The 72,089-nt window shown below is 44.9% G+C and overlaps 1 protein-coding gene across 1 annotated transcript; it reads left to right on the top strand.

Annotated features, from left to right (window-relative positions):
- The first annotated feature begins 7,217 nt into the window (after positions 1–7,217).
- RCL1 (RNA terminal phosphate cyclase like 1) lies at positions 7,218–34,778 on the top strand. Its single transcript, XM_066604241.1, has 9 exons — positions 7,218–7,425; positions 8,907–8,978; positions 17,012–17,187; positions 19,130–19,204; positions 20,555–20,679; positions 21,766–21,891; positions 22,711–22,867; positions 33,044–33,147; positions 33,636–34,778. Exons 1-9 carry the CDS (start codon positions 7,290–7,292, stop codon positions 33,781–33,783), a joined length of 1,119 nt encoding a protein of 372 aa, XP_066460338.1. The 5' UTR covers positions 7,218–7,289; the 3' UTR covers positions 33,784–34,778.
- The last annotated feature ends 37,311 nt before the right edge of the window (positions 34,779–72,089 follow it).

Below are 72,089 nucleotides of genomic sequence, written 5' to 3' on the forward strand. Positions count from 1 at the left end.
TCTCCCAAATGCATGTTAATTGAAATGTAAGGGGAGAGAGAGGAAAAGGAACATGCCTGTAGGATCAGACTACGCAGGAAAAGGTTTGTAGTCTGCCGCCACGGAAACACAGTCTGGATAGGTACTTCAGTTTTGCACTGGAGAAAAAAAAAAAGAAGGAAGAATTGCTTCTGGAGGTGGACATTAGCTTTAAATATCAATCATGTGACATGAATGGGTGTGGCCAGCTTACATTTAAAGGTCATGCTCACATGAAGCCTGCAAGTTCTGAAATTTACTGCAGGTTCATTGCAGATTTTGCCTCGCAGCAGCAAACTGGCCATACCCTAACAGTAGGAAGATTGCGAATGGAGATTGAGGTAAAACACACAAGACAGGGGAAGATAAAATACTATATGGCTAAGTGTAAACTAGAGTAAGGACTCGCCCATACCGGGGTATGTGTTAAACCTCCATAGCCTATATCGGCGCGTAGCATGCGCCAAAACAGGACAGGCTGCCTTCTTCACTCACGTACTACGAGAATGAATAAAACCGCTGGAGTGGCCCAATGCAAATAAATGGGCTTTTAGAACCGCGTAATACGCGGGTGACATACGTCTGTGTGAATGAGTCCTAAGTGACATGGGGCAACTTGAGAGTAAAGCGGTAACAACATGGAAGGGGTACAGCAGAAAAGCAAGCTGGCAAACGTTACGATAGAAAAGTAAACCCCCCAAAAAGTCAACTTTGGGAAAGACAAAACCGGAAAGCGCTGCGGTCCCTCCCAGGTCAAAAAACATGGGTGTAAAAGGTTTACGGTGCCAACACCGACTGTACAGCGAAACCTATATAAAGGGTGACAAGTCACTTGCTAACAAGTTGCCCTATGAGACCATTAGAGCCCCGAAAAAGTTATTACCCCATGCACAGAGAAGGCAGCCATTTATAAACCTAACCAAATAGAATGCAGCCCCATCAATGTGACGCAGAAGAGCTTCACCAATAGCGCTTTTTTTCTGGCTTCAAATGGCTACCGAATTTGTATTTTTCAATGGTACAATTTAAGGTACTATAAAATGTGTTGTATTTGGCTCACATAGAAAAAAATTGGATCATTTATGGGGATTTCTAACATAAAGCTCCCTCAAAGCCACTTCAGACGTGAACTAGTCCCTTAGAAATAGCTTTTCAAAACTGTCTTCAAAAAGGACATTTACAAAATGATACAACATAAGGGCTTATTCAGATGTGTGTATATCGACTGCGTTTTCACGCCCGGCCGATATACGCTGTCCTTTTTTGCAGGGGGAGAGGCCAGGAGCAGTGCACTGAGTTCCCTCCCCTCGCCACTGTTTGCATTGGGAGGGGCGGAATGAGGGCAAAGCTCCGTTCTGCCCCTCCCCCTCCCATTGCAAATAGTGTCGAGGGGCAAAGAGGGAGTGGGAGCTCAGAGCACTGCTCCCAGCTCGTCCCCCTGCAGAGAGGGACAGGGTATATCGGCCAGGCATGAAAACGTGGCCGATATGCGCACATCTGAATAAGCCCTAAAGTAGATATAGTAAATGCTATTTGTTAACTATTTTTGTGATCTGACTACAAGCAGAAAGATTAAAATGTTGAAATATGCTAATTTTTCCAAATTTTCAGTAAAATTTAAATTTTTGAAAATAAATTAGCCCAAAACATAGAAACCAAAGATTACCTCTAACATAAAATACAAATGTCACAAACTCTCAGTTATCACTTGGATAAGTAAAAAGCTTTCCAAAGTTATTACTACATAATTGATGCATGCTAGGGTTGAAAAAAAAACAGGACGTTGTCAGAATAGGTAAAATGGTTTATACATTCTATTTCTGGAAAAATATTATGCATGCTTTTTTTTTTACTTTTGAGTGTAATATTATAACATTTTTATTTCTATTGCTGATCTTTATACTCACGTATTGGAATATATCGATCTAAAACAGATATATGCTGTAAATGTTATTAAGGATTCCAGTTGTGAATGTGCATTCAGTAGGAGTTTACACTATGTAGTGGAAAGAATTTCTTGGCACCAGACATGTTATGTTATCATGAGCCCATGCATATACCATTTGAACTTTTATTTTTAGATACGATTGACACATTGGGATTAGCTGGTATGTTAACTGGCTTCTTAGCAAATAATATGTTTAACCTTATTTAAAACTATGAATTCTTTAAGAATATTTTAGTATTCAGTTAACCCTTTCCAATCCAATTTGTATCCTGGTTTTCCCAGGGGGCTTACTCTTTTTCTGCTATCATACAATAGCGCTATATGCTGGCTAAAGCCAGTACTGCATGAGGTGACACATTGGATAGGCTCCGACAGCAGAGAGTCTGGCAATATACAGTAAGAGAACCCCAACGGACGTCTTCCAACATCGGAGCTGTACAGCCTTAAATCATAATGTCTTTAGACGTCAGACAGTGGATTGGAAAGGGTTAATATGCATTATTTGCTAAAGCCTATATTCACTCCTTTTACACCATTTTAGGGCTCGTTCACACAAGCGCTTTTTGCGTCAATTAGAAGCGCACAGAAAGCTCTTCTATAGGAACCAATGTTTTCCTATAGAAGTGTTCACATGAAAGAATTTTAAAAGCGCAGAACACTCGCACCTTCAAAAGATAGGACATGCGTGGCTACAATGCCCGCATCTACGGTCTGTGCTGTGAGTAAAGATAGGACCTGACCTATGTTTGGTGCGGGCTGCGCAGGAGTTTCCATAGACTCCTATGGGAGCTGGAGTCTATGAAAACTCCTGTGCAGGAAAAGAAGATTTCTGCTGATCGAGGGAATACCCCACTGCTTACAGCAGGACATTTAAAACCTGCTGTCCAGAAGCATATTTTAAATGTACTACTGTAAACTCCTGTTAGTCCCCGCAGGGATGAGGGGACTCCCCGAGGGTTCTGCTAGTCCCCGCCGGGACTAACAGGCATTTACAATGGGACATTTAAAATTTGCTTCTAGGCAGCATGTAGTGGGGTAGTCCTCTAGCCTTACTGCTGGGCAATTTCTCAGCAGCGGAGGGTAGTAGAGGACTTCCTCCACTTCTCTCCTCAAGGGATTTCCCAATAGCGAGGTGAGAGAGGGGCAGGGTTATAGGGCTCCCCCGAGAGCATGGGAGGAGGGGTTGGGGCTTGAGGCATCCACCCTCTAGCCCCACCCCTCTATTGGTGCTATGTGGAAAACCTGTGAGAAACCCTATAGCCCCGCCCCATCTCTAGCCTCATCCACTCTCTCTGTGCTATGGGGATATCTCTCTGGGATCCCCAGAGCAGGGAGAGAGTACAGGGCTATAAGAGATTAACCCATAGCAGGGAGAGAGAGAGCAGGGCTATGGGGGATTAACGCATAGCAGGGAGAGACAAAGCGTGGGCTATGGGTCAATCTCCTGTAGCCCTGCTCCCTCTTTCTCTCTGCTATGGGGAAAACCTGAAGCCCTGCGGGCTTCTTCTCTGTCTCCTCCTAGAGCAGCTGCTCCAGTGAATGGGTGATTTTCATGCACATGAAGCTCGGGTCTTCTGTGCATGAAACATTGCCTATTCAAGTGATTTTTAGTCCAGTGTACGCGCGCTTTCTTTGTGCACCTACACTGAGCTAAAAGAGTGCTGGTGTGAATTAGCCCCGATATACAGATACAACTAGAGTGAGAAGTTGAGTAAACACACAGCATTCTTGGGTTTTTTAACTATCTTGAGCTACATCACACTTTACAGCCCAGACTGGCATTCACAAGTCTGTTGACTGCAGCTGGAACAGGGAGAAGCTTATAGGCATTTTCCAAGTTAAAATATTACTTTTTCTTACCCTGCCTGTTTTAAAAAAAATAAAAATATTATACTCACCTGTTCTGGACCCTTGGAACTCCAGCACCGCACCTCTGATCTCTTATGGATCTCTGTTTACAGCCTGCTGATGGGATGTCACAGGCTGCTACAGCCAATTGCAAGCCAATCAGAGGTTGACTGCTGGAGTCTGTGATTGGCTGCAGCAGCCTGTGACGTTCCATTCACAGACTATCTCTGCAGCTCATAAACAGACCACGCGGGATAAACGGAGGTGCAGCGCTGGAAGGAGCCAGAATGAGTGAGTATAAGCACATGTGTTGCTTTTTTATATGACTAGCATAAGAAAAAAGTAATATCTCAACTCAGAAAATCTCTTTAACAGGAAGACCCTGACAGCTTAGCTAAGCTTCTAGAATGGGATTCGTTTCTTCTGTGATTCTGGGTGCGTCGGTTCGATCATCATAATGTGCCAATAGGCAACCTTAGGGGAATTTCTGGGTACTAAGAAATCCTCTATGTGCAGTTCAGAAGAAAACAATGTAGTTAAATGAGAAAATTCTGTTTAAATGGGAACTGTATGCACTGTGCGGCAAAAAGTATGGGCGCATCGAACCATCACGTCTTCATGAGGCTGTTGGGCATTCCTCTCCAAAACCTTGGGCGCTATTAGAGCCACATTCATTCTTCTGGCAATTCTGGGAATTTATGCCTATTCAGCTAAAAGAGCAAAGATGGAGGTGGACAACGTCTGGCTGGCAGTCAGGGTTTCAAATCATCCCGAAAGTGTTTCAATGGGTTTGAGGTGAGGGATCTGTGCAGGACAGATGAGAACCTCCACTCCACAGTTATGCTGGAACAGGAAAGGGCTTTCCACAAACTGTTGCTACAACAACAGGAAAGCATCCAATGCAAAACCAACCTCAGTATACAGCGACATGCCAAAGTGTCTTTAGTACTCAGTAGAGCCCACATTTGCTATTATGACCTTCTGCAAACAGGATTCCTTAGGAGAATTGGCTTCTAGTTGACTAATATCTTTGGGTTGGTGTGCTGCAACAGCCTTCAACTCCTTCTAAAGATTTTATATGGGATTCACAGCAAGTAACTACGATGGCCACTCCAGAATCTGACTGGAATAATTCTGGAACCAAGTCTTGGTGGGCTTTGAGGTATGCTTGGGATCATTTTCTTGTTGGAAGTCCAATGATGGTTAATAGAGATGAGCGAGCACGCTCGGATAAGTCACTCGAGCGAGTCTCACTCTTCTCGAGTAACTGCATTCTTCTCCAAGCGTGCTCGGGGGGGGGGGGGGGGGCGGCGGGGGGAAGAGAGATCTCTCTCACTCTCTCCCCCGCCGCGCCCCTGAGCACGCAAAATCTGTGTTTTCAAGCGCTGGCCTGCCCCTCCTATTGATGGCTATGGACAAGGGGCGGGACGTGTACGGAGCTAAGCACCCACCATCTCCCCGCCCCTTGTCCATAGCCATCAATGGGAGGAGGCAGCGCGGACCGACACCTAGCTCCGACACATCTCCTCCCATTGCACAGAAGGAGCGGAGACAAACGAGAGGTGAGCCTGCGATGGGGAGAGAGGGGAAATGGGCGACGGCATGGGTGCATTTGTGCTGGGCTCACCAGGCCATCTGAACGGGCGCACAAACCTTTGATTTGTGCACCCGTTCACCCGATTTTCCTCCCACCAACGTAGAGTATATCGGCCGGCCGTGAAAACGGCAGCCGATATGCGCTCGAGGAGAAAAAAACTTAGAAAGGGAAAAATGTGGTGTTTAACCCTTTGCAATCGAATTTTGGATTCAGGGTTTCCTAGGGGGCTTTCTCTTTCTGCCATTATACAATGGCGCCATCTGCTGGCTAGAGCCAGCATTGCAGTATGGGACATGCTGGAGAGGCCCCCGATAACAGAGAGGCCGGTAATCTACAGTAAAATTACCCTGCCAGACGTCTTCCAATATTGGAGCTGTACAGTTTCAATCAGAATGTCTTCAGAGGTCAGACAGTGGATTGGAAAGGGTTAAGTCTACAACATAAATTAAGATTATATGGATTTAGGATTTGACCAGTAGGTCAATTTCTGCTGGGGATTTTTTTTTCTAGCGTGTTATCAAGTTACATTAATTGCAAGTAAATGAGTTCAATATGCGCTATTTTCATGTGCAAATACGCAGGGAAATAGAGAATGGGGCATATTTTTTGCACTAATGAAATCTGCACCCAAAATATGATAATGAATTAACCCATTGAAAACAGTGGGTTTTATTCACTGTGTATTGCTTGCGCAAAACGCTACGCAAATACGCCGTGAGACAGGCCTCATTCCGCAAAAACTGAGCCCTCACACCGCCTAATCGGCGAATCAATAAAAAAGTTACGAGTCTCAAAGTGCGATGGAAAGTAGTTTAAGTAAAGTAGAAAAACCTGAAACTATATAAATTTGGTATTGTGGTAATCATACTGACCCACAGAACAACGTTCATGCCCGTTTTAGTGTACCGTACTGGTCCTGAAGGAGTTAAACACAAGTTTAGGGCTCTTTCACATGGCCGTATGTGTTTTTCAGTTTTTTCGCCAGAGCGGTAAAATTGTGCGAAAGGACTTTTTTTCCACCAGGTTTATTAGCGTTTTCTCATCCATTCACACGACCGCAGTTTTTAGGGAAAAAATACGCCGCACCCCGGAAAGTTCTCGCTCTTCTAAAATCCTTCCAAAGCCTATATAGAGGCACCTTAAGCTTTTCGCGGCGTTGGACCCTGCTAGACTGCCCCCCCTCAATTTTGTTTCCCTGCTCCCACAGGAGTCTATGGGAGCTGCCACCGTATATCGAACAAAAGATAGTTTCAGAACTATCTTTTTGGCCACCATATACACGCCGGCCCGTATTTACGACATGTTCCACTTTTCACGGTGCTGCGTTTTTACGCATCGTATATACGGATGCATTGGAAACCAATGCCTCAGATAGTCATGTATATACGGTCGGGCGTAAAAACGCTTGTGTGAATGAAGCCCTCCGACTCTATAACGTGATGCCTGCAGATCAAGCTGTCAAGACTCCCTTTAATCAGCCATTCTCACGGCATCCACTAGGTGGCAGCCCAACACTGCCACTGGCCTCCTGCAATACTTGGCAGGTGCTTTAGGAAAGGAAGCCTACGGAGACGTAGTACTAGCAAACTGAACGCGTAATAAGACCGGGTCTCCAGCCTCGTCGTGCGGCGCAGCTTGCACTGAAGCCGCGTATGCTGCGGTGGGCACGTGTATTCTACTGCCAGGCACATAACAGGCAGCCTGGCCGCTTGACAACGGACTAATGTTTTCAAGCAATTGTTAATAAAGTTTATTGAGAGCAATAAAAAAAATCTGTTTTTGTAGTGTTTTCTCTCCACCCTCCCACGTGACCTCTCCGCGTTCCATCCGACTTCCCGTTCCAAACCACGTGTGCGCCTCGCAGGTTCGGGCGACAGCATGGCGAGCCCTGGCCACTGCCTCCGCTTCGAGGGCTGCAACTTCTTTCGGCAGCGGCTCGTTCTGTCCACCCTAAGCGGGAGGCCGGTGAAGATCCAGAGGATCCGGGTGAAGGACGAGAGCCCCGGGATGAGGGGTAAGGTCAGCCGCTGGGAGGGGGGCTGCCTGGCGTCCCCTGCTTAAGGGGGAGCTGCCTGGCCGTCGGCGGCTGGAGGGGGGCTGCATGGCCGTCACCTGCTGGAGGGGGGCTGCATGGCCGTCCCTATCTGCTCAGAGGCCATCTAATGTTCTCTGTTATCAGCCACTTCAGGCCGGGAGGGGATGACTGCTCAGTGGGGTTAGTAGTAGGCTGCTGCGTTCATGTCACGGTGGCCCCAGCGCTGCGTCCGTCCGTCTGGCGCTGTATCATATTATTGTACGTAAGCGCCATTGTGTGTGCCTTAGTGCAATGTTTTTTGCGCAATGAACAAGTTTTTATTTGGCGTACGTATTATGGGCGTATTTTACGAAACATTTTCTGCACGCAGGGCGTGTATTTGTGCGCACATTGAAATGACTAGTTGCGGATGTGTTCTTCCAGCGGCATTACGCAGCGTTTCCGTGCGTGGTGTCAGCATTAGCTCCTCCCCCATCTCCATTGACTTCTACAGGGATCTTTGGCGCGCACATATGTAGGAGCGCGGTCTATTTATTTCTTTCCCTTGAGAGGTAGAAATGCGCCTGCCAAACCCGCGTATGTGAACAAGCACAGTAACATCAAAGGGTTCTATTCACTGCGCAGGCAGATCTGTGCGCCAATCCCTCCACGTGAAGCCGGCCTTGGGGATCATTCATTGCGTATTTCATATTCTCAGGCCAAAATACGCTGTGTCCCCCTAACGCCAGTGTTGAGTGCAGCATCTAAGGGGTTAAACCAGTGCAGTTGGTAGGGCTGTCACTCATTAGGTGTGGAGCAGACGGCTTCAAGGCCCATGCCGTACACGGTGGCGCCAGCAGGCGTACCTGTACAGAGCCCGCAGCAGGATCCAACCCCGTGCCCGGCTGGCGCCTGCGCTTACATGGATTTTTCACATTTTTTTATTTTTATTTTTTTTGCCAGTACAAATTTTTTAATGTATTTTCTTTAACCTCCTGCCGAATCCGCGCCCGTCTGCAATGTCAGGTGGGCTGCGGGTCGGATGGCTGCTATTGACTTCCGTTGGACCTGTCCATGCAGGAACAGCAGTGAAATGGAGCATGCTGTGATTTTCTCCCGCCCCCCCCCGCCATTGGTTTCCGCTCGTGTGCCTGAAGAATCGTTTTTCCAAAGCATGCCATGGAGGGTTATTGCAGCGGAATCCAGATTCTGCAGCAAACATCCGCCCGTGGACATGAGGCCTTACCGTGTCATTGTAATTCACGTACTAGTAGAACCGTGAGCAGCGGTAATAGTGCGGCCTGTCATCAGCGCTGGCTATATGTGTAGAGTTGCTGCAGCACTGCTTGGGTTAAACAGCCTTGATGATGATTTGCGCGTCAGTTTTGTGATGACCCCCTGCGCAGTAGATATGCGCACCGCTGCCCTCTACTGGAGATTGCACTGGGAAGTGTAGATTTAATGCGTTTTTTCTGTTACAGAGTTTGAGGCGAGCTTCATCCGACTGATGGATAAAATAACCAACGGCTCCAGGATCGAGATCAACGAGACCGGTGAGTGTCCGCAGCCGATACACCCGCAACGATCTACCTGGCTGGGGTAGAACACGGAAAAATCACGTTTAGTCAGTTCCTATTATACTGCTGCTTAGTTCTCCCTTACGTTTCTGCGCTTTGCCCTCACAAGCGTGATTTCACTGCGTATTAGGCACGTGATTAACGCCCGGGTAATACGTGGTTAATGGAGTTAGTGGGAATGAACCCTAAGGGCTCCTGCACAGTGGTGAGGGCGGTATTGGGCCATGATTTACGGCCCGGCATTCCTTGCAGGGGATGGCGATGTTCTCCCGTTGTTTTCAATGGGGCTGGCACTGCTGCTGTTGAAAACAATGGGCGATAATGCAAAAAGAAAGGAAACGCTGATCTTGTGATCCTGCTGTGCATTTGCTTGATGTACGTCTTTTGTGCTATGTGTGATTATGATTGATGGAACCTGAAAACAGGCCTAAGCTGTATGATGATTGCACAAAGTACAGTAACGAGTAGGCTTGTACCACTGGTGGTAGGTACTTGTGTGGACAACCAGCTTAAAGGGACTCGATCACCAGATGGACACTTCTATTTCTCTAGTCTGTTCTTATTTTCTTCTCCTCTGCTGTCTGTACGTGCCTATGGAGGCGGCCATCCTACCTGAGCCGCATGTGGAGTGATGCTAGTCGGCTGCATACACACCGGACGACCATCGCCTGAATTTGTGTTTCCAGCAAGCATTTGGGTGATAAATGCCCCGTGTGGAAGTACCTTATAGTGAGATGACGGCCGCAAAGATTTCTCTACAGATCGGGAAGTTTCAGACTATTATCAGGTTCTGTGGTTCATGTGAGAAATGCTGAATTTTAGGACCATTTTAAAATATAGATTGTGATTAAAAAAAAACACCAAAAATTGTAACATTTTTATCTGATTTATATATTCTGCTGCCCAAACCACTGGTAACATGAATTTGGGACAAGTATGGATATGTAAGTGGTGGTCTGAAAAGTCACAACAAACACACCTTTAAAGGGGTTTTCCAGTAAACTTATATTGATGACTTATCAGGATAGATCACCAATAGTTGATCGGCCGGGATCCGCCGCTCGGGACCCTGACTGAGCAGCTGAGCGGGCGCATGTTGTCAGCGCCTCAAATACACAAATGTTGGAATGGAAGCCTCCACTCTGATCTCTGTGTAATTATGGCACGGACAGCAGGCGCCCGCTCAGCTGATCAGCCGGGGTCCCGAGCGGCGGACCCCAACTGATCAACTATTGGTGATCTATCCTGATGATAGTATTTCACTGGAAAACCGCTTTAAGTTCTGAGACAGAGGTGGGCTGTGGCAGCTTCTCCCCGCTCACAGCTTATTGACTCTTGTACACAGGCATTGAGAGGCGCTGTCAGCCAACATGCTGAGGGCGTCGTGAAGCCATCAGGGTCCGCCCCCTGGACTTGAAAGTTTGACTCGAAACAAAGTCCAAGTGTGTTTATTCTGAACCACCGCAGCATTTCAGGATAAGGCTACATTCACAGGGGCGAGCGCCATGTCTGATGTCGCACTTGTCATTGTGCGTTTTACGTGCGGATGCAATGCGGTTTTCATTCAGAGATGCTTACATCACTTCTGTGAAATTGCGATTGCGTTGAAAACAATGGGCGAGGCTTTCCAAGGGAACGCCTCAAAACGGGTCATGCAGCGATTTTCCTTAAACCACGTAGCGCAGCGAAGAAAAAAAATCGCTCATGTGAATAACTCCGTTCAAAAGTATGAAGTCCATCTTCATGCATCTCGCAGCGCGCAGAACTGGAGCGAGGTTCTTGTAACCTGCATAGGGGCGCTGTGTATACCTGTCCCATGCCTGCGCAGCATGACCCCGGTGATGGCGGATCCCGGTCATGCGGAGGGAACTGTTGCAGTGATGGGAAGCTGCGGAGCTGTAATCCATTATTGACACTGCGAATCAAGTGACTTTGGGTGAAGCTGCCAGCAGCATGAGATGACGGGGCTGGTTAATAACCTCCAGAGATTCTCCCAGAAAGTCAATATTGGGTAATGTTACCTAGTAATGCGGGAGAACAGAAGAAGCCGTTCCATAACCCAGCGGTTTGTAAAGCATTTCTCCAGAGGGCGCTCTACTCTGGCAGCAACTACCGAACAAGTACGAGCCGAGAGCCAGCGTGGAGGGGTTTTGTTTCTGTGTATCTACTCGATGGTAACACGGTGACTCTTGTCTGCAACTTTGTAGCAGTTTGTCAGTAGTTTTTGTTTTGCTGTTTTATCCAATGAAAACAAACCCGGAAAGTCAGCAAAAAAAGTGAAAGCGCCGCTATGGGTTCTGCTTTCTATTTCAATGTGTTGAAATATGAAGTCACGTTTGTGGGAAGTGAGAGCGGTGCGGAGTACTGCCGCTGTGCGGATGCGTGCAAAACGGGAAATATGTTAGGCGGAGAATATAGATTCAGGCCCGTGTCCCATGAGCGTATTTACGCAGCGGTTTGAGCACGCGAGACCAACGTGTGCGATATGCAGTGATTAAAAAAACACACTGGGTTCATTCACATAGTTGTATTTTGCGCATTTTTTTTTCTTGTGTGCATAAAAAGTATAACAAATATGCCCTGTGGGAAAAAAATCACAGCATGTCCAATGGGACCGGCAAAAATATTCCATTATGTGCACGTTCCATGCGGTGCGATGCGAAGTTTCCCATTGAAAATGATGGGGAACACTTGCCGGTCCTCTTTCGGCCACGCCGGAGGATCGCTACTTCCCTAAAGGGATGTCCCAAAAACACCTCGCATCCACGGGGACATCATACATTCCTGAGCATATCATCGGGCCAAGTTTCACGGACCGATGTCGCGCTCGGCAGTGTGAAATAGGCGTAAGCGTGGTTTTTGCTCCGCGTACCGGTGGAGTTTTCTCCTGCTTCCGTTTTTTACTGCACAGGTTGTAGTGTGACATTCTCCCACGCTGTTGTTGGGGTGGTCTCACTGTACACAACTGTGTATCCTGCGTGGGCCTGTTTGTCCAATGCAACACTAAGGCCTCTTACACAAGGGGGACAGCGATAGCGCCGCGAGAAAATCCCAGCTTTGTTCTGCGCAATATCGCTGCGTTGTTGCGAATGGGTTTTTTTGTTTTTTTTCCCCTAGTGCTCTTTTGCTGGGATTTCCAGGGGAGCTTGGAAAATAAGCCTTCTCCTAAAAATAAGCCCTGGCTGCATAAAAAAACAAACAAACAAAAAAAGCCCAATGCATTACCTAATAGGCGCTGTCTGTTACGCCACACTTGATTGTAGTCTTCAGCCAGCGCTTCCTGGTCAGCTGGTTCAAAAATCCCGCCTCCAAAAAGTGTTGGCTCTGATTGGCTGAGCCACTGGCACTCGATGAACCAATCACTGCAGCGCTCGATGAACCAATCACAGCCATTTAATGCGATGGCTGTGATTGGTTCTCGAGGGTTGCAGTTCAGCCAATCACTGCAGCATTCGATGAACCAATCAGAGCCAGCGCTTCCTGGATGTAGGATTTTTGAACCCCCTGACCAGGAAGCACTGGTGGAAGACTGCATATGAGTGAGCTGGAGCTTTGGGAGGAGACTTGCGGCGGAGTGGACAGTGCCTGTTAGGTAATGTAGCATTTCATGTGGGTTTTTTTTTTTTTTTTTTTTTTTTTTTTTTTTTTTTTTTTAAGTAGCTAGGTGTTGTTTTAGGGACAAACAATAGGACTTTCTACTATAAGGCCTCATGTCCACGGGGAAAATCAGGCCCGCTCCGGATTCTCCATGGAGAATCTGCAGCGGGTCCCTCCTGCCCCGCGGACATGAGCCCTGAAAATAGGAATAAATAAGAATAAACTCACCTCCCATCCGCTCCGGATACTTCCTTCGCTGCGGCGCCATCTTCTCTGCGTCGCAGCCGGATCTTCTTTCTTCGGCTCGGCGGATGTGCAGGATGACGTCGGTGACGTGCCCCGCGCATGCGCCGGTCCGAAGCAAAATGATCCGGCCGCGACTGAGAGAAGATGGCGCCGCGGAGAAGAGAAGAACCAGAGCGTGTGAGTAAAATCCGATTTTTGTGTCCCGCGGATCCGGACGGCTTCCATAGGCTCCAATAGAAGCCCGCGGGAGCCGTCCCCGCGGGAGACCCGCACGAAAATGGAGCATGGTCCAGATTTTTTCATGCTCCATTTTTTTTAAAAATCCCTTTTATTGACCATCCGCGGGTATTTATCTACCCCGCGGGTGGTCAATGCATCCCTATGGGGTGCGGATCCGCCGGCAGGAGAAGAGTTAAAATCCGCTGCGGATTTTAATTCTTATTTTGCCCGTGGACATGAGCCCTAAAAGTTGCATTGCACCACACAAAAAACATGATTTTGTGCGATGCAACACAAAGGAACTCTCCATTGGAAAAACATGGGCTACAAAACAGATTGCGCCAATATTTAGCATGCCACCATTTTTTTTCTCTCACAACGTAGCAGCCTACAAAACATCGCTAATGTGAAGGAACCCATGGGCTTCACATACATGCGATTTGTAGCGCTGGCTCATCATGTGAGAATCGCGTGATTTTGTCGTCCGTGTGAAAGCGGCCTAATTCCTATAAATTCATATCTTCCTCTCCAGAGCAGTTCCTACAAGTCAAGGAGACCGAAAACTCCGTATAGAACATTGCTGCTTCATATGGTACATTCAACCCTACAACTATGGCTGGATTCACACCTTACCCAGAACCTCAAATCCCATCCGGTTTTACTGTGTGACTATAATAAACCATGCGGTCATTGTAAACTGAAATCTGATCGCCGTCATTGATCGGCTCATCTGTTCATGGCGTGTAGCAAGGCTTTATTTTGCAAATTTTTTTTTTCTCCAAGAAAATATTTTTACTTAAAGGGGTTGTCTCGCGAAAGCAAATGGGGTTAAGCACTTCTGTATGGCCATATTAATGCACTTTGTAATATACATTGTACATTAAATATGAGCCATACAGAAGTTATTCACTTACCTGCTCCATTGCTGGCGCCCCCGTTGCCATGGCTCCGTCTAACTTCGGTGTCTTCTTGCTTTTTTAGACGCGCTTGCGCAGATCTATCTTCTCCATTCGTCTCGGCATCACCGGCATTTTGGCTCCGCCCCCTTGTACGCGTCATCGCGAAGCTCCGCCCCCGTCACATGTGCCGATTCCAGCCTCTGATTGGCTGGAATCGGCACATGTGACGGGGGTGGAGCTTCGCGATGACGCGTACAAGGGGGCGGAGCCAAAATGCCGGTGATGCCGAGACGAGCCGAATGGAGAAGATAGATCTGCGCAAGCGCGTCTAAAAAAGCAAGAAGACACCGAAGTTAGACGGAGCCATGGCAACGGGGGCGCCAGCAACGGAGCAGGTAAACCGCTTGCTACTCACCGATGTGATGAAGTATGAAGTTATAAAAATCTTCTCCCTAAGATGGCCGTCGGTCCTTTCCCAGGGATGCACCGCGGGTCTTCTCCCATGGTGCACCATGGGCTCTGTGCGGTCCATTGCCGATTACTGCCTCCTGATTGGCTGGAATCGGCACACGTGACGGGGCGGAGCTACGATGACGACGCGGTGACCAGCTCTCCGGTACGAGCGGCCCCATTCACCAGGCAGAAGCACGGACTGCGCAAGCGCGTCTAAAAACGCCAGAAGACATCAGAATTAGACAGAGCCATGGAGACGGGGACGCCAGCAACGGAGCAGGTAAGTGTATAACTTCTGTATGGCTCATATTTAATGCACGATGTATATTACAAAGTGCATTAATATGGCCATACAGAAGTGTATAACCCCACTTGCTGCCGCGAGACAACCCCTTTAATGACCAGGCCAAATTTTGGAAATGTGACATGTCACTTTAACATAGAATAACTCAGTTAAGGTTTTGCATATGCAAGTGATTCTGACATTGTTTTTTCACCACATATTGTACTTCATTTAGGTGGAAAAAATAGACGGATATAATTTGTGTATATTAAAAGCACCAAAATTGGGAAAAATTTTGAAAAAATGTGTCTTTTTTCACAATTTTAATTGCAATTTCTCAAATATGTGCAAACATGCTGTACAAATTTTTGATAACATATTTTATCAATCTGTTTACTTTATTCTGGAAGAACATTTTAAAAAAAACCCAAAACATTTAGAGGATGTACAAATTTAACATTATTAACATTTTGAGGAACATTTTGTTTTCCTACACCAAGCCAAGATTGCAAAGGCTCATAGGTGTCAGAATGATAGATACCCCCACAAATAACCCCATTTAAAAACTACACCCCTTTAATGTATTCCCTGAGGGGTGTCAGGAGTATTTTGACCCCACCGTTTTTTTTCAGGAGTTAATGCAATTTAGAGGAGAAAAAATAAAATTTCATATTATATTTCCATTTTAGAGTGCACATGAAAATGAGGATTTGCAGCCCCAAAATGGATACCCCCGTTTGCCCTGTGTTCATAAACATACCCATTGTGGCCTTAATCTTATTAGGCGTCTGAGCTCTGTGTCAAATATATTTACATGAGACCTAAATGCAAAATTGGCAATAAAAAAAGTGATGTTTTAGGAGTATTTTTCTATTTGTAATGTGAATTCTGGGAATGTGGGGTGCAGTAAAGGAGTTGTCCTCAGAATAGGTCATCAATAGTTGATGAATGGAATTTGACCCTAATGAGATCTATAACATTGTGTATACCTACAACCTCCCTTTTCACTAAGTAGTTCCAAAGTGTGTGTTTTGTTTTTTTTTTTGGTTTTTTTTGGTAATATTTTCTTATCCTGTGAACATTAATTTAAAAAAACACATTTTGAAGTCTCCCAAGTCCAACTGATGTAATTGTAAGGCTAAGGCTCTGTGCACGCTATGTCTGGGCGCTTCTGGCGCAGGTATTATTGTATCTTGTCACCACCAGGAAGCTAGGGGTTTGACCGGGCTTGGATGCAGGAACGCCCCTGTCGCACCCCTAGCTCCTGATTGGTGACTTCTGTAAGGTCCTAGCAGATGCATGTGTAGAGATTGTTGCATGGGCTGGACGGTTACGTTTAGGGGTTGGTGTTCATGGTAGGCGTAGATTATTAGTTGTAAATACTTCCATGGTACAGGGGTAACATGCCAGCATTTAGTGTTAATAATCTGCTGCTAACATGAACACGAACCCCTAACCCTAACAGTCCAGCCCATGCAACAATCTCTACACACGCATCTGCTAGGAGTGTGCCCGTTGCAGCCTTGTCCCTACCATCTCGCCATGGCAACCACTAGGCGACACTGCCTCCGTGGCCTCACTGATCCGGGTGCTCTAGCGGCACTGGCATTGTGTGTCTCTTGGCACCTGTGCCTCTCCTGGCGACTGTCCATGTCCTGCCGCTGCTCCTTCCGCCGCTGACTGTCCATGTGCCGTGCACGCTTGCCGCTGTCCTCCCCTGCCGGCGCAGCCTCTGCATCCTGTGCCACCGCTCCCAGGTTTCCCCATGTCCTCTGCTGCCAATGCTGGCTCTGCATCGTCTGCATGTGCTCCCGACGCCGGCGTTCCACCACTCAGAGGTTAGCCGCTGTCCTCCCCTGCCCACGCTGCCTCTGGATGCTGTGCATGTCCTGGCCCCGCCGGCGCTCCCCATTCTGCCGATGTGGGAGAACCTTAGTGCCCTTGCAGGATCTGAACACCAGCCAGCTGTGCAGCCAATCAGCTACAAGGGGGCGTCACCTGTCTGTCATTTTTGTCTCCATCAGTACTTCCTGGTGGTGACAAAATACAATAATACCTCTGGCATATACATCAGATGTATCCAAGGGCCTTTATTTAGTTTTCAGAGTCCTTTTAGCCTCTGAGTCTGCTTTCCTATAAAGTGGGCCACAAAAGGGGGAGAGAGAAAGTATACTACCTTTTTGTTTTTCATTTTGTTTCTTAGGCTGAACCTAGGCTTTAGGTTGGTTGCTACTATGTCATTACTCAGTACCTTTGTATGTAGGGTTCTTTGGCTTCCATATTGCTGACGGCTGTATTTTTGTCTCCTCTAGGTACCTCCTTGTATTATCAGCCTGGCCTACTACTTGGTGGAACTCTGGAACATGACTGTAACATACAACGTTCTATTGGCTATTACCTAGAAAGTTTGATGTGCCTGGCTCCATTTATGAAGCATCCTTTAAGAATTACCCTTCATGGTGTCACCAATGATCAAATTGACCCCTCAGTAAGATGCTCTAACAATATGAAAATGCAGTTCTCAACTCATCTTGTGTTTTTTTATTTTATGTTTTTTTCAGTATAGAGATTAAGGCTGGCTTCACATGACCGGGTTGGATTCCACATGCGGGATTCCGGCTGTGAGGCCAGGCGGTGACCCCGCGTTCCTGTGCGTTTTGCACTACATATGACCATGGTGGCTCGCCGTCGGTCATGTGCAGTACAGATTTTTCTTTCAATATTTGTATTTCCCAAACAATCACGTAGCGATGGCGCGGGTAATGGCGGCCCATATGCACTGAAGACAATAGAGGGCGTCTGCAGAAAAGTGGCGCATGCTGCGATTTCCCCCCACCTCTGTTCACTTGTGGAATATGCAAGTCGTATCCGCGAGTCTAAACAAAAGTTTATGCCTTTCAATGTGTGCGATGTGCTGCAACAGTCGATCTTTGGTCCCAATTGTCTGAAGCTACTAAGTTCTGGTTTGGAAGAAAGGATCAGTCGCTGAAATATTGACCAAACTGTGGTTTGACTGAGCCTAAGAGACTCTTGTACATCAAAATATACGTGTCCATGCACAGCAAAGATATCCAACTCCTTACATTAAGCTGTTTAGCTATGAAGTGTAGGGAGGGGAAGTGCGGCAGGAAAAGGCATGGCAGAAATGATTGTTAAAAACAAGTGAATATGGAATAAATATGACGTGTGTGTGTGTGTGTGTGTGTGTGTGTGTGGTTTATTTTTTTTAGAAACTTGTCATGAGATCTTAATTCCCAACCAAATAGTTTCTCTAGATTTATTTGCATCCCAAAAAGACATCAAAGTTTTAGCTGCTGAAATAAGGGGACTGCAGAGCGTTTAGGGGATTGATAGGACGATCGGCTTCTAGCCGGCTACCATATATTGCACTGGACAAAGCTGCTTCTAGTGGTACGCTACAGCAGTGTTCCCCAACTCCAGTCCTCAGGGACCCCCAACAGGTCATGTTTTCAGGATTTCCCCAGTATTGCACAGGTGATGTAATTATCATCGGAGCCTCAGACATTGCCACAGGTGTTCTTACTACAGGATATCCTGAAAACATGACCTGTTGGTGGTCCCTGAGGACTGGAGTTGGGGATCCCTGCGCTAACTATAGGATATCCTGAAAACATGACCTGTTGGTGGTCCCTGAGGACTGGAGTTGGGGATCCCTGCGCTAACTATAGGATATCCTGAAAACATGACCTGTTGGTGGTCCCTGAGGACTGGAGTTGGGGATCCCTGCGCTAGAGCCCTGGACTCTGTTGAGCTCAAAGATTTTTGCACACATCCACATGAGTAAGGCCTCATGTCCACGGGCGGGTCGGAGTCTGCATGTGGGAGCCCACAGAGTAATCCGGCCCTGCCGGCAGCGGCGTCCACACGTACCTGACATCATCTTTCTTTTTCTGTACTGTGGATGGTCTGCACTGCGAGCTGTTGGACATGTGTAGTAGAGAATATATTTATATTCATTTCCTGCTTTTCACACAGATGGGCCCGCAGGTCGGACGTCTTCCATTGACTTCAATGGAAGCCATCTGTGCTAGAACTAGAAAGCTTGCTTTCTAGTGTTTTGCAGGACAGAAGTCTGGTTAGCTTTCAGTAGAGCATTGCAAGAAAGTGGTGAGACCTTTTCATGGATTCTGTAGATGTTTGATACGAGGCTTGCCAGTACTACCTAAACGAAACCGGCCCCCCCCTCGCGTATAGTGGGGGTGCTCTATGATTAAACCATTCTAGGCTAAGCTTGGGAATTATCATATCTGTACAATTCCACTTCGATTATTCCCAGACATCGCACCTTGTTTTACGACCGATTTTAGTAACTTTGATCTTTAGTTTATCCACATAGTTGCAAAAAAAAAAAGAATTGCGATATAACTGTCAAATTGTGCATTCATCACCTTGTGTGTTTTTTCCATCAGGTGGACACGCTAAAGGCCACAGCCATTCCACTGCTAAAACATTTTGGTATAGATGGGGAACATTTTGAGCTAAAGGTAAGATTTCACACCACTTTAAATAGTTGGATTAAAAAAAATATATATTCTCTATTTGCAGCAGTTGCTTTGTGTAGATGGTCTGCAGGCCTGGTCAGTGGTTCCTTGCTTTAAATTCATATCTAACTTAACCCTTTCCAATCCATTTATTTTTTCTCACCCATTCTCCCCAGCTCCAAATAAATTGGAGCTGGGGAAAATGGGTGAGAAAAAATACATTTTCCCTGCACCCTCCTGAACTGACAGAGTTCAGGAGGGTGCAGGTGCTCACTGCACCGTGGAGGGACCTGCTTACCTGTCAGGCATCTTCCGCATTCTCCTTCTGCCTCCCGTCTCGGCGATCATGTGACCGCTGGCGTCAGGTGGCACCTGACGGTCACATGATCGCCGGGCCGGGAGACAGAAGGAGAACGCGCAAGACGCCGGTCAGGTAAGCAGGTCCCCTCACGGTACAGGCTCCCGGCTCGGAGTTCATGTGACCGCCGGGGGTCAGGTAACACCGGCGGTCACATGATCGCCGGCCGTCCGGAATCTCTATGCATTACATAGCGCTAATTGAGCGCTATGTAATGTGTAAAGGAGAGTTAAAAACCCTTTCTGCCTTCTCCTAGGATGTCCTCGATGGGGACCAGTGCACAAGTGTATCTGCACCCGATGTGTCTGCCGATCGGGTGCAGATGCACTCCTGCACTGCAGTGTCGGGCCTGCCCCGACATTGGAGCTGTGGAGGAAAATGATGTCGGGGCAGGCCCGACATTGGATTGGAAAGGGTTAAGGCCTCTTTATACCAAATGGTCCTTCAAACTGCCAACAATCAGCGGTATGAAAAGTTGGCAAGAATGTGGGACAAAGGGTGCCGTGGTTTCCTAGCAACCGCTCTTGTAATGCCAAATGTAAATGTCACTATGAGCCGCTGTTATCAAGCAGGCCAAGGATTCTAATTGTTTTACCTTATCACAACAGATTGATGTTGTCACCGGGTCAGAAAACAATGGGAGCGCCGCCTCCTGCTGTACGTCCATATCTGACCGTGATGTCGGAGGCGCTTCAGCTCCTGTTCATTTGAATGGGAGCAAAGCTCTTTATGATGCTTCAACCTCCGATGACAACATCCGGCCTTGCTGGACAGCTAGTGGATCGCTGGGGCCCAGCGATAACTAGTGATGGTCCACAATAGAATGCGCCTGCATAACATCTTTAAGTCCTCATTGGGTCCATTGATGCCCATTTTTGGGGAGAAATATGTTCATTGACAAAAGCCACAAATGTTTTTTTGTATCAGGTGATTCTACTGCAGATTTATTTATTTATTTTTTTGTGTGTGTGTTTTTAATTTTTTCCCTTTTCTAGATTGTAAAGAGGGGGATGCCACCTGGGGGAGGTGGAGAAATAATTTTCTCGTGTCCAACCAGGAAGGTTCTCAGACCGGTACATATGACAGAGCCTGGCAAAATAAAGCGCATCCGAGGTGTGGCGTATCCTTTAATCAAGTGCTGTATACAAAGTTGGGGCTTCTTCACATGAACCATATTCTTGGGTGATGCGCACACAACTCATGCAAACACAAAAAAGTCCATTTTAAAATGGATTTAGTCAAACGAGTGTTTTTTTTTTTGTTTTGTCTTGTTTTCGCAGCATCGATGGAGGAAAAAAATCGCAGCATGTTATATTTTTGGGCGTACCGTCATAACTAGAGATGAGCGAGTATACTCACTAAGGCACATTACTCGAGCGAGTAGTGCCTTAGCCGAGTATCTCCCCGCTCGTCTCTACAGATTCGGGGGCCGGTGCGGGTGAGAGGTGAGTTGCGGGGGGGAGAGAGGGAGAGCGAGATCTCCCCTCCGTTCCTCCCCGCTCTCCCCCACCGGCCCCCGAATCTTTAAAGACGGGCGGGGAGATACTCAGCTAGGGCACTACTCGCTCGAGTAATGTGCCTTAGTGAGTATACTCGCTCATCTTTAGTCGTAACACCTCACCCATTGTTTTCAATGGGGCCTTGAAAGACCTGTCGTGGCACTCACATTCTGTGTGATGTGAATGCGATGCTCCCCATTGAAGTCAACGGGAGACTCTTGCGATCCTATATCGCACTTGAGTATCGCAGTTTCACAGAAGCGATGCAATTTCTTTTTTTTCTTTTGTTATTTAATAGCGCTTCGCTGTGAAAAACGCACGTTGCCAAATGTGATACTGGGCCAAGTTTGTTGGCTCATTATCGCGCCGGCTCATTTGAATGTAGCCTCACTGTGTTGACCCAAAAGCCTGATGATCCTGACAGTTCTAGGCTATAGGGGGACGTCGCCTCCTAAAACTGGAAGTGAAATAATAGAATTAGTGTCCAACCTGGCGCAGATAACTTCAGCTCTGGCTGCTGAACGCATGAGATGGCTCTTATGTAACACCCTGGGTGGAGATGGAAATGTTTTTGTTTCCATGCTTGGGTGTTCGGAGAGCGTTGTCTACTTATGTCATGGTCTCCCCCAGCTGTTCGGATTCTGGAGTCGACCCTCCATTTTCTTATATTACAATGTGAGATTTTATCTTTAACCCTTGGATAATAGATATTCTCTCCGAGTATCTCCACAAATTGGCAACAGAATCGTGGAGTCGGCAAGAAGCGTTCTGAATAAGTTTCTCCCGGATATTTATATACATACAGACCACCTTAAAGGGGCAAATTCTGGAAAGTAAGTGTAAAAACTTTCTGTACTTAAGCCCTTGTTTTTTTTGCTTTTCATCTTATTTCATAAGTAAAGTTGATCAACTCTATATTTTTTAGTATTTACTGGTTTTCCCCAAAAAAGACCCACCCCGATAGTAAGAGCTATCGGGATTTCGGGGAGGCTTGAAATATAAGACTTCCCCCGAAAATAAGACCTAGCTCAGATGCCCCACAAAAAAAAAGCACAATACTCACCTGCTCCGCGGCGTCCTGATGGTCTTCGGCAGCTCTGCGTTAAGCTGCGTCCTCCTCATCTCACAGCGGAGCTTCTGCTGGTGACGGGGCTTTAAATAACCCGCCTCCAGCAAAGCGAGCGCTGTGATTGGCTAATTGAGTGCTGGCAGCCAATTACATGCGCTCAATGAGCCAATCACAGCCATTCAGGGAATAACATCACTGAATGTCTGTGATTGGCTCATGAAGTGCCGAATGTGATTGGCTAATTGAGTGCCGGCAGCCAATCACAGCGCTCGCTTTGCTGCAGGCGGGGTATTCAAAGCCCCGTCACAAGCAGAAGCTTTACTGTGAGACGAGAAAGACGCAGTGCCACTGCCGAGGACCATCGGGACGCCGCGGATCACGTGAGTATAACGCCCCCACCCCTGAAAATAAGACACTCTGCCCTTTTTGGGGCAAAACAATAATATAAGACAGTGTCTTATTTTGGGGGAAACACTGTTAGTTTTGCTGCATGGTTTGGGGAGTAGTTGTGTGGAATTTTTTATTTTTTTTGTTTGTATTTCATTCATGTGAAGGACATCCATGGTATTTGTTTTATTTCTAGGTCTCCTGGCTTTGGTCTTTCTCTTGTGGCTGAAACGACTGAAGGCTGTGTAATTAGTGCTGAGCTTGCATCAAGCCCGCAGGGGCAAGGGGCGACTGTACTACCAGAAGATCTGGGCAAGAACTGTGCTAAGCTACTCTTGGAAGAAATCTATAGAGTAAGTAGACTTCAGGTGGAAAGTACCATTGGCATGTGTGTTTCTGGATATGTTCTTCAGTGTTATTCATACAGTCTGACAATATGCCATTACACCAGACTTAAGGTGAAAGGTGTCCATGCTAAATTGGCTTTATGAAAATACATAGACTGCAGTTTGGCCTTTCTCTAGCTCTACTGAACACATCATGGGATCACACACAGAATTAGACCCATATCAATCTCAGAATTTCCTAATGCAGCGTTTTAACCCCTTAGTGACCGCCCTATAGTGTTATGTCCTGCAGCTGCAGGCCGTGTCTGGAGGGAGATTGCACTGCGACCTCTCTCCATATATTGCGGATGTCAGCTGTTTCTTACAGCTGACACCCGTGAACAACAGCCCCAACAAGCCGCGTTGCTGATCGGGGCTGATAACCCTTTTAAATGGCCACCGTTTTGCCTCCTTAATGCAAAATTGCGTCCTGGCGTGATGACTGCGGGTGTCCTGACCTGAACTCTGAGTGTCATACATTCTTATGATGCTCAAAGTTCATGTCAGGAGACTCACAAACTGAGATCCCTAATACCCGCACTCCGGTACTAGGGACACAAGACAGCGGCCTAAATACGGTATTTTCCCAGCCTAAGATGGAGCTTTGTAGACTCAAAACATGTGTAAAGGCCCATTTACACGCAAAGACAATCTTTCAAACAATTGAAAGATTGACCGGTTTAGCGATCATTTTGCATAAAGTGTTAATGGACACTAATGTCCATTAACGTTTTATCAGCTTCATTTGCGTCTAAAATGGTATCCGGGAGCTGTTTGCAGAGCACAGCCTGTGGGCTGGGCTCTGCACACTGCTGCATTGTTCTCGCACCGGCTGTCAGCAGAAAATATGTAATCTCCAACTATCGTGCAGAACACTGCGTGCGATCCCTGTTATTCTTCTCTCCGGTCGAACAATGGATTTTAAGCTCACCATAAAATCGTTGTTCAGCCGAAGAGTAAATGATGGCCGCGTTTGCACGCAACGATGATTGCTCATATTCCATCGTTTGAATGAATTTTGAGCAATCATCGTTGCGTGTAAATGGGTCTTAAGATGGGAATATACCCATCTAAGGACATTTTATATCTGATGGATGTGGGTCCCACCTATCTCCAGAATGGCGGTCCCCAACCTCTGTCCCACCTGGTGAGACAACTTCATCCAAATGGAGCTATATGGCCGTTCTCTTCTTAAGGAGTTACCTTAAAAGCCGATCTGTGACTATCATAGAAGTACAAAGTGTAATTCTGTGACCACCTCTCCTTGCACTTTCCACCTGGACACAGGACCTGCATCAGTCAGACATTTGTGGCATATCCAAGTGCGTTTTGTTTTTTTCTTCTTGCCTTTTCCATGTTCTTCGATGAAATGGAGCACACCCTTATGGTGTTGACTAATGTTACCTTTTAGCCAAGGCATGTAACACCAGAGGGAAAAATGCCTGTAGGACTGATAAATAAGGTTTTCTGTAGCTTTGCACACCAGGGAAGGCTTCCAGAGCTCTGCAAACTAAATCTGTACTGACTAGCCCTGGAACGCTCCCTACATTACCTTCCAAGTATCAGCGTCTGCTTGGCTCAGCTTTCAAGCGTTGATGGAAAGGCTTTGTTTTTCTGGCTTTATTCCTGCAGAGTTCTCTTATGCCACACGGCTGCTTCGTTGTAACATAATTTTCCCGCTACATGCAGGGTTACTAGAAAAGAACGACACTTTCAAAGCTTTATAGTAACCAAATACTCAAGTGTTTGTTTGTTTTTTTTTCCTTTAACCCCATAGTGACTGCCCATATGCCTTTTTACGATTATCACTAAGGGGCCTTATTCCGATGCGTACGCCTGTTTCAGCGCTGCATTAGACGCCTGACACTGGTCTCCCTTGCCAGAGGATCAGTGCTTGGCTTTCTGATGTTCCACTGTCTGACAGCCAGGATCCAGCTCTAACGGCTGGAAGTGGGGATACCTCCAATTCCAGCCATTTAACTCTCGCAGAGGGGAGCTTCATTTGTTAATTATTGTACCCCTGTGATCTGACCATGGGTTTACAATATTTGCTACGGCCCCTGGGTTGCCATCTATGGTGGCCTATGAGGCCAAGTCAGAGTCTCACAGGCAGTATTAATACACTGCAGAACTGAAGTATAGCAGTGTATTATAGGAATGATCATTGTTCATGAAATTCGCTTTCCCTAGTGGAACAAAAGTTAAAAAAAAAAGGTAAACAAGTCAAAACCCCAGCATACACACAGCACCATGGGTGGGGTGGGGAGGTTGTGGGGAAAATGTAAGGGTTTTTGAATGGTGAAGCAAGAAATTTTTTTGTGTGTTTTTAGTGTTAAAAAAAGTTGCAAAACATAGAAAAACCAGTATAAATTTGGTATCCATGTAATTATACTGACCCACAGAATTTTTAGACCATACGGTGAACGTCTTAAAAGTATGCCAGAATTGCAGATTTCCTTAATCTTGCCTCTAGAAAACAAATTAAATAAAAAGGTGAACAAAATGTTATACTTTTATCCTAAAAATAGGATCAATTTAGACTAGAGTTCATCCTGTAAAAAGTTATTCAATGCACTATATGTAATTCAAAATAATGCCATTTAAAAATGCAACTTTTCCCACAAAAACAAGCACTCATACAGCTAAGTCTTCCGGGCTATGTTTCACTATAGGAGCTGCAGAGCACACTGCCATAAGCTGTGGCAGTGTGCTCTGCCTGCACAGACCCACACAGAGCAGTGCAGGACTTTGAAAAACAGAAGCAGGAAGATATTGCCGATCTGCCGGCAATCTCCTGTTTCTATTTTCAAAGTCTTGCACTGCTTTGTTTACAGGTTGCCATAGAGACCATCAGCTTGTCAGAAGCCAGCCGATTGCCTCTGTGGCAGGGAGAGCTGGTGCTTGGTTATCAGAGGATAGCCAGGAACCAGCTCTGCACAGCAGAGAATGGAGAAAACCTCCGATCTCTGCTGTGTTGACCCTTTACATGCCGCGGTCTATGCCACTGCAGCATGTAAAGGGCTGACAGAGGGAGGGGGCTCCCTCTGTCAGAGGATAGCCGGGCATCAGCTCTTAAACAGCAGAGAATGGCGGAAACTGCCGATCTCTGCTGTGTTAACCTTTTATATGCTGCAGATCAGTGTGTTGTGTCGTAGCCTACCGATCTACACTAATACACAGTATGTATCAGGTAGAATTATTGTGGCCAGCTTTGTTCGGGCCCGAAGGAATGCTTAAAGGTCTAAAATGGGCCTGTCATTAAGCGGTTATGTTTTTGTGACTAAGGTTGTGTTCACACGGGACGGATACGCTGCAGTGTGTTGCAGAATTTCCGCAGGACAGTTAATAAACCGTTCTGAAATCTGCAAGACACAAAGTTGCTATTTGTTGCGGATCTCATGGCGTTCTTCTCATCTTGCGGTATGTCTTTTTCGGGGCGGATTTTTAATGCGATCTTGATTTCTGTTCATCTACTTGACTACGTCTTTGGAAGAACAATGTAGATCTGCACTAAAACCCTCAATGCAACCAACCCCCACGGAAACACTTGGGGATTTGGCTTTTAGATTACCTCTGTTAAATTCTGCAAACTATAGAATGACGGAGGGCAGCACCAATCCTCAGGATACAACCAGGAAGCAGAAAACTTGTATAACATCCTTTTATTCATAACAGAAGATCCAGTAGGTACAAAAGCATGGCAACGTTTCGACGACTCCCGTCGTCCTTGCGAAGCTTGACAAAGACGACGGAATCGTCGAAACGTTGCCATGCTTTTGTACCTACTGGATCTTCTGTTATGAATAAAAGGATGTTATACAAGTCTTCTGCTTCCTGGTTGTATCCTGAGGATCGGTGCTGCCCTCCATCATTCTATAGTTTACAGTTCTTGTTGGATTCTTTATATCCAGGATCCGGAAGGCGAGCATGGCGAGTATTCAGCAATTCCTCCACATCCGCAACGCGGTGTTTTATGTTTGGTGCTGCCTTTTAACGACACTTATTGCACTCTGTTAAATTCTGCTGCAGAAAAAGCCACTAATACGCTGCTTTTCCGTAACCTTAAAATGTGCTCCGCAAGCACAATTACACAGCAGATCTTTTCCACTCCGTATAGATGAAAAATCACAAATTCATTAATTTCTCTGGGATGTTAAAACGCTGCGAATCGTACCCCAGAGATTCCGCAGTGGACATTCCACAGAGTGTCCGCTGAACGTAGCCTTGGGTTGTATTCACACTTCTGTTGGGGCTTTCAGTTATATTTCAGTTCCTCTGTTCCGTCTCTCGGCGGTAACATTTGTTCCACTTTTTGTTTTTATGAAAATACGTTAAAATAAATGGGGGAAATAACTGAAAAGTTTTATTTCCGTTTCTCTGCTCCAAAAACTGACCAGAGAGACAGAATGAACTGGCAGCCCTAACGGAAGTGTGAGCGCACCCTTGGAACGTATAACTATTTCTGAGCCTTTTCACAAACCCGATCCAGGTGTCTTCCAGAACGTGATGCTGACCTCGTGAGAAGCTGCAGTCACAAAAACGTTCATCCCAACTCTAAGCTACTACGTATGTCGTGTCTACTGTACCTGGTCAACAGTTTGGTTCTATAGAATGTTGAAAATGTCCATTTCTTCTATAGTAAGCCTGTATTTTAAATTGAGGAAGATGTAATAACTCTTAGTAAATAAGCATGCCTGAAGACTGTAGCATTTGTTTCCCATTAACCCTTTCCAATCCACTGTCTGACCTCTGAAGACATTATGATTTAAGGCTTTACAGCTCCGATGTTGGAAGACATCCGTCGGGGTTGTCTTACTGTATATTGCCAGCCTCTCTGCTGTCGGAGCCTATCCATCGTGTCACCTCATGCAGTACTGGGTTTAGTCAGCAGATAGCGCCGTTGTATAACAGCAGAAAAAGAAGAGTAAGCCCCCTAGGAAAACCAGGATACAAATTGGATTGGAAAGGGTTAATCTCTCTGCGGCTTTTTTTTTTTTGTCTGCTTCCAGTACTTTTTTTTCCCCCCAAAAAATGCTTTTATCCGCATGCTTTTTAGAGGCTGTAACTATTTTTAACAGTTTTTTTTGTTTTTTTTTTTAAAATGGACATAGACCTGCGATCATATGATCGCTCTAATACGTTGCAGTACGTCTGTACTGCATTGTGTTATCGCTGCTGCTGTAGCGATCATATTCCTTGGCAAACTTTGACACCAGACAATGATGTCCAGTTGCCATGGCAAACCATCAGCCATCCGCGATGACATTGCAGTAGGCCGGGTAACCTCACAGAGGGAGTGTGCATCTTAATATAAGGGGTTAACGGCAGGGATCAGTGTTTATACTGAACCCCGCTGGTGCAGTGGGAGGTCAGCTGTCAGTCACAGATAGCTTCCACTACAGATTACACAGGCTCTGCTTCTAAGCCCGTGCCATGCACTGAGCATAAGTTAACGTTCTCTTGCCATAAGTACCAGGCAGCCAGGATAAACTTATGTTTTGTGTCGTTAAGGAGTTCTAATCTGTGGAGGAAAAAAAAATCGTCTTCTATTTTTCTTAATCATTTTCTACCTTGCAAGAAATGTAGAGGAAATATTTTATATGTAGTTTGGTTATTGAGCATTGTATGTGAATCAGGTAGTAGACACAGAGTGGAAGTCACACACTTCAAAGTCTTAAAGGGAATCTCTCGCCTACTTTTAGCCCTAGAAGCTTATTTTATAATGGCAGGACTACCTAGTGCACCACTCGGTGCACAGCAGCGGTGGCTTCCAGTGCTCGCACCTAGGGCGGAGGGAAGTATAAAACATCCCCAGACTCGGCAGGGCACCTACTCTCAGCCCATAAGCTTAGCTCATAGGGCTAAAAGTAGGCGACAGTCTCAGACTACAGCACTGCTGGTCATAGTCTGGGAGTGCTAAAAAGGATTGTTACTTTCCTGCATTTGCAAATAGGCGAACTCTTCTTATTCCGAGAAGAGTCTGGAACACCAATTGGCAACTTTAATTTGTTTTTAAAAGCCTTGACCAGGATTTGAGAAAACCTGACTGCTCTCTTCCTAGAACAGCGCCACACATGTCCACGGGCTGTATCTGGTATTGCAGCTCCTCTCCATTGAAGTGAATGTGAACAAGTGTGACGCTGTTTTTGCATGTTTTTCTAATCTTAACCTCGTTAAATTACCCCGGAAATGCTACAATTGCACCACCTGTTGGAATAATCTGTGCATATACGGCTTGCACAGAATTGCCTGTGCACCAGTACAGAGACAGCAGACAACCTAGATGGCTGCACTGGTGATAATGATGTCATGGCAGAAGTACGTACAGCGCCAGGAAATACCACCAAATTGTCCCTTTTCTCCTGTCTTTGCTCACATCATAAATGAGCAGTATCCAGAATGTTAGAGGGGTGCGAGGAGTGTTTCATAAGATGTTGTGCAAAGCGCTGGTTAACATTCTGTTGTTACAGTGAAGGCAACCTCACTTGTATTTGGTTTCAGTTAATAAATACCAGTAAGGCTGCTTGCCCAGAAAGCATAGCAAACTGGTGTGGGGATGACACCGTGGGCATTAAAGTATAGGACGGGGTCGAGGAGACATTGTTCCAGACAGGGAAGGCTAGAAGGGAGCTCCTACGTTATAATGCCAGGTATGCTTCATACGCCTCATCTGTTACTAAATGTTTCCTGATGCCTTTTTCCTACATGTTGCCTTATAGTCTTACAGCTTTAGAGACTTTCAGTACAAAGAATAAGTATCTTCCTCCTCGGTGAGTACTTGGATGTGTTCTAAGCGGTCTCTACTTTTGTGCTTGAGCTGAAGTAGACCAGCTTCCCCCCCCCCCCCCCCCTCCCATCAAGCACTGTACCCAGGCAGGATGCCTTCTAGGGAAACCAGGTTGTTTGGGGGTTAAAAGCTGCTGAAAGTTTTACCAACTTTCTAAATATGTTTTTTGCTTTTGCCTATGTAACAGTGTCTAAAGTTTTCGTAAATGATTGGCAGGGATACAATGTTCTGGAGGGTTGGCTACTGACTGCATTCGTTAATTGTGTGAGCAGCAGGACGTTTGCCGTAGTACCCTGGAAGTGGGCGCCATGTCTCTTGTAATCAGTATCTGTGTTGTTGACGCCGCAGTGTGTCATAGTTTGTTGTGTAATCTGTTGTATCATTAACTAAAGTTATCCGAGTTCAGTGAATTGCACATTTAGGAGGAAGATGGGCATAGATGTGAGATGATGGTCTACCGAAAATGGCGTTTAGTGTGTGTTCTCCCTGCTTTTTCTGGTTTTGGTGACAATCGGATAGTTGCAATCCAAAGAGTTTTCTCTTCCATACAGCCCCTTCCTCATTAGCTTAGTCTGACAAATCAGAAAAAAGTACTGTTCAGCCAATAAATGGTTACCGATATGTCTAGCCCAAGGCCAGCTTCCATCCGGGCTGCAGTCGTTAGAAATTCTTGACCTTAAGGCCCAATGCACATGGGCATGTTTGCATTGCGGAATCCGTAGCGGGTGTCTCCGGATTCCACTGCAAATACTGCCGATAGACATGCTATAGAAAATCGCTTTTTCTTGTTCACGAGTGGAAATGAATTGTGATTTTTCTTTTTTTCCACTTGTGGATGGAAAATGGCAAAATGTCCTATATTGGAGTGGATGGCTTCCATTGAAGTCAGTTGAAACTGTCCAATCTGCGGATAGGCCGCGGAATCCGTGTCATCGCCTACTGAGGCAGCAGCGTTATCTGTACTGCACATGTGCATCGGCAGCACATCCACATTACAGATAAAGAACACTGTGGATTAGTCGGCCACTTTCAGATTCAATAGTCTAAAGGTAGCCATACACATTATATGTATATCAGCCAAACCTGCTGATTTTTAGCAGGTCCAACTGGTCATGTAATGTCAAGAGGCCTTCATATACCTTCCACTAATGGCAGATGTCCGGGCTGATGAGGTTCTTGCAGTTGGACGACTTGTTCCCGGTGAGATAAACCGCCCCCACAGGTACCTGGCCGTGGCTTCCTCTCCGATCAGAACACATGCACACCTGGGGATGTCAGGTGAAATAACTGTTGGGCCAAATGAGCTTTTGATGGCAATCTAATGTGTATGGCCATCCGTAGTGTACATGGTCTAATAGTAAATCTGTCCCAGTGTCTTTAACTGCACATCAGGGAGACCAGACAGACAATCAGGCTGCCTGCAGTAGGAAAGCTGAGAGGACTGTTGCCCAACTCTGCTTCCTTATATACCTCTGGGTAGTCGTAGCCTCGGAGTAACATGAACTCGTCAGAATGCGGCTGAGGTTTGGAGCATTTGCTGAGTAGGCATACAGTATGCCAGTATTTTTAGAGGGCACGGTGTCTCGAATACTTGCTTGCTCCTGACAATGCAACCTGCAGCAGCTTGTGGGGTTACTTTGAATAGAATTTTCCATTCTCCTCACTCTTATATTAAACTATCCATTACGCTTGCATAGTGACTGACCTTTACCTTGGGAACACAGGGGTTGAGTTAGAATAGAACTATGACTGCATCTGACTGAAGTTTGTTTGGCCTTCCCCTTGTAGGGTCTTCCTAATGGTAGGTACCTCTGTGCTTCCTATTTGTGAGCCCTACAGGGCGCAGACATTGGTGTCAATGAGTATAACCTGTGCCTAGTGCTGCAAAATGTATTGATACAACATAATGCTACATTATAATGTGTTTTGCTAGACCTTTACTTTAGGGATACTTCGGTTTCACAATGTAACATATATTGCAGAATACATTATTTTTTTTTCTCTAGGTTTTGCCCCTTTTCCCATGTTCTTAAAGCCACCTTCCGGCCTGGACGAATGAAGGTGGCTGAACCACTTCTGAGTGTGTGATGCACACTGTGCATAGTATTCATCCATAGTCTGTGGCCGGACTGAAATGCGTGTGTGTGTATTTGCACGCACATAATCGTAGCGTTTTTTTGTAGCATGAACGGTGCTTTTTTGCGGGCGTATCGGCATAATTTACCATACTTTTTTGTACGCAAAACATCTGCATTTGTGTGTGGCAAAAAAATACTCAAAGATTCAGAAATAGTTAATTAGTCGGAGTTCCAGATGTCTTCTTTTTCCCGTGCAATTACGCGGTGTTTCACGCATCTCCTAGTGCATTTTGTGTGCATTTTCACATCCCCGTTGGTTTCTATGGGTATTTTTGGTGTGCAAATGCGCCGGAAAATAGAGCGTACTGCCTTTTTAAAAAAAAAAATATATTTTTTTTTCTGCGCGAACAAAATGTGCAGGAAAACTACAGGCATTGTGACTCTGGCCTAAGACACTACATCTGCTTTTATTGAGCAGCGCTGCCCATGTGAGCAGCTGTAGGAGCAGCATGTAGTGTCTTAAGGTGCATTTAGATGGAACGACTGTCGTTCAAACGAGCAAAAGTGCATAATAATCATTCAGTTTAAATGTGAGGAACGAGAATCATGTGATTTCTCATTTGTCGTTCAGTTTCAGCTTGCATGAAAATCGGCTCGTGCGCTTATTGTGCCGTTGACACACTGATCATTCAGGGTTTCACTTGGGAATGTGAAACCCTGAATGATAAGTGCACAACAATTGCAGGAATCTCAATGTGAATGGCGCAATCTAAACTGGCCACTGACCGCGAATGAGAATCGCGTTCAGTGTAAAGGGACCATTCGATTAGTTATGCACAACGTGCATCGGACAGTCAGAGAAGTGGTTCGGGGAGCGTTGCTTAAGTTTCTAGTTCCCAGCAATAAAACTGAGATCGTGTTTTTGGGTTGTTTTTTTTTTGTTTGTTTTTTTGTTGTTTTTTTTTTTGCAATGTTCCAATGTCACCACTAGGGGGCAGTGTAGTCAATGCTCAGCTTGGACATTAGGCTGGATATTACAACAAAACAAACATGATTGCTTCTGGTAGAACTGTTGATTCGTAATCACTCTTTGCTTCTCCCTTATTTGTATCTTGATTTTATGTCTTAAGTTTAACTATGATCTCTTGGTTAAGTAAAAAAATTTCCTGCACCTTTTGTTTGCCAGTAGACTTTGTGCTTTCATCGCCTGTTCACCTCCTGCCTATCCTTGTGGCCTGCGTTCTCTAATCCTGCCGTGACTCATATGTTTGTTTGCAGGGAGGATGCGTGGACTCCATAAATCAGAGTTTGGTTCTTCTCCTCATGACCCTTGGACAGCAGGATGTTTCCAAAGTCTTGCTTGGACCGTTGTCTCCTTACACGTAAGTTGTCTTGCAGCGAGTTCATTCTTTTACCATGATATTGTGGCTTGAGGGTCTCGGATAATATATGATGTTCTTTGGAACTGTTCTGTAGAGCGGATCCTCATGGCCTGGTGCGGAGTCCAAGAATGTGAACTGTCCTTTTTCGGTTATCATGGTACCGGTGCTGTATATGTGTAAGGTACAGTACTGTGATAACTGAAGAATGGTGGTGCCATCAAGAGACTGGCTGCTCAGGGTCTCAATATACAGGACATGGCTCTCATCAATGTAGTAAGACTTGGCTGGACTTCCTTCCTTCTCTCATAACTTGTATTGAACCTGTTTGGATGAACCTTCCTGAACTAAAAAATGCCGAAGCTGTCAAACCCGGCCGCAGGGCGATGCCAAGACACGGAGGGCGGAATCGCTCTTGCTTTACGATAAACTGAGAAGTCCTATATATTGTATACTTGAACTTGTCTCTGTTCTGTGTGTGTACTTGGCAGGATTGAGTTTTTGCGACATCTGAAGAGCTTTTTCCAGATCATGTTTAAAATTGAAAGCAAGACGTTAGAAGAGCGTAAGGGAGCCGAGAAAGTACTGATGACCTGCGTCGGCGTTGGATTTTCTAATCTCAGCAGGACCATAAAATAATGCAGCCAAGTTCTCTTTGGGATCGTTCTGACAGTTGTACTCCATGTTCCAGAGCCCGAATCTGGGATTTGCTGCGTCACTTGGGAAATGGAAAGAAGCAAAAACAGGACTTGAATTTCCAAATTAATATGACTCGAGCTAATGGAAGCTCCACAATAACACCCTGACCTCGAATCGCCGCTCGGCATCCAAGCCTATGTCACCAACTAGTCATATAAACCTCTGACAACATAAATGATTTTTTTTACAAATGTATTTATATTCCCGGTTGCCCATCTGGTTGGGATACACCCTTGGATATGTAAATATTTTGTTGGGATCAGATATTTTACATGGTTTTATGTAAATATGTTATGCTTTTAAACCCTTTTTGTTTTTATTTTGGTCATTGTTATGTTACATAGTAACATAGGTTAGCCTGAAGAAAGACACCTGTCCATCCAGTTCAGCCCCCCCACCCCCATTGTTGATCCAGAGAGAACATATTGGTATATTTATTCTGCTCTATCTGCAGGTAACAACAATTCGTAACAGTCCAAGGAAGTAATGCTGGGTCACTTATACAAGAATACTTCCCCCTGCATTAAATGGTCTGACATGTTCATGAGCTCCTGCAGCCCCCGACCCCCAGGGATGATTCACTGCTTTCTTCATATACTGTTTCTAAGATGAAAGCGGTCAGTCGGTGATGGGGCAGCCAGAGTTTGTGACTATTCACACCTCACGGTATGGGAAGGACTACTTTCTGTGTAACAATTGATAAACTCTGACTTGTATGAAAAGTATCACTGCTTAAAAAAAGTGACTGTTCTGCACTCAGGGGGGCGCTGTCAGTAGTGGCCCTCAGTGCAGAGTAGATGGGGTGACAGGTTCCCTTTAATAAATTGAAGAACTTGACCTTCTTGTAGATGATTCGTACAGAAACTGGAAGGAATCTGTCATTACATTTCTAATAAGCGATTGACTAATAAAATGGCTTAGGTTTTCATGTCTAATTGTGACCATGGCAGATGCAATTACATCGAATCAAAGGTTTGGCTAATCTAGTCTCTGTGGTATTGTGAAGTACACATGTTTTTTAGTTTATTTGTTATGTCTTTCTCCCTTTTTGTGCCAAGGGCTTACGTTATTGCTTACTGCAGCATATAATTACACTTACAAAAACAGAAGGGGAAGAAAAAAAAAACTACGCTCATGCTTTTTTTTTTTTTCTTCTGTATATTTATAAGCATTTTTACACTGTTTAATCAGCCTATTCTGTATACCCGTATATACGCGAGTATTAGCCGAAGAAGTATAAGCTGAATCAATAAGTTTTACCACACAAAAATGGTAAAACTTATTGACTCGAGTATAAGCTGAGCTATATTTGAGTATATACTGGGTAAAAAAAAAATTAAAACACACAACTCACCTCCCAGCCGGGGTCTGTGTCTCCGACACGATGGTCTCCCCGATGGTGCGGCAAGCTATGTAATTCTCCCTGCTGTCATATCTCTGCTCGGCTTTGAATTTTCCCACCGTCAGCAGCGCTCAATAAACCAGTCACTTACTTACAGACGAGGGAGCTTTTTAAGCATAAAAAAAATTGTGGTTAAAAACTCGGTTTATACTCGAGTATATACTGTACTTTTTTTTTTTTTTCTTTAGAGAAGGAGAAGCTGTTAGTAGGAAATTTTGTACTCAGATACTGCATAGCTGTAGACAGAGCTCCTTTCTGCATTGCAGGGCTGTTTCCATTATAACAGTTTATTTTGCTGATCTTTATTTTATCGGTTTATATACACTTTGCCATCACAGCTGTGTTTTATAAGGCTCCTGCATTCTGTGTTGTGGTGCTGTCTGAGGAGAAGCCGTTCTGCACTGTGGATGGCGTCTCCTTTTCAGATCGCACCCACTGGAGCCGATGCAATGTCTGTGTCTCTGTGTATCAGGTTGTGACATGACTCCTCAGGTACTGAGCCACTGTTGCAGTGCATTCAGTCCACGTGTGAGCAGGTGTGATCTAAAGAGGGGAAGCCAGCAGTAGAGGAATAGTCTGCAGCACAGAGCATCTTCTCTTCATATAGAGCTGGGATACAGGAGGCAACAAGAGCCTTATAAAATGAAGCTGTGGTGGGAAAGTGTAAAATAAAAATAAAAATCTGCGTTAATAAACTGTTATGTGAACGACTGTGCTTGCAGTAGACATGACAGTGCAGACATGATGCAGAAGGAAACTCTGTAGTAAGCTATGCAGTAGCTGAATATGGATTTCTCTAGCAACGGCTTCTCTAAGCGGCACAGTGGTTTTCTATAAAACATGTACAGAATAGGCTGATTATAAGCATTTTTACAATGTTTAATTGCCTATTCTGTACCTTTTAAAAAAAAAAAAAATGAAATTACAGTGTATCTTAAAGAAGAAATCCTGTAAAAGTAATCTTCTCCCAAGTCATGGCTATGTGAATTTTAAGTTTAGACCACCAGTGATTTCCAAACTGCAAATGGTCGTAGTGTGGTTGACCACCCTTATATCAGTAGTCACATTTCTGAAGGCTTTGAGTTTAGCAGATCCTCAGTAGACTGAGCAAATCACAGTGATTGGGTTTAGGTGCCTAGAAAGAAAGTATTTAGCGTAACAAGTTCCAAACGCAGAGCAACTGTAATAGAAGGTACTACTGTTGACCAATACTTCATCTGTGGGTTTAAAGTGACCCTCCGGGCCTGGACGAACAAAGATGGCTGCACCAGCTTCTTTGACTACCTGATGCACAACATTAGTCTAAGACACTATGCCTGCTTGGTTTGGCCAGTGCTGTTCACAGGAGCAGTTCTGGCCGGTCCGCTCACCATGCAGTGTCTTAGACCAGGGTTCCCCAACTCCAGTCCTCAGGGACCCCCAACAGGTCATGTTTTCAGGATTTCCTCAGTATTGCACAGGTGATGTAATTATTGTCGGTGCCTCAGACATTGCCACAGGTGTTCTTACCATAGGTTATCCTGAAAACATGAGCTGTGGGGGTCCCTGAGGACTGGAGTTGGGGACCCCTGTCTTAGACTACCAATGCGTGCTGTGCACAGTGTGTATCAGGTAGTCAGAGAAGTGGTTCAGCCATCTTTGTTAGTCCAGGCCTGTAGAGTCACTTTAATCATCCAGGGATGGTAGTGATGTGGGCAAGTACACTTTTTGAGGCTGAAACCTATTGCTCATTATATCTATGGATCGTACAATTTGGAGTGAAGACCAGCCTCCTTCTCACACAGGCACGTGTCTAAGCCGCATGGTGGATAAAGAGGAAAGCTGTATAGGAATGAAACTGTACTAGTTTGTCATTCCACAATTAAAATCTGCCCGTGGACATAAGGCCTAAAGCACATCACACTGTGCGATTTGCAAAGCAAGTGCGATGTGAGGTTTCCCATGGGAAACGCTTGCCGATCCTCTAATGCACCTGAAAGCCACGCAGAAGGATCACTACTTCACAGAAGTGATGGGAGGCGTTTCAGCCAGAAAAACTCCTCACATCCACGTGAAAACACAAGTTGTGTGAGTAACCCCCCAGATTCAGCTCCATTCTTTGTACGCTTTGGGGCACAGCGTTTTTAATTATTTAATTTGGGGTTGTTGACTTTAACCCCTTAGTGACCAAGCCTGTTTATGCCTTAATGACCAGGCCAAATTTTGCAAATCTGACACGTGTCACTTTAGCATGGAAAAAGACCAGAAAGGTTTTGCATCTCCAAGCGATTCTGACATTGTTTTATCGCCACATGTTGTACTTCATTTAGGTGGAAAAAAAAGACCGATAGAATTTGTGTTTATTTATTAAAAGCGCCAAAATTGGGAAAATTTTGAAAAAATCGTCATTTTTTCACATTTCCAACTGCAATATCTCAAATATGTGCAAACATAATATAGAAATTTTTGCAAAGATTTATATTTCCATCCGTTTACTTTATTTTGGGCGCACATTGGAAAAACTTTCGGGTTTTTTTTAACCATTTAGGAGACATACAAATGTAACATTACTTTTCAGCATTTTGAGGAACACTTTGTTTTCCTACACCAATCCAAGATTGGAAAGGCTCATAGGAGTCAACATGATAGATACCCCCACAAGTGACCCCATTTTAAAAACTACACCGTTTAAGGTATTCACTGAGGGGTGTCATGAGTATTTTAACCCCACAGTTTTTTTTCAGGAGTCAATGCAATTTAGAAGAGAAAAACAAAAATTTCATATTTTTGCAAATATGTCATTTTAAAGACAGGACTTTTTTCTATAGTACACATGAAAATTAGGATTTGCACCCCAGAATGGATACCCCTGTTTGTCCCGTGCTCAGAAACATACCCATTGTGGCCCTAATCTTACGTTTGGATGCACAATGGGGCCCAAAATGAAAGGAGCAATCGGTGGCTTTCGGAACAGAAATTTTGCTTGAAGGAGATTTAGGCCCCATTGCCCACTTGTAGAGCCCTTGAGTGACCAAAACTATGGAGAACCCCCACAAGTGACCCCATTTTGAAAAGTAGACCCCTTAACGAATTTATCTAGGGGTATAATGACTTTTTTGACTTCACAGTTTTTGAATGAATCTAAGCCAAGCCGAAGGAAAAAAATTACAATTTTCATTTTTTTGGTAATTCTGTCATTTTAAAAGCAGTTTTTTTGTACAGCACATATATGAATGAAGACTTGCACCCCAAAATGGATACCCCTGTTTCTCCCGTGCTCAGAAACATACCCATTGTGGCCCTAATCATATGTCTGGATGCACAATGGGGCCCAAAATGAAAGGAGCAACCGGTGGCTTTCGGAACAGAAATTTTGCTTGAAGGAGATTTAGTCCCCATTGCCCACTTGTAGAGCCCTTGAGTGACCAAAACGATGGAGAACGCCCACAAGTGACCCCATTTTGAAAAGTAGACCCCTTAACGAATTTATCTAGGGGTAGGATGACTTTTTTGACTTCACAGTTTTTGAATGAATCTAAGCCAAGCCGAAGGAAAAAAAATACGATTTTCATTTTTTGGTAATTCTGTCATTTCAAAAGCAGTTTTTTTTGTACCACACATATATGAATGAAGACTTGCACCCCAAAATGGATACCCCTGTTTGTCCTGTGCACAGAAACATACCCATTGTGGCCCTAGTATTACGTCTATATGCACAATGGGGCCCAAAATGAAAGGAGCAACCGGTGGCTTTCGGAACAGAAATTTTGCTTGAAGGAGATTTAGGCCCTATTGCCCACTTGTAGAGCCATTGAGTGACCAAAACGATGGAGAACCCCCACAAGTGACCCCATTTTGAAAAGTAGACCCCCTAACGAATTTATCTAGGGGTATAATGACTTTTTTGACTTCACAGTTTTTGAATGAATCTAAGCCAAGCAGAAGGAAAAAACTACGATTTTCATTTTTTTGGCAATTGTGTCAATTTAAAAACTGTTTTTTTTGGAAAGTGTACATAGGAATGAAGACTTTCACCCCAAAATGGATACCCCCATTTGTCCCGTGTTCAGAAACATACCCATTGTGGCCCTAATCTACTTAAAGGAAACATAGCTAGGCCTATAATGGAAGGAGCACCCGTTGGATTTCAGGGTACAACGGAATAAATTCCAGTCCCCATTGCCCACATGTAGAGCCATTGAGCGTCCAAAACGATAGAGAACCCCCACAAATGACCCATTTTAAAAACTAGACCCCTTAACAAATTCATCTAGGGGTGTACTGCATATTTTGACCCCAAAGTATTTGAATGAATCTAAGCAAAGCAAAAGGAAAAAATTACGATTTTCATTTGTTTGGCAATTTTGTCAATTTAAAAACTGTTTTTTTTGTACAGTGTACATAGGAATGAAGACTTTCACCCCAAAATGGATACCCCTGTTTGTCCCCTGTTCAGAAACATACCCATTGTGGCCCTAATCTACTTACAGGACACATGGCTAGGCCCATAATGGAGGGAATGCCCGCTGGATTTCAGGGCAGAACTGAATAAATTCAAGGCCCCATTGTCCATTTATACGGAAAAAAAATTGACTTCCGAAAAATAATCCCCCCCCCCCCCCCCCCCCCCCCGCCATCCCCATTTTTTGGCATTCCCTAAATATTAGATAAAGGTAATAATATAAATGCGTTTTATGTCCGAAGACAGGGGTAATTACGGAGGCTGGTTGGGCTGGGCACATTGGGCAAGAAAACCGGGTATCCCCCCCCCCCCCTCCTCTCATGTATTTTGGGGGGTATTTTGTAACCTCAGCAGCGGGGATGGGGTGTAGAAAGTGGCGCTGTGAGGCTTTGTAATCTTGCTGCGGTGCAGCGGTCTCACAGAGAAGGCGCTCAACAAGCTGCTCCTGGAACTGCAGGAAGGCGAGCGTTCGCGAGGCTTCTTGTAAATTACAGATTACAGGTAGCGGTCTGAATAACGCCGGGCTCACGTAGCCGTAGGCGGAATCTGCTTGCGGAGGCTCGCAGCGGATTCCAGCTGTGAGCCCGGCTGTGACCCTGCGTACGGTTGCGTAATGTACTGCACATAACTGCCTACTCACACAGGCGGTTTTTTGTTTGCATTTCCCGCGCCGTCGCTTAGAGATGACCCGGGTACCCGCAGCCCGTACACAATGTGTTTGTATATGGGGTGCGAGTATATCCGCGGTCATAGAGCACAAAGGGCTCTAGGTCGCGGATATTCGTGGTAAAATATAACATGCTGTGTTCTGTTTCTGCGAGTGGATTACGTAATTCCGACCCGCTAATTGGGGGGAATTGTGTAATCCAATGCATGCGATTGATCCGTGGATTACCGCTGATCAAGCGCATGCAGAACCTGTAATTCCTCTCCGGTCACGCATGACCGGCCTAATGTTAGATCGCTACTTTATCATGTGACCGGGGACCGCTCAGCGAGGCCCCCGGTCACTGCTCCAAGCACTCAGCGACCGTTAGTCGCTGGGAGCAAGGAGATTTAACATTTCCTGGGCTTCCCGGCTCCTGCGAATGTGTCCGGCATTTTGCCGGCGGGCGCATGCGCAGCAGCCGGAAGGGTCCATGGAGGATAATCGCATCTGGATTCAAATGCGGAAGCCTCCGAGGAGATGTTTCATCTCCCCCAACCGATCGCATCGGTGAGGGGAAATGAAACTGCCACTTTTTAAAGAACTTTTACGTGATCGCCATTATGCATTGGATAACGGCGATCACGTGACCAGTAACCGCATACCGCGGCTCCCCGTGACATCTCCAGGCTCTTGGCTACCTTTTGTAGCCAGCAGCAGGGAGATTTTATATTTCTTGGGCAATCTTTCACTTTTGCGCAATTCGTCCGCCATCATGCTGACGGGCGCATGCGCCGAAGCTGGGGTAACATCCGCGGATCAACATCCCACCAGGAAACAAATCCGGGACCTTGGGTACGTAATTTCATCCCCCCTTACGGATACGATCCATAAGGGGAGATGAAACTTTAACTTTTTTAACTTTTTTTTTTTTTTTTTCCTTTTTATCTTTATATGATCACCGTTATCTGATGGATAACGGTGATCATATGACTGGAAACCACATACAGCGGTCCCCAGTCATATCTCCCTGCACTCGGCTATCTGTGACAGCCGGGTGCAGGGAGATTTTGAATTTGCCGGGCTCGCCGGCTTCTGCGCATGCGCGCCGCATCGGCACATCGCAGAAGCCAGTGGGGGGTCCAGACACCGGCCGGAGGACATCGGCGGACCTGAGGTGAGTATTTTCACCTCCCCTCATGGATCGGATCCATGAGGGGAGGTGAAACTTTTCTTTTTTTACACTTTTTTTTAACTTTTTTGCGATCGCCGCTATCCATTGGATAACGGCGATCGCGGGTACCGGGGACCGCTCACCGCAGTCCCCGCTGACATCTCCTGCCTCCCAGCTACCTACAGGAGCCAGGAGATTTTAAGTCTCCCGCGCCGCCGGGCCTTCTGCGCATGCGGCTGACGTAATGCCGCCAGGCGCGCATGCGCAGAAGGACGGCTACGGCGCCCGGAGCATCGGGACAGCTGGGAGTCGTGCGACGAACATCGGTGAGTAATTTCAGCTGCTCCGATGGATCCGATCCATCAGAGCAGCTGAATCTTTAACTTTTATTGCACTTTTATTTACTTTTTTGCGATCGGCGCTATCCATTGCATAGCGCCGATCGCAATGCCGGGGGGGGGGGCTCCGAACAGCCCGGGATGACAGCTCCATGCTGTCAGCTACCTGCGGACACCAACAGCATGGAGCTGTCACGTCCACAGCCCGAGGGGCATTATTCTCTGCAGGAAGCATGTTTTTACGTCCTCAGAGAATAAGGCCCACTTCGGGAGGACGTAAAAACACTATGGGCTGGTCGTTAAGGGGTTAAAAGGGTTAATTTTCAGGACCTATCCTATAGCGTGTTGATTAACTAATTGTCAGGCCCATGTTTGTCACAGTCCATGGAGGTCCAGTGCCAAGGACATCCATTTTTGGGCTGGATTTCTTTTCCTCCTCTCAACTGCTGCCACCCATGTCTGCCAGTAGACCATGGAGGTGCTGTTATAGGTCTCCTTCTGAACTGCAAGACAGTGACAGAAACATTACAGCGATTTTTCTTGCCTCCCCAATTAGTCCCAGAATACTGCCTCCATCTCCTACTCTAAAGACTACAGTGTGAAAGAGAGCTAACCTTTTTTGGACAAGATGAGGTTCTTCAAGAAAGTCGAGTCAAAGCTCCTTATTGATTGTTTGCGTCCAATGGAAGATCCTTTGCTGTCCCCAGTTTATGGCTTGCATCACATCAGATACGTCGAGGTGGGGTTGGATTTTCAGGACGAAATACTCCAGGATCAATGGAGCTATTGAACAATAAGTCAATCTGTGGTTTGGGAGGAAATTACAATTATTATAAAAACTTTTTACTAGTGTCTGGACCAGGTATTGGGTTATGTGACAGATTATCTGGCAATGTAACTACGACTATATAAAGAAGCAGTTGGGAGTAAGGTCTAAGCTGAGGTAAGAGTGCCATAGATTTCACTGATCCATATTTGGGGTACTCCAACATCTCAACAAATCTCTGCTGCAGCTCTGCACCAAAATCAGTGACAAACTCAGTAAAGTGTGAACCCACCCTAAAAGCTAAAAATAACATGTCCATGTTCCTCGTGATAGCTTCCTGGAATGGGAATTTGAGTATAATGGATGACAAAGCTGGCGCTCATTCAAATACTATTACCAGCCTTTGTACTGGTCTCTCAAGAAGATCTTATGATAGTGGTAAGCAAAGTTGAATGTCAACACCGGTGTAATAATAATCTGTGCTTGAACTGCAGAGTCGAGCTATTTTTTTGAAGGACTGTCCAGCAAAGCTGAGAAACTCTAGTGCCTAGGGCAAGTAGGAAAGGTTAGCTTAGACAGACCTTATGATTGTGCAATTGACTTCCGACGCAGAGCCACACTACTTTTGTGGTTGGGTCAACCCATTGTCCTTTCCAAAAATGGATGGACTGTCCCAATACGTTGAAGAAAACCTGGAAAGGGGTTTTATACACAAGTTCTCTTCCCAGAGAAGAAGAATAAAACTCTGTGCCCGGGTGTTGACTACAGAAGTCGAAACAAGGTCATGGTTAAAAAAAAACAAAAAAAAACTGCCACAGACTTATAATTTTTATGTTCCAAACGAGGAGGTGTAGATTTTCACTTCATTAAGAGATGCCTACAATTTAATTCATATCTGAGACACAAACATGAATGGAAAATCGCGTTCAACATCTGGAATGGACACTTCGAGTACCTAGTGAACTTATAGAATTTGGGCTCCGTAATGCTCCAGACATTTTCTATGGACTTGTGTTATGGTCATTGGTCATGGCTATCGCAGATCCTGCATCCTTTCTCCTTGCATCTCGGCAGTCATTGCTGCCCAGAGGATGCACACCTGCTCAGCCTGCCACTTAAAGGGACAGCACATGCACTCAGCTTTACAGTCCCTGGCTAATCCAGGTATATTACATTCTATTTAGGGCACCCTCCCTCACTGGAGGGTACCTCGGCAATTAGTTGGTTATTCTGCAAAGGTTCTCTGCCTGCCCTGCCCTTCAGCCTGCTTCTTCTGGAGAGTACCTCGGCAACTAGTTGGTTATTCTGCAAAGGTTCTCTGCCTGCCCTGCCCTTCAACCTGCTTCTTGACTATGCAAGAAGTCCACAGTCCTGACTTTGGCTGTCTTCCTCTGCTACATCTCTTTCTACATCCGCCTGTACCCACATTATGGAAAATCTGACCAAGTTGCATCAGCTGCCTCTTAACCAAGACTACTTCACAATTGGTACAATGTGAAAACCAGGGGGCAATCTTGGCATCTAGCCTTAAGTTAAATTAGCTTAGAGGCACTGTGGATCTACATCTGTAGTTGTGAAGGTTTGTCAATGACCTAGTTCAGGATCGTCTGTGTCTGTGTGGTCGTGTATTTGGATATGCAAACCAAAGGCAGGCACAGCCTAAAATAGTAAAAGTAGTAGGTGCACAGTAGATCACACACTAAAGAATCAAATGTAAAATGTACAAGAGTATGTGTGAAAACAGAAGGCACACTATCAAATATATAAATAGTTTAATAATTTATAGTTATCGCAAAAAAGGTTTTTGGAAAAATTGTACAGACAACTACATTTATGTGATTTTCAATAGACTTTTTGTGATATATAGTATATTCATTATTGATCTTTTATATATTGACAATTCTTTCAAGACTATCAAGACTATCGTCCTTGAATCGAAATTCCACTGCAATGAAGCATCGTGCTCGGCCGCAGCGCAATGTTAAGTATGGATAAGATTTTGAAAATAAAGACAAACATTGCAACAGAATGCCGGATAGTCAACGCAATCCTCTTCCCAGTCACAATTTAGAGCTGTGAAAGTTGGACACTGAAGAAAACAGACCCGAAGAGGCTCAATGCCTTCGAACTCTGGTGCTGGCGGAAACTCCTAGAAATTCCTTAGACCGCCACAATCGCAAACAAAATAGTCATAGACCGCATCAAACCAAAGTTTTCATTGGAGAGCAAAATTAGGACACATAGGCTCTCATACGTTAGCCACATAGTGCAAGCTAATTTAATAGAAACATCGATAATGCTTGGAATGGTCAGTGGCAAGTCAAGACCCGGCCGCCAAAGTACTCACTGGCTTGATACTTTCAAAGCCGATACCAACTTGCAAATGACCGAACTGAAAGAAGCCGTACAAAACAGGACCGTATGGAGAGGGCTGATCCATGAAGTGTCAGACCCAACTAAATGGATAAAGATATAATACGTATATTCTAGACTTTCTCTCCAACTAAGCAAAGCTATAGTATTGGGGACCGAGAACATTTGGCTGTGCAGGTGAACCTTGAAAATAAGGGAAATGAGGTGAGTGAAGAGACTACCCAGAGGAGCATGGAGGATGTTACCTCTTCCGGTGGACCTTGAGAAATGAAAACATATGTTAGAAGGGGCCCATCATCCTGTTTAAATCTATACTGACCTCAAAAGGTTTTTAACTACAGAATGCTCATTGGTTGAATACCCACCATGTTCGATGAGCATTATTTTTCTCCTGATTCAAGCAGACAAAGCTATGAAAGCTGATGCCTCATCCTGATCATTTGACACCCATTCACATTATCCATTCTAGTTGTATTGTGCCACCAGCTTTAGCTGAGCTCAAAGACCTTCATGGATGCGCTCTTGGGGTCGTTCTTCCAAGCTTGCTTGCTCCCTGAGAGTGTATAAGACCTCGGTCTTTTGCCATTATTAGTCGTCTCCACTAACTCAGGATGTTAAAGATTGTATTGCTGCTTCTCCCTTGTGAGCCCAAAACTAGAGTTCGCACTAAATAGCAGCTGGCGTGTTGCTTCAATTACGAATTGCAGACTCTCCTTGGACCTGCATTCCAGTGGACTGCTTTACAGATTTGCTTAGTTCCTCTGGGTGGTAGTTGAGCGCTTCTTTAAAGTGGCACAAATCATTCCACTTTATGATCTTTCTTCAGCTACCAGTTTGGCTTGTTTGTCAAGCACATTTTCCACTTTAATGAAAAAGTATGTGTAAGCAAGGAGTCTTACACGCCTGACTCAGTTAAACAAGTTCTGTCAGATGGAATGGTCCATACAAGTTCCATATGGTATCCTGCAACATATTGGTTCATATTTGGTCCATATAGGCATATTGGACATTGTATCAAAACTATCTGGTATTGTTTGCCTGACAGTCCATCCCATGTAAAAGGGCCCTAAGCCTGCAAGACCACTGTAGCAGGTTCATGAACAGTTCATAGGTGAGTTATCACTAGACATGGCTCACAGGAAGTAGCTTGAATTTACTTACTGAAAGTGCAAGGAGTGAAGTATCCAACAATTAGTGTAACTCCACATGAAGATACAAATTTCAACACAACTTTCTGACCAGTGTTCTTGGAAAAAAATTAGTTGTTGGACTTTCAATGCCAACAATGGCCATTGCAGTGAACAACTGTTTCTCTCGTGCGCTTTAGGTTTATAATAATGCCGAGGAGCAACTTGACTAACTCCAAAGCACTGCTAAGTCAAGTTAGTCAGGCAGGCTCAGCAAGGAAGAAGCTACTGCTTCAAAAGCAGAATAAAAAGACCAGGTTACAGTTTTTGTAACTGCACATATGGACAAAGAGCCTACCCTTTGAAGAAATATCTTCTGGTCTGATGAAACAAAAATGGTACTCTTTTTGGCTATAATAACCATTATGCATGGAAGAAAAAGCATGCAAGCTAAGGAACATCATCCCAACCACAGGCAGCATCTTGACCATTGTTATGTAGACTTCCTTTGCTTCAAGGGGGATTGGTGCTCTTCACAAAGATGTCATGTTAAGGAAGAAAAATGATGTGGTGAGAACCTTGCAAGACATCAGCCCGGAACTTAAAGCCTGGGCACAAAAGAGCCTTGGACAATCACACCATGAATACTTTCAAAGATCTGGAAAAGTGTTGCAAAGCAATGTTCTTATCTCGGCATTTGATGACTTCAATGGGAATTACGGAAACGGCATAAGGCTGTGACCTCAGCTGTTCCCGTAACATCAAGCGAGGTTGTTGGGAAACACCAACTCAAACTTAAGCTTTAGAGGCTGAGATGGGACAACCCCTGTCAAGATGACACAGTGCAGGTAGTGCAGTGGCCATCACAAAACACTGACCTCAATGTCATAGAAAATGTCTGGGCAAAACTGAAAAAGTATGTGTAAGCAAGGAGTCTTACACGCCTGACTCAGTTAAACAAGTTCTGTCAGATGGAATGGTCCATACAAGTTCCATATGGTATCCTGCAACATATTGGTCCATATTTGCTGTAACTGAGCCTTTAGAAAATGGAAAATACATCTTGGAAGCCGCCATGAGAGGCAACATATGTAGCTTCAAGATGTCCCTCATACCACTACTAGGCATGACCGACTGTCATATGTGATGGCCCCCCAGATCATCACACCAGTAGTGGGTGCAGTTTACTGCTCCACAGCAGAGGCAGGATTGAGACGCTCAGCCCTAAGTCTCGACATGAACACAACCGTCGCCAGTACCCAAACTTAACCTGGATTTGATGCTGAAGACAACCCAGTTCCACTCTGTAGTGGTGTTTTGTCATTCACAACACCACTGCAAATGGAGGTGGCAGTGGGTGGGTGTCAAAGGCATTACACGCAATGGGTGCCGTGAGACCAAATGTCCTTTAGCCAAGCGACTGGAAATAGTTCAGACAGACACGTGGGTGTAATGATGGTGTCCCTGGGTGGCGGACAATAAAACAGTTAGAGCTGCTTTCCCTGTTGGGTGATCAGATGATCCTCTGTACTGGTGGTTTGTCGATTGTGTCCTGAGCCCAGTTGGCTTGGGTGCATGCCCTCACGCATCCCCCGGTCCCAACACCTCCACACAATCAGGTCAGAATAGCCCAGGGGGAGGGGCAAATTGTTGATACAACCATCCAGCTTCTCGCATTCCAGTAATGTGCACCTCTCAAACACTGTTAACTGAGCAAAATCTCTTCCATTGTGTCGTAGAAGCGTATAGTGGTCAACAAGCTCTACACAAGCAGAAAAAAGAGGTCCACTACACACAAGTGCCTCTAAAATCCTTTTAGTCCAAAGTTGGATTCACTTTTAGGGCCTAAGGTGGCAAGACTGTTCATCTAATCACTGCACAACTAATCATTTGCATAACTGCCTGAGATGTAACTGCTTCTAGGTGCTTGCTTTTTTCTTCTTTTTTTACAATGAGTGTATATATGTATATTTTAAACACATGCACACAAATGTACAGACTAAAGGCCCATTTAGACACAACGATTATCGCTCAAAAGCCATCTTTTGAGAGATAACTGTTGCGTCCAAACGTGCGTCCATCGTGCACTGTTCGTTCATCGCTCACTTCTAGTTTTCTAGAAATGAGCGATGACTCTTATCAGCGGTGCCGGCTGATATCTCAGCCGGCAGCACTGATAAGATTCTCAGCTGGTATACCGCTGTGTGCAGGGTTCATAAGCGTCATGGGAAACCTGGAATTTGATGAAATTCATAGAATGCCTGGAAATGTCTAATTTGTCATGGATTTTTGTTTTTTGTTATGGATTTTTTTCTGAGTAATAATTTCTGAAGTTCTTGTGTGTTTTTTCTTTTCTTATGTTTTTCTAAAACAATTTCCTTATTCCATTACGGTCCAGTACTGTGTTTAACACTATAGGCCAAAGAAATAAAGAAATTGTTTAGGATAAACATAACTAAAAACACACAAAAATCTCAATACTCAGTATTAAAAATACCAAAAATATTTCAGATTTTAAAGTGCATTGAAGTTTTGTTCTCAACCGGCTTCTACATTAATTTTTTTAATTTTAATTTTTAAAAAAATTATTTAACTGATAATAGCTCGACTTAGCGGACTGTGTCTCTTTTTATTGTTATATATAAAACACAGTAAAAAAATCAATTAGGGGGCCTTCACACTGATGATAAAATCGAACAATTTTCATACGATGCAAGAGTGAATGAAAGCGCATAATTATCTTTCTGCGTTTTGCGTTATTTTTTTATTCCCATGTTTTCCTATGGAGCCTTCTTTTTATCGCAACACAACAAACTTGCAATGCGATTTTAACATTAGAAAGTACTATTGACTTTCGCACTGAAAAGTTGCGGCAAAATCGCAAGTTGCAGCGATGTTTTTGTGAGAAAAAGCAGCTCTGATGCTCAAAAATTGCAGGGGAAAAAAGTCACAATTTTGCCAAGACTTTCACGTGGCGATATTGCAATCGCCACTGTGAAGTAGCCCTATAGCTTTGATTCTGTGTATTTCGAGTTCCACAAGTGTAATTGAAAATCAAGATTTTGTCATGGAAATTAAAACAAAAACCTGTATGAAACCTGGGCAGATCTCAGCGGGGCACAAGCTGAAAGTGCAGAAAAGAAAGGAGCTGTATACAAAAGACAGCGCTCCAGCTGTCTTCTGCATACCCCGCTCGGAGCGCTCAGCTGTATACGATGTTTGGGGGTCCCGTACGGCCCTCCCGCAATGAGATCGCCGTGAGACGTGCGGGTGTAATGGCAGCCGGGGGCCTTCTAAAAGGCCCCAGGGCTGTCTTTGCAAACTGCCTATCAAGCCATCCTCATGGTGTGGCTTGATAGAATTCCTGTCAGATTGCAGTATGCTGTAATGCTATAGCATTACATCATACTGCAGGAGCGATCAAAGCATCGCATGTTGTGGTCCCCTAGGGAGGCTAAAAGAAAAAGTAAAAATAACATCAATAAAGTTTTACTAATTGTGAAAAATGAAGTATTAAAAGTTTAAATCAATGTCTATATAATAAAAAAAAATCTAACTCCTAAAACAAAAATACATATTTGGTATCACCATGTCCGTAGAAGTCCGATCAATCAAAGTAGCGCATTATTTATCGGTACGGTGAACGTCATCCGAAAAAAAAAAAAAAAAAAAAGGAATGCCAGAGATGCACTTTTTCAGTCACCCTGTCTCCCAGAAAAAATGCAATAAAAAGCGATCAAAAAGTGGTATATATTCCGTAATGGAACCAACGTAAACTACAGGACATCTCGCAAAAAACGAGCCCTTGCACAACTACGTCGACGGAAAAATAAAGTTATTGCGTGCAGAAGATGGCGGCAGAAAATAATTGTAAACACATTAAATGTCTTTGAAAAAAAAAATAAAAGTACCGTATATACCGGCGTATAAGACGACTTTTGAACCCCGAAAAATCGGGTCTGAAGTCGGGGGTCGTCTTATGCGCCGGTAATACAAAAAAAAAAAAGTGTAAAAAAAAAAAATTTCATTACTCACCTCCCCCGGCGTTCTGTCGCGCTCCGGCAGGATGTCGCTCGCTCCTCGTCCCCGGCGCAGCATTGCTTTCTGAATGCGGGGCTTGAAATCCCCGCTTCCAGAAAGCTAGTACACACGCCGGCAGCCATGACAGCATTGAATGGCTGTGATTGGCTGAAGGCGCACGTGTTAGCAATCACACCCATTCAATGATGTCATTGAATAGTGTGATTGGCTGAAGCCACGTGTGTTTTCGCCAATCACAGCCATTCAATGATGTCATTGAATAGTGTGATTGGCTGAAGCCACGTGTGTTTTAGCCAATCACAGCCATTCAATGATGTCATGGCTGCCGGCGTGTGTATTAGCTTTCTGGAAGCGGGGATTTCAAGCCCCGCATTCAGAAAGCAATGCTGCGCCGGGGACGAGGAGCGAGCGACATCCTGCCGGAGCGCGACAGAACGCCGGGGGAGGTGAGTAATGAATTTTTTTTTTTCTCCACTGTATACCGGCGTATAAGGTGACAGTTGGGGGGTCGCCTTATACGCCGGTATATACGGTAGTACAGCAAAAAAGAAACTCTACAAGTTTGGTATCGTAGTAATCGTACCGACCCATAGAATAAAGTTATCAGGTCATTTTTGTTGCAGTTTGTGCGCTGTGGAAACAAGACGCACTTAAAGATGGCGGAATGTCTTTTTTTTTTTTTTACTCCACGTAGAATTTTTAAAAAGTTTTTCAGTACATTATATGGTACATTAAATAGCACCATTGAAAAATACAACTTGTCACATGAAAAACAAGCCCTCATACAGCGACATCGATGGATAAATAAAAGAGTTAAGATTTTTTAAAAGGGGGGAGAAAAAAACCAAAATGGGGGGGGGGAAAGGGCCGCGTCATTAAGGGGTTAATTATTAAAAATGTGTTCTACCTTTTGCAAGAAAAAATAGCTTTATAAAAATGTTGTGCCAAGATGAGCCATGTTGTACTTAAGGAGCTCAGAAATTGCTCTTATTCCGTCATCTTTTTTCCTGTCTCTGACTAAATGTTCTGAAGCGTAAGTACAAATTGTTTGTTTTAGAAATCTGCTAAGATGCCAAGTGCATTTTTATTTTATTTCTATACAGTGGAATGAAGCAAGGCAATTTCTGAGACCAAAATAGAACCGTGTTCTCTGCTTCACCAACCAAAGGTGACGTGTCTGGCTAACAGAGTAAGAATTGCAGCGTGACACAAAATGAACTTCGCCATCTTCATGCAGCCTGTTTACAGTATTGGTCGTTTTAGATGCTTCGGATTTAATACAAAAGGACTTGGATTTCTGTATTAGGGCAATGGACATAAGAGAGATGTACACAGAATAAGAGCCGGCCACCATCCTTCTTTTTATCTTGAGGCCCGTTTACACGTAACGATGATCGCTCAAAATCTGTTTAAAATAAGCGATAATTGTTCAGTGGGAACGCGAAAAAAATCGGTCACTTGTTTGAGCTGACCTTTCAGTAAGCTTAAAAAACCTCATTGGCTCGCTGGCTTCTCGTCCTGCATAAATGCTCCCTGCTCGGCGCTGATGATCTTAGCGGTGACATCGGCGCTCGTGCAGTCGTTTAAAAGACTGTCGAGCCCTGGAAAAGGGCCTTTACTCTGACTAATATACATTAGCTTATGTTAATTTTTAAGAACAAATGCGCATTAAAGCAATTCTTTTCTTTTTTTCCCCTAAAGTATCTATAAAATTGCAAATGGCAGGTACCATGTTACAGCATATCTGCACTCAGACGCGTGTTGAAAGGCACTTCTGTCTTGATCACAGCCAGCAAACTCTCACGGTACTCCCCTTTAGGCTGCATTCACACAGGGCGGATTTGCCGCGGAAATTCCCCGCGGAATTTCACTGTGGCAAATCCGCCTGCGACCACTAATCTCGGGATTAGCCAGCCATGTGGACGAGATTTCTCAGAAATCTCGTCCACACGGGACGGCCAATCCGCTGTGGTAAGTCAGGCAGGAACCGCGGCTTTACAATATGCAGCATGTCTATTTATTTTTTCTTTCCGCTGCAGCCACGCTGTCCTCTATGGGAGTGCGGCCGCAGCGGAAGAGTGAGTGGCCGGGCCACTTCAAAGCCGCCGCGGGTTTTTTCTGCGGCGGTTCTCCCGGCGGAAATCTCGCAATTTTTGCTGCGGCCAAACCACGGGATTTCCGGCGGGAATCCACCCAGTGTGAACCCAGCCTTAAAATACGTTACAGACCAATCATTATACATTTATTGCATATATACATTTAAGCTTTATTGCGACACCCAAAAAACACACATTTTTTTCCCCTTTAATTATTATTTAAATATACAACAAATCTTTTCTAAGATCTGAACCGACTGGTAAGCGAGTTCCCAATTTCAAAATCCAGATAATAATAAAGTAGAATAAGAGAAGTGTTTTTAAGGTGTCGACTTTTCTCCTTTTGTTGTTGCTATTTGAACCGTTTGACTCGTGGTCAGCTGAGAAGCTTCAAGCTAAACCGCGGTAAATACTATTTACTGACCAGATGAAGATAACGTTGTGTTGTGTATTTTGGAATTTATGTTAATTTTTAGTTAAGCTGTTTAAGCTGTTTGTAGTCTTGAGTAGAGATGAGAAAGCATACTCGTTAAGGCGATTTACTCGAGAGAGAGAGAGCATCGCCTTTTTTGTGTACCTGCTGGCTTGTCCCTGGAGATTCGGGGGGGGCGGCGGAGGGGAGCAGGGTGGAGAGGGAGAGAGATCTCTCTCCTTCCCGATCCCCTCCGCAACCCCCTGTGGCCCCCCCGAATCTTCAGGGATGAGCCAGCAGGTACTCGAAAAAGGCCATCTTCTCTCAAGTAAATCTTCTCTCAGAGTATGCTTGCTCATCTCTACGTCTTGAGCCCTATGACAAGTATGAGGCCGCTCTCACACGGGCATATTGTCATTGCACCTTGCCCAGGGGGGGTTGGGGGAAAAGATTCCTCCATTGCTTTTTGGATTAAATTGTTTCCGCATACAGTATAAATAATGTGACAATATTCTCTGGGCCACCATGTTTACAGCGATGCCAAGTTTGTACAGTTTTTATGTTTTGCTATTTTTGTACACTAAAAACACTTAAAATAGTAAAGATTTGCTTTTTTGTCACGGCATCCCAAGAGCCTTGATATTTTTATTTTTCTATCGATGGAACTCAATGACTATGTTTTTTTTTTTCTTTTTAGGTGAGCTCTAGTCTTCATTGATCCAATTTTTCGAAGTTATAACATTTGGATCACTTTTTCTTCAGTTTTTCTCTAGAGGCACGATTGCTAAAATCTGCAATTCTGGCATGGATTTTTTTTAATAATGTGTTCATTTGTTCTGCAGTACAGCAGGATAATGTCTGTACCACCAAATTTACATAGTTGAAGTTTTGCTACTTTTTCAAACTTTATTTTATTTTATGTATTTTTTTTTGTATTGTCACATTGAATGACATCTTTTTTCTGCAAATAATACTGTGTGAGGTGTTTTTAAATTTTTGTTGGGCGAGTTGTCAACAAATTCAATAAATCGTGAGTTTACAAGTAAGGGCTCACGCCCATGGGTATATGTGTAAACCGCTACGGGTCTACCTGCAACATTTTACCTATTTTGTAACCATATGCTCTGCCGGTAGAGACCGCGTATAGCTGCGTATCACATGCACACAGACATGCGTACTTTAAAACGCTACCCATATGCAATGTATTGTTTATGGACAGAGTATCGTACACAGCCTATACAAAATGTATAGGGATCACGCTGCGTGGTATGCAGAGAAATAGAGCATGCTGCGATTTATTTCTCGTGCATATGCATTGACTTTCATTGGTTTCATTCATCGCACATCACACGGTCATGCAACATGGACATGAGCTCTAACTGCCTTGCCTGTAATCTGCCAATTATCTATTTATTTATATTTTCGTATTTGTGTTTTTGGATTTTTTAAAATAATATATAATAAGTATCATAATAATTTCAATAAAAGCAATGCAATATAGCTTTTGTAAGGGGTATTAATTGCAATTGAATTGCCTCTGTAAATGTATCTTTAGTACTTGCAGTGATATTAGCTGGCGCCAGTGCGTGATAGCATCATATCCTCACCATGTATTGTGGCAGTATGGTGATGCAGGATCACAGCTGAGCAGAGTACACTGGTAGCTGGGTGCCTGACAAGAGGAAAGGGCCAGGCAACAGAGCGAACAGCTGAGAGAGAAGTGTGTCTGGGCCTCAAAGCCCAGGGAACCTGACCTGTGTCCCCATCTCAATCCAAAACTTGCTACTGTACCTGCTACTATGGCTCTTGTGCACAGCCATGACACCCAGGCATTCATACCCTGCAGAGGAGCCTGAAGTGCTAGGGGAAATACAGGACTCTCACAAAGCCTGCATTTTAAACTATAAAAGGACCCTAAGAAGCAGTTTCCTCAGTTCAGATAGTGGAGCAGATTATGATTCACTACACCATCACCTACATAGGGCAGTAATAATAGTAAATCATAATCTGCTCCACTATGTAAACCAATGAAACTGCTTCTTTGGGTCCTTTTTAGACGAACCAATTCTAGTTTGAACAGGCGAATGAGTGAGTGATGTCACCGCTAACTCGTTCGCTCTCATGCAGCCTGTTTATACAGGCAGAAACATCGTTGGATCGTTCATACGAGAATTGTTCAGAATCATTCAGTCACTATATAAGTGAATGAGAGGGGCTGAAGAAGAAGTGTTTAAACCGAACGATAAGCAAACGAGCCAACGATGATTTTTATGCCTGTGTAAAATAAACGAAGTTCGAAAAGTGAACAATTCTCATTCGTCATTCAGTCGTTAGCTCCTGTTTAGACCGAACGATTATTGCTCACTTGGTAAAACGATAATCATTTTGTTTCAATGCACCTTTAGTCGGCAGCACAGAGTGTAACCTCAGTGACTGCTCCAATGACCTGTGATAAGAGTTGCCAATAGAGATGAGCGAGCGTACTCGCTAAGGCAAATTACTCAAGTGAGTATTGCCTTTTGCAAGTACCTGCCCGCTCGTCTCAAAGGACTCGGCGACCGGCGGGGGTGAGCAGTGAGTTACGGGAGTGAGCAGGGGGAGAGAGTGAGAGAGAGATCTCCCCCGCCGGGACCCGACTCTTTTGAGACGAGCGGGCAGGTACTCACAAAAGGCAATACTCGCTCGAGTGATTTGCTTTAGCGAGTATGCTTGCCAACCATCTCTAGTTGCCAACTATCCATAAATTCCAAGACAGTCCGTATAAATTGACCACTTTTTTCCCACTCTCCGTAAAAAAAAAAAATTGCATCTTTGGTTTATTTGAAGCTGGAGAAGCTCGTGCAGATTATAGTGATCGTAATTATCATTTTACAGCTCACTCTATATGCTACAAATATATCATTTCTTTGATTCCTTATGATTTTTCAATCTGTTCGTCAAAAAGGTCAAATGTACTTGATAGAAAAGTGCAGAAAAAAATTAGGTTGGCAACTTTGCCTGTGGTATTCAGCTGTGCTGGGCATGAACGGCCGATCCTCGGATCTCCTCGCTCACTTGCTGTTCTGAATCTTTCTTTTCAAGCTACGACTGCCTGCAGGTAAGTGTCTGTGTGTATGTCTACATGTCTGTATAGACTACGGAACGTGTTGTGTAGCATATAAGTATTTCTTGAACAGTATACACGTAGTATTTGGTTGGTCTGACAGTATTAAAGCCTTCCAAATAGAAAGTGAATTGAGCAGCACAACCAGTGATCCCAGATAGTATTTCTTTATTGATCCATAAAGGGCAGAGCAGCAACATTTCAACTCCTTCTGGAGTCTTTGTCAAGCTGTATTAAAGCCTTTTCACACTAGTGTTTTCATTTCTCCTTTGATGTTCTGTTGAGGAAGCAACAAAATGTAAAGAGAACGTTTCAGTTTTGCAACCCATAAAAATGTATTGAAAATGAAGATTTTCAGTTTCAATACATTTCTGTATTTTCCATCTCCAATCTGTTTTTTACACTGCTGTGCTTTTGTTTCGAGTTTCAATGATGGAATAAAAAAAAAGGTTTGGTTCTGTGTCAGCCAGTAGAGCAAAATGTGATTGTTCTCAGTAAGAGAAACCAAGTCATCTTGTAGATAGGATACCTTTTAATGGCCAACAAAAATCATGATGTTATTGCAAGCTTTCAGGTTCCTCTTATGCCTGAGGAAGTATCCTGCGAGGATCCGAAAGCTTGCTGTAACATCATGTATTTTTGTTGACCATTAAAAGGTATCCTATCTACAAGATTACTTGGTTTCTCTTACTGAGAACAATGATTGATAGAATTAAAACATCAGTTTTTTCTTCCATTATGGTCTGTGGAAAACTGATGAAAATAGAAAGCAATCTGTTTTTGATTTCCAGTTTTGTTTCCTAAGCATGAGCGCCATATGCTGCTCAGGTGTTTGTGCTTCCCTGGGAGGGGAAGGTTTTGATCGTGGTGGCTCTTCAATGAATGAGGCACTCCTTCAGGTAATGTGTTGCCTTGCAATGCTGAAGTTCTAGGTTCAAATCTCGTCAAGATCAGTACCTGCATGGACTTTGGAAAAACTCCATACAGATGTTGCTCTTGATCAGATTTGAACCTAGAACTCCAGTGGTACAAAGCAACAGTCCTAACAGCTGAGCGATCATGTGTCTCCTTCATTGAATGGTTGAGTTGGAAGGGATGTAGGGTCATCGGGTCCAACCCCCATGCTCAATGCAGGATTCACTAAATCATCCCAGACAGATCTCTGTCCAGTCTGTGCTGGCATTCCTTCTTCTTGCTCTTGCTCCTTCCTATTCTTCCTCCAGAGGAAGAAAAGCAGAAAAAGAGGGACAAGGAGGAGAAGAAGATATTTTTCTCCTCCGCTGGGGGAGAAAGTAGAAAAAGAAGTGTGGTGGCTCACTGCCTAGCACTATTGCAGTGCTAGGGTTCTAGGTTCAAATCTGATAGAGGACAACATCTGCATGGAGTTTATATGATGTTTGTGTTTCTGTACGAGGAAAAACAAGCATGGTCGTTCAGTTGTTAGCACTATTGCCTGGGGTCCTGGGTTCAAATCTGACCAAGGGCCATCATCTGTATGGCGGTTTTCACAGTCCATGCAGATGCTGTCCTTCATGAGATTTGAGCCCAGGACCCCAGCACTGCAAGACATTAATGCTAATCACTCAGCCACACTTATTAAATATCCACTACCACCACTGTTGTACTATTTGGTTTGCTCATCTCTATCTCACTTATTTCCGTTTCACCAATTTCCATTTTTACTAAGACTATCAGTCGAAGCAACAACCACTACTGCTGCTATTGCAGATCTGCTATGGTAGGAGGAAGGAGGCTGATGTAGTTTATTCAGACTTCAAACTGCCTGGGCCCTCCTTCTGTACCAATGCCACCAATAATCCTGTAGTTGGCTGAGGCTCTGTCCCTTATAGCCCAGCCGTGCGCCCCATGCCACCCTCACCTGACAGCAGTGTTCAGCATCACCGCTCAGGACACAGATGCCGGGGCGGCACACAAGCTTGAATATGTCACGTCTGAGAAGAAGTCTCACTCATGGAAGACCTTGTTCAGCCATTGCAGTGCCAATCCTGGAGGCCAGCCCGTCAGAATAGGAAGGTGCACAGCTCACTGGCTGCTGCCAGTTCTTCATCAGCAGGTATGTGCGTGCAGACAGAATAAAGCAATCAAGCAAGTGAGTGCAGCAAGCAAGTCTAGAGTCTGACCATTTTTTTCCTTTACTTATACTGGTCTGGGCCTGTTCGGGTTCTGAGACACCCTAATGCCGGTGAGACATGAGTGTATTATGGCTGCATTTGTTCGTCCCGAATATGGGCAAGTGTCTCATCCTCACCGTTGATACCTTGACCTGATCGCCAAGCATTGGAGATTCCTATGATGCTCGAAGTTTTTTACATCAATTCTGCTGTGTCAACCTAAAAGAGCCTAAAGTGAGGTCTTACTCAGAAGTTGATTGAACATGACTGTCTGTCTGTAGAATATTTTAGAATTTGGGGCCGCACTTTTAATTTTTCCCAGCACAACTCTTCAATTAAAAGCAATTGAAAAGAAAGAAACCAAGCAAGCTTTGTCTGGTAATACAGGAGAACTAATGGCAGCTCTCCTCAAAGATATGTTTGAGACAAAGTGTGAGATACACAAAGTGCTTATGAACTACAATAAAGTGCTAGCAAGCATGGATCCAATATGGAAGTGCAAGGAAGTCTCAGTCACCATCAAACAAAGGTTAATCACAGCCATCAGCTCCCCGATTGCCACATATGGACCTCAGGGAGGCATGGACCTTCAGGGTAGTAAACTGGAAAAAAAATTGCTTTCAAGCTGTGTGTTATGTATAGGGTTACTGTTGGGGGCCGCCGGTCACGCTCTGCTCCTTCTGGCGCCGTGGGTGTCAGTGTGGGCGGTTCTGGTCGGGGTTCCCCCCGTGTTGGTGGTTGCCCGCTCCCTCCGGCCGGCTGCACGACTCTCTGTATAGTACACGGCCCCGGGGAGAGACGGTCTTGTCTACTCCCCTATCGTCGTGTCACATTTTCCCGCCCTGTCTGGGCTGGGACTTTCAAATATCAGGCTGCTGAGTGCTAGCAGGGGTTGCCAGTGTTTGGTTAGACTTTGCTCTGCTGCCAACCGCATATACGGTTCTCATCTGTTCTGTTTTTTGACCCATTTATGGCTTTGACTCCGCTGCTGTCTTGCTCCTTTTGTACTGCGCACGTGCCTCCCCCGGTTTGGCTCGGTTTTCCCTGACTACTCTCTGTGTTACCCTCTGTTGTTTTGCTCTCACTAGGTTTTGACCCGTCTTGTTTGACCATCCGTCTCCTGTTCCTCTCCCTCTCCTTTGGGGTCCCTGTCACTAGGTCAGAGCAGGGACCGCCGCCCAGTTGTCGCCCTGGGGCTTAGGTAGGGATACGGGAGTGGGCTGATTGTAGGGACCCCTCTCTGGTCATGTCCCCTACCAGCCATAACACTGTGGTAACATAGTAACATAGTATGTAAGGCCGAATGAAGACATTGTCCATCTAGTCCAGCCTGTCTATCCTCCTGTGTTGATCCAGAGGAAGGCAAAAAACCCCAAGGCCAGAAGCCAATTAGCCCTTTTGGGGAAAAAATTCCTTCCCGACTCCCTAATGGCAATCAGACTGTTCCCTGGATCAACCCCTAATAGTTTCTACCTGCCTGTATACCCGGATTGACAATTAACCTAAGATTTATATCCTATAATGTCCTTCCTCTCCAGAAAGACATCAAGTCCCCTTTTAAACTCCTCTATGGATTTTGGCATCACCACTTCCTCCGGTAGAGAGTTCCACAGTCTAACTGCTCTTACAGTAAAGAATCCCCTTCTATGTTGGTGATGAAACCTACTTTCCTCTAATCGTAGCGGATGCCCTCTTGTTACAGTCGTAGTCCTGGGTGTAAACAGATCTTGGGAGAGATCCTTGTATTGTCCCCTCATGTATTTATACATAGTTATTTGATCACCCCTTAGCCGTCTTTTTTCTAGAGTAAATAATCTCAATTTGGATAGCCTCTCTGGGTATTACAGTCCCGTCATTCCATGTATTAGTTTAGTTGCCCTTCTTTGAATCCCCTCAAGCACTGTGACATCTTTCCTGAGCACCGGTGACCAGAATTGTACGCAGTATTCCATGTGAGGCCTGACAAGTGCCTTATATAGTGGGAGGATAATGTTCTCATCCTTCGCCCCTATACCTCTTTTAATGCACCGCAAGACTTTATTTGCCTTTGCAGCAGCTGACTGGCATTGGTTACTCCAGTTTAGTCTACTATCCACTAATGCCCCCAGATCCTTTTCCATATCACTTTTCCCTAGTGGTAACCCATTAAGTGAATATTGGTGACATCCGTTTCTCCTGCCCATGTGCATAGTCTTACATTTTTCAACATTGAACTTCATTTGCCATTTTTCTGCCCAAGCCCCCAGCTTGTCCAGGTCCGTTTGTAGCCGCACATTGTCCTCCGTTGCATTAATTATATTGTATAATTTTGTGTCATCTGCAAATATTGATATTTTGCTGTGCAGCCCCTCTATCAGGTCATTGATAAATATATTGAACAGAGTGGGGCCTAATACTGAACCCTGTGGCACCCCGCTAGCGACTGTGGTCCAATCAGAGTATGAACCATTTATTACCACCCTCTGCTTTCTATCATTGAGCCAATTTTTTACCCACGTACACACGTTTTCGCCCAGTCCGAGCTGCCTCATTTTGTATATTAGCCTATTATGTGGCACGGTGTCAAAGGCTTTAGAGAAGTCCAGATATACGAGATCTATAGATTCTCCCAGGTCCAGCTTAGAGAGCTTACTTCATCGTAGAAACTGATCAGATTTGTCTGACATGAACGACCCTTCATGAATCCATGCTGGTGAGGAGTTATTCCCTTATTCTCCTTGAGGTACTTATCGATGGCGTCTCTCAGAATCCCCTCGAAAATTTTTCCCGTTACTGAAGTGAGACTTACTGGCCTGTAGTTACCAGGCTCACTTTTGCTCCCTTTTCTGTAAATTGGAACCACGTTGGCAATGCGCCAATCCAATGGTACTACACCGGTCTTGATAGTGTCTAGAAATATTAGATATAGCGGCCTAGCTATCTCGTCACTTAGTTCCCTTAGTATCCTTGGGTGTAATCCATCTGGGCCCGGCGATTTATCAATTTTAGTCGCTTCCGCACCTCCTCCTGCGTTAGGTATGAGATATTTTGTGAGGGGTTCATTTTATTCCCCTGCATCTCGTGTGGCATTTCCTTTGCGTTTGTGAATACACTTGAGAAGAAACTGTTTAGTAGATTTGCTTTCCCTTCGTCATCATCAATGATTTCTCCTGCATTATTTTTTAAAGGGCCAGTGCTCTCCCTGCAAATCCTTTTGCTGTTAATATAGTTGAAAAATAGCTTTGGGTTATTTTTGCTCTCTTTGGCGATCTCTCTTTTTGCTTCCTACTTTGCAGTTTTGATCTTATCTTTGCATATTTTGTTTTTTCCCTGTATGATTTTAGCGCTTCTTCGCTGCCTTGTTGCTTTAGTAGTTTGAACGCTTTTTTTTCTTTTGTTTATTGCCCCTCTTACCGTCTTGTCGAGCCACATTGGTTTCCTTTTAGTTGAGTTTCTTTTATTTTTAAAGGGAATGAACTGCTCACATGAGGTGATTAGGATCCTTTTAAACTTTTCCCATTTGTCCTCTGTACCGTTATTTTTGAGGATGTTGTCCCAATTAATGTTACCGATAGTAGTTCTAAGCTCATCAAATTTTGCTTTACTAAAGTTTAGTTTCTTTGTTGCTCCCTGATAAGGCTTCCTATTGATTGACAGCTGGAAATTGATTATATTGTGGTCACTGTTCCCCAAGTGCCCCTCAACCTGCACCCCCTTTATACGTTCCGGTTTGTTAGTTAGTACTAGGTCCAGAATGGCCCTCCCTGTAGTTGGTTCCTGCACAAGTTGGTTCAGGTAATTGTCTTTAATTACTCTCAAGAACTTATCACCCCTGTGAGATTTGCAGGTTTCGTTCTCCCATGTTATATCTGGATAATTAAAGTCCCCCATGATAATTACTTCGTTGCGCTTTGACACCTCTTCTATCTGCCTTAGTAGTAAGTTTTCAGTTTCTTCTGTTGCTTTTGGTGGTCTATAGAAGACCCCTATCAGGCTTTTGTTATTTTTTCCCCCCTGTATTTCTACCCACAGAGATTCCACCTGTTCATCTCCTACCCCTATATCCTCCCGTAGTCTCGGCTTCAAGTTCGATTTGACGTACAGACATACCCCTCCCCCTTTCTGGTTCCTTCGGTCCCTTCTGAAGAGATTGTACCCCTGCAAATTCACCGCCCAATCGCACTTATCATCAAGCCATGTTTCCGTAATTCTGACTGTATCATAATTTTCATCAGTCATTCTCGCTTCAAGCTCACCCACTTTACCAATCAGACTTCTTGCATTCGTGGTCATACAATTTATATCTTGTTTTTTGTTTTTTAAATTTGTTTTGTTGCTATTCGCACTTATGGCTGATCTATCACTTCTATCTGTACTAACCCCACCCCCTGCTCGACCCCCATTCCCTTTGCTTGGACCCGGATCGCTAGTTACACTGGCTACCCCACTATTTCTCATTTTACCCTCCCCCCAGTCCCTAGTTTAAATACTCCTCCAGCCTTCTAGCCATCTTATCCCCCAGCACAGCTGCACCCTCCCCATTAAGATGCAGCCCGTCCCTACGGTAGAGCCTGTAGCCGACAGCAAAGTCAGCCCAGTTCTCCAGGAACCCAAATCCCTCCTTCTTACACCAACTCTAGAGCCCCTTGTTTACCTCCCTAAGGTACTGCTGCCTTTCTAGTGTGGCTTTAGGTACAGGTAGTATTTCCGAGAAAACTACCCTGGAGGTCCTCGCCCTAAGCTTGGACCCTAGGTCCCTGAAATCATTTTTGAGGGCCCTCCATTGACCTCTAATTCGTTCATTGGTGCCAACGTGCACCATGACCGCTGGATCCTCACCAGCCCCTCCCAGTAATCTGTCAATCCGATCCGCGATGTGTCGAACTCGAGCGCCAGGAAGACAACACACCGTTCGACGATCCCGGTCTTTATGGCAGATTGCCCTATCTGTCCCCCTAATAATTGAGTCCCCCACCACTAGAACCTGTCTAGCCTGCCCTGCACTCCCCGTCCCCTTCTCACTGGAGCAGTCATCCCCCTGGCGTTCAGAGGGCATGTCGTGCTGCAGCGGTGCTGGCTCTGTAATGGCATCGCCCTCATCTGCCAACGTTGCAGACATGTTGGGTTGTGCCAGTTCAGGACCAGCCTCCCTGGATCTATTCCCTCTACCCCTCCTTCTATCTGTCACCCAGCTGACTGCCTGCTCCCCCTTCTCTTCCGTAGCACCGTCCGCCCCAACCTCTACCCCAGCGAGTGTCTGCTCAGTGAGCAGCAAACTCCTTTCCATGTTGTCAATGGCTCTCAGTGTTGCCAGTTGCTCATTTAGATCCAGAATTTGGGCTTCTAAATGTGCGACGTGCACGCATCTTGCGCAACAGTATGCACCCTCGATCGGCTGATCAAGGACCGCATACATTGCACAAGTAGCACACTGGATGACATTGCCAGACATGGAGCTCATCCTGATGGGGATCTACAATTTACTTGTGGAAGTAGTGAAGATAGACTTGTTCACACTCCGCTCACCCGCTGCTGCAACCGCTCACCCGCTGCTGCAACCGCTCACCCGCTGCTGCAACCGCTCACCCGCTGCTGCCTCCGCTCACACGCTGCTGCCCTCCGCTCACACGCTGCTGCCCTCCGCTCACACGCTGCTGCCCTCCGCTCACACGCTGCTGTCTCCGCTCACCCGCTGCTGCCTCCGCTCACCCGCTGCTGCCTCCGCTCACACGCTGCTGCCTCCGCTCACACGCTGCTGTCTCCGCTCACACGCTGCTGCCTCTGCACAACCACTCACACGCTGCCGCTCTCGCGCAACTGCTTGCCCGCTGACACTTATGCGCAACCGGTCAAAAAATTTTTTTTTTCTTCCCCTACCCCTCACAAACACTTAGACCCCCAGACACACACACACACATACACACACACACAGAAGACACAACTAGGGCACACCAGATACACAGAAGACATACACTTAGCTCACAAACACACACAGAAGATACTTATCGGCTCCTGCGGCTCCTCCACTCCTCCTGGTGACGTCACCTGTTCTCCCAGCGGCCGCTCACTCTGCCCTCCTGTCTCAGCTGCTCTGCTGCTCCGTCCTGGCCCACTCCGCTGCTGCTGGCGCTGGACTCCTGGTGGCCTCTTGGCGCCGGCTACTGCTCTGCTCCGCTCCGGTCTCAGCTTACTGCCCCCGCACCTGCTTCGGTGCCGATATCTGCTCCTGCGCTGCTCCGATGTCCCCTTCAGCCTCCCGCTCGTGCCTCTGTCTCGGCGCGCTGCTCCTGGCGTCTGACGTCACTTCCGGCTGTCAATGTACTCAGTGGCTAGTAGGTTTGAAGACAACTAGTAGGTGTTGAAGTCAACTTCTATGAATCCCCTGGACAGCTAGGGTTACTAATAGAGATGAGCGAGCACGCTTGGTCAAGGCAGTTACTCAAGTGAGCATTGCTCTTCTCGAGTAACTGCTTACTGGTCCGAGCAGATTTGTGGGGGCGGCGGGGAGAGTGAGAGAGATCTCTCTCCCACCACCCTGCTACTCCCTGCCACCCCCACCCCCACCCCTCCCCTGAATCTGCTCGGACCAGTTAGCAGTTACTTGAGAAGAGCGATGCTCCCTCATCTCTAGTTACTAACAAAGCTGTCCTGGACCATATCAACCCAGAGGTGTCCCTGGAAGGCAAGACCACCAGACAGAGACTGACTTTGGACACGTGATGAGGGTGAATTTGCAGGAAAAAGAGGTGGTACTTGGAGTGGTAAAAGGGAACAGGGAAGATAAGACACATGGGCTGGACACCATCAAGAAGGACACGGGACTGGCCATCAGGCAATGGAAAGCAGCCATAGAGAATACAGAGGCAGGGAGAGGACTGGCCTACAGAGTATCCAAGAGTGGGACACGACTGAACGAATAGAATGGGAATAAATTTGTAGATATAAACAAGTAATGTGAAATCAAATACCCAGAAAAGCAATAAATGAGAGGCTTAGAAGCAGTAGCTCAAAATAGAGCAAAGGGAGTCTACAAAACGCAGTGAGTTTTACATACTCGGATGAATATTTTGTTTGTAGTATGGCAACATTCCTTGGGTGCAATATTATTTAAACAACATATAGCGATACTATTTGGGTGTGTTATAATGGTATTATGTGAGCAATGTATGCAGGTGCGGTCTGCAGATATTACTGGAGCTGTAGATGGTAATATTGTATGACAGATACTGACGACAGACTTCTTTCTGGACCGGTTTCTCAGCGAAGGGGAGAGGTGAATTTATACAACTGTATATCAGTGAGGTCTTGGTGAGGGGCTAAGCTGAACCGATGCTGCAGGGCCCATAAGCCTTTAGTTATGTTTCTGGTATTGCCTCTTCCAGACATGGATATAGAAACCGATCACTAAAGTTAATACATTTTTGATTTTCTTTTAACACCCTCCCTGCAAGGCCTGACAGCTGAAGACCTTAAGGTTCCGCTGGGAGTTGTAGTTTGCCTTACACAAGGAATAGGATCATTCTGGAATGAGTATTCCGATCAAGAGACCATCTCTAGGGACCGTGACCTATTGGGAGAATGGGTGTCCAGGTTTCACGATATGTAGGGGCCAGCAGAATTACCAAAAATATACAAAATTTATTTAAAAATACAGAAATGTAAATAATTCCAGTATGAGAATCAGTTCCATGAATAATATTCACTGTAAGCAAAAATATAGAAATGGAATTAGAAAACTGTATTAGAGGGGTATAACAGGGACAGACTAGCATTTTAATATCTAATGTACATCATCACAATACGTAACTTTGTAATAGCCTCACTGTACCTGGTCTAGCTGCTTTCTTCAATTTCTATCCATGTCATGTGACCTACTGCCCAAAAAAATATCCCTCCAACATCCAATGAGCAGTACATGATGGGAGGGAGGACCGGAGCAGACGCACTGCGCTGTGTTGCTCAGGTGCAGTTTAGAGTGCCGGGAGGACCGGTCTGTCTGCTTCAGCAGCTTTCTCTGGCACTCTAAGACCGGCTTCACACTGGCGAGCTGCGCGATGCGAAAGTGAGTGAAAACGCAGAATTCTGAACCCAACGATTTTCAATGGTTTCATTCCCATCTGCAATGTTTTAACTCACACGATGTTGCATGAAAAAAAAAAACACAGCATGTTCTATCTTTTTGCAATATTGCCTATTGTTTTTAGTGGGGCCGGAGCAGCGCTGGCCCATTGAAAGCAATGGGAGAACTTTGCGATCCTCTGCCGCGACAAGGAATTCCTTCAGCCCCGTGGGGAATCCCTTTAGAAGCGGCAGGGGAATCCTTTCAGCCACAGCAGGGGTGAAGGGATTCCCCACAGTGATGCAAAGCTGTTTTCACCTGAAAACGCCTTATATCCAGGGGTTTCACATGGATTGTGAAGGCGATATCGCCCTCGCCAGTGTGAAGCAGCCCTAAGTGAGAGAGAGGTTGGTGCCAGTAAGTTGTAGGATCTGCAGGCTATAGTAGAGCTACAGCGTTAGCCAGGAAACAAGCTCTTTGAATTCTGGAGGTTGTATGCAATAGTCGGCTGCTGTGTTTACTGCAGAAGTGATGCAGGTAAATACAGTGGCAGATCGGAGGCTGTACGGGATGGAGAAAAGGGTCTAGAGCGGTATATAAATGGCTCATGCCCAAGAGTGTCATGGGATACGCCCACGGATTTACACCGCGGAAGTACCACGATATAAACAACAAAGTTCCTGCTGGTGATCATGGATTTCTGCGGTCTCCATTAATACTATATTAATGGAGGCCTCCTGCAGCGTAAATCCACGGCAAATAGAACATGCTGCAATTAATTTCCTGCTGCGGAAATCCGCGGTAGAATTACGCAGGTGTTCATTTAACAGGCCAAAAGCTATTAGGTTCAATAAAACTTAATAGCTGCGGAATTCATGCACTCATTATAGTTAACAGCTTCCATCAGGCTCCATTAGTGTCTGCCATATGACGGACATTTATATAAATCACACACTAACAGTGCGAAAATATTACATTTAGAACCCGACATAATTAGGTTCATTAGGCAGCCCAACACACAGACTGGCTGCATGGATGGAATAAAGTTCACTCCTCTTTCCCAGCTCTGTCCATCCAGGCCTTTTTTCCTGGATTACACCCATAACCCCATATAGAGAAGTGCCTTTTTCTCTAATACCTCCAACCTGAATATCTACAATTTGGCCCTCTAGTGGCCACTTCAGTAGCTGCACTATTATAAGATCTATCTATCCATCCATCTTGTATCATTCCTGCCTAATAATGCTGCATTTATTGCATTGATGTGTCACTTAAGAGACCTAGCAACGCATTGCAAAGTTTCTTGCAGACCACAGAGTACTGTTCATGGCAGCATCATCACTGAAGCCTCTGATTAGCTGAGTAATCATGTGCACAACACAATGAGCAGTACATTGAAGCTTTTTCTGAGATCAGAGCAGCAGGGATCGGGCTCCCGAATTTGACTGGGGGACTATTTAAAGGGGTTGTCCCGCGCCGAAACGGGGTTTTTTTTGTTTTTTTTTAACTCCCCCCCCCCCCCCGCGTTCGGCGCGAGACAACCACGATGCAGGGGTTAAAAAAACAAACCGGAGAGTGCTTACCTGAATCCCGGCGGTCCGGCGTCTTCATACTCACCTGCTGAAGATGGCCGCCGTGGTCTGCTCCCTCCGTGGACCGCAGCTCTTCTGTGCGGTCCATTGCCGATTCCAGCCTCCTGATTGGCTGGAATCGGCACGTGACGGGGCGGAGCTACACGGAGCCGGCATTCTGCACGAGCGGCCCCATTGAAGACAGCAGAAGACACGGACTGCGCAAGCGCGGCTAATTTGGCCATCGGAGGCCGAAAATTAGTCGGCACCATGGAGACGAGGACGCCAGCAACGGAGCAGGTAAGTATAAAACTTTTTATAACTTCTGTATGGCTCATAATTAATGCACAATGTACATTACAAAGTGCATTAATATGGCCATACAGAAGTGTATAGACCCACTTGCTGCCGCGGGACAACCCCTTTAAGGAGGGAAGTATGGCTTATTTTTCTATTTCATTACATTTCCTGCCCATTTTATATATATTTTTTTTTTTTAAATCCTGGAAAAGCCCTTTAATTTCAGGGACACAAAGCATAATCTAATTTAACAGGCACAATGAGTAGGATTAATTTCAGAGGGCACAGTACATATTATAATGAATTTCACAGGTACAGCATTTTTTTTTTCAGGGGGCCCAGCGAGTATTCCTATTTTCGGAGTTGTCAAAAATGTCTGGGCTAAAAAACTCTGCAGAAGCAAGAATTAGTTGGAAAGGTCAGGAAGTTCTATGAGGATGTCACTTCTAGGTCACTGATTGTCACTGTGTATTCTTTCTCTGACTGCATCACATCAGTATTATGTTCACATGTAAGGTCTGCATTAGAGATGAGCGAGCATACTCAGTAAGGTGATATACGGGGGCCGTGGGGGTAAGCGGGGGGTTGCAGAGGGGATCGGAAGGGAGAGAGAGAGGGATCTCTCTCATTCTCCTCCCTGCTCCCCCGCGCCGCCCCCGACCCCCGTATCTTCAGGGATGAGCCAGCAGGTACTCGAAAAAGGCGATGCTCTCTCGAGTATATTGTCTTACCGAGTATGCTCGCTCATCTCTAGTCTGCATTCTAGTTTGAAAATTCAACTCTCAGCAAGCATATCCTTGGCAGTTGATATTTCACATGATAAAAACGTCTATAATACTCATTACCTAACTTGTTATTAGAGTAGAGATAATTTTTCGTGGCGTACTACAACACAGGCATCCCATATAAAGAACCTTTGGTTACAAAATTGAATCTCACCCTTGACCACCACCAACTCTTTTGTGTATGCTGGAAGACTGGAAGTAAATAGACTGTTGCTGAGTTTCAGTAGTGTTGTCTACCGATAAAAAAAATATTTATATGGAATTTAGGTTCTTCTCTACACAGTGTCCAACAACCTGTGGTCTGGCCAAAAAAACCACCGGTGGCATTACACGCCCATAATTGCAGAGACTTTGAGATAAAATAAGAAAAGAAACACTCAAAAAGTGACCCTATACAGCAGAAGTCCCCAAAATATCATCATCTCTGCTGCCTCTATGAGGGTTCACAGGTGGGTTACAGCAAATGATGAAGTGGGATTTTGAGCAATAAATTGCTGGACATATAAATTCATCTGGATGACCATTAAATTTTCTCTATCATTTTTTGATAGCACCTCTCTACCATTTGATATCATAAATAGAGATGAGCGAACGTACTCGGTAATGCCGATTTTGCAATCGAGCACCGCGATTTTCCAGTACTTCACTACTCGGGTGAAAAGATTCGGGGGTCGCCGGGGGGCGGGGCGTGGTGGAGCGGGGGATAGCAGCGCAGAACAGGTGGGAGCTCTCTCTCTCTCCCTCTCCCCCCCCCCACTCCCCTCTGCAACCCCCCGCTCACCCACAGCGCCCCCGAGTACTTTTCACCCGAGTAGTGAAGTACTCGAAAATCGCGGTGCTCGATTGCGAAATCGGCCTTACCGAGTACGTTCGCTCATCTCTAATCATAAACCATCTAAGAGTCTTTTCTTATTTTTAATATTGTTTTTGTATTAATAATATTACACATTTCTTATTATCTAGTATGCCACATGTTATTTTGGATTTGTCATGTTGTATTATAATATCACTATAATTATTTTAATATATATTTCCTTGTCGGTTTCCATTATATTGATCTATCATCCTCATATATTCTTAATCTTGTATTTAGTATATGCCTACTTTAATATTATTATTGCTACTTCGTTTTATTCATGCTTATGTATGAGAGTAAGGTGAGAATTCTCACAATGGGGAATCCCAGACAACCAGTCATTTGTCACTGGCAGCCTACGAGGCACCACAGTATTTGGAGAAAGTGGAAAAGCAGACGCCTAAAACAATCTCCGGGAAAACTGCATGACCCCCATTTAAGGTGAGGAGGTGGCTGCTTTTGGCAGAAAATGTAAGAAAAGGGCAGAAGGGAGAAAAAAGGCAAGCTCCATAGAATATGAATCGAGAAGAGTTTGAGAGAAAGATCTACATCCATATTCACCTGAAATGGTGATGTGACTTATAGTAAACTTAGGGCCAACAGGATATAAATAAGGACTGGCATTAAAACCGACAATGGATGCCCTGAATATTACTATGGATAGGAAACGGGAAAGAAAAAAAGTATGCAAGGTCAGTCCAATCGTTTATCCTCCTGCAGATATAATACTCTAGGATATATTGCTCAAACGAGAAAGGCCCTTTTTCTATATGGTGAGATAAAGGTTCTTACCGTGAAAAGGATATCATCCTTTAGTCTTCAAGAGATGTAGAATGAGATTTTAGAGGCTCACCCCTGATCATGTGCTATGCTTCTCTCCTCTTCTCTTTGACATGGAAACATACGCGTGAGTAGCCACCAAACACATACAATCATGTCTGTGGGTATATGGTTGTGGGTCACACGTGGCTCCTTAAGCTACTGGTTGCACATTCCTACTGTAGGGGTTGTCTAGCTTCTTTCAGTCTCTCTTGACTTCACTTCTTTCTGCTTAGAATGTATTACAGTGTATGGCCCTTCCTCAACCCTCCTAAGTGAAGCCAAGAGTGTCAAAGGAAAGCTAAAGAGACTTTGTATTCTAACAAGTGCTGCAGACTCTTCTTTCTATCAGGGTGTATTCACAGAGACGAGTGCAATATCACAGTCCAAGAAACGTGGATCGATATTGCAGTCCTGCGATTTTCTATGCTAATGCGTTATGTAAGAAAAACACATTGCATGATGATGAATGATGAAAAGTGTTGTTTATTTGTTCAGTCGCTTCTGACTCTTCATGACCTCGTCGACCAGCCCAGGCCAGAGCTTCCTGTCGGCTGTCGCCAACCCCAACTCCACCAAGGTACATCCCGTCACCTAAAGGATATCACCCATCCATCTTGGTCGGCCCCTCTTCTTTTTGCTTTCCACTTTCCCCAACATCAGCATCTTCTCCAAGGTATCCTGTCTTCTCATTATCTGGCCAAAATACTTCAGTTTTGCCTTTAATATCATATCACACTTGCATGCAAATCACATCTACATGCGAGTGTGATTTTTTTAAATTTTCTCCCATAGGTAAGAATAAGTGATTCTTGAACAGAATCCCCCCAACATAGGACATGCTGAGATTATTCTATCTCGCAACGTTTCTCCGACAGATAAATCACCCATGTGAATTTACCCATTTAAATGATGGATTCTTTTCAAGTGCCAATATCTGTGAATCTCGCAAAACACGGACATTGCATGTTAAAATCACCCATGTGAATGTACTCTCAGTAGTCAGAACTCCCACTGATCTAATGAATGAGTATTTGTGTGTCTCATTTGCAAAGGAGAAGTTACAATTCATGTTTGACTCGTGTAGAGTAAAATAGAAAGTGACAAATTTGAGACACAGGACTTTCAATTTGGAAAGACTAGAGGGAGAACCAGTCTCAAAATGTATGGACTATACAAAGACCATTAGATTTCCTTCTTGAGAAGAAAGGGATACATTTTGGCGAGTGTAGAAAGAAGATTATAAGCATCTAAAGCACTAAATATTATTATTACTTATAGTCTTATACAGTCTAAATATTATTATAGTCTTTATTATTTTCCAAAATCTTAACCAGGTACGTTGTTAATTGTTGTGTAAATTTCTCTGTTACATGTGCTGCTTGGATCTGTAGTTCTAAGCTTCCTAGCAGCACAGCCCTCACAGGGTTAATTGATTGAGCTGGCTGGGTGTGGTACTTCCTGCTAGCCAATCTCCTGAGTTTGTGCTCACATACAAACCCAGCTCCTTGTCAGTCTCGGTATGGTGTTCAGGGTGAGCAGTCATGAATCCTTGTCTGTTAAAGTTTGCTGTGTGACCTGCTATCTGTGTTTTGTTGCAGCTTGCTGTGTGATCTGTGCCTTGCGGTTCATGTCCGTTTGTTCCTTTTTTTTTGTGTGTCAGTTTGGTCTGCTGAGTTTGTTTGCTATGTCTGCGCTAGGTTGGCCCCTAGGGCCCTCTAGTAAATGTGTCTTGCTAGTATAGGGACTGCAAGATACGAGGCTTGCCGGGCTTGCAGCTTAAGTTCATTGGCCAATGTACGAACTAACACCTCGCATTTATATTC

The sequence above is a fragment of the Eleutherodactylus coqui genome, chromosome 5 (assembly GCF_035609145.1).
Source record: "Eleutherodactylus coqui strain aEleCoq1 chromosome 5, aEleCoq1.hap1, whole genome shotgun sequence".
Taxonomy (NCBI): Eukaryota; Metazoa; Chordata; class Amphibia; order Anura; family Eleutherodactylidae; genus Eleutherodactylus; species Eleutherodactylus coqui.

Coding starts and splice junctions, on each gene's coding strand:
- RCL1 (XM_066604241.1), top strand. CDS start 7,290: ATGGCGAGCCCTGGCCACTGCCTCCGCTTCGAGGGCTGCAACTTCTTT. Junction 8,979..17,011: donor GATCGAGATCAACGAGACCG/GTGAGTGTCCGC, acceptor TGTCTCCTCTAG/GTACCTCCTTGTATTATCAG. Junction 21,892..22,710: donor AAAGGGGCAAATTCTGGAAA/GTAAGTGTAAAA, acceptor TTTTATTTCTAG/GTCTCCTGGCTTTGGTCTTT.